Here is a 72,089-nt window from a genome sequence, read left to right on the forward strand (position 1 = left end):
AGTCCATGAGTTAATCAATATCAAAATACGCAATATAGGACAGTTATGTAAATAAGGAGTCATAAAGAGCCAAATATTAAATGCTGAGGATGCGATGCAATATGCAATTCTTGATGAGTTCACGAATAGCGTCAGCAGTATATAGACCATATAAATGCAGAAACACAGTAACCCAAAATGCCATATGCCGCGGATGTAATGCAATATGCAGTACGAATGGAATGACCATGCTGGAGTGTGAAGTCGTGATGATAGTACGTAGTGGCGCAGGCTATGGGGTCCATCATAAGGGACTTCTATCCAAACCAGTCCCATACCTAAATTTGGATAGTCAGCCTCGATGTGGTAAACTCCTGATTTCAGGTTAGTCGCGTGCCCCAACCAAAATCCTGGCCATTGCGAAGGTACACGTAACAAATAGTTGCGCACCACTAGCCCGAGTGGATAGTGAATGAATGAGTGAATGAGTATGCAACTCTTGCTTAATAAGTCCACATATCAGTACAGTTCCTCTTTGGGATCATCACCGAGGTCTAGTACACTGCAAATGGCACTGCCCCTCTCCCAGCAGCACAGTCCAGGTGAGTGTAAGAAACCTCACTATCCGCCTGGCCAATAGTCTGCCAATTCATATCCGGCACGTTGATAGCGGACTCATTTATGAGCTGGTCAAACTCAGCCTAACTATGCCCCCTACCCTCAGGCGGGTAAGGCCACACCCCCTCCCAACCGACCACGACACAATGGGAGATGCGACCTCCTGGTATTCGGCACTCGGGCGCTTATGTATCCACTCGGTCTCGATGTTGGGTCATCTTTTGGTACCAAAAGGGTTTAGGGATTTTCATGAAGGGTTATCTATGGCAGTCCGATGCTCGAACAAATTTCTGATGTCCCGTCTGGCCATCCACGATATGCCTGTGGAGGCTACGGCCCTGATGTCCCTAGGGTGTATAGTAATCATAATGCAAGATGCATGAGTCATACAATCCAGTCATGTATCAATCCTGCACATACCGTGCGCTCGTGTGAGATAACCTCCACCTATCAGGGAGTCTCATAACAACATGCTCAATGACATATGCAATGATCAACTACATCTCTTAACAAACATACAGATGATGTGTATGGGCATGTATCATGATGCTATGATGTCACATACACATAATCGGTATCATTAACCGGCATTGACAATCGACCTCGACAATGTGGACATTTAACCAACATTGCCCCTAAGGAATGACCTACATAGAGTCTAACATATAGTGGACACATGGCCTCACACAAGGGCCAAATATACAACACAATGGGCCTTACTCAAAGGCCACATATACACAACAGGTGGGCCCTGCTCATGGGCCTAATACATATCACAATGGGCCTTGCCCATAGGCCACGAATACATCACAATAAGCCTTGCCTATGGGCCTCAAATACATGACATTGGGCCTTACACATGGGTCCTGAATACATCAAATGAGTCATGCATCATGGGCCTAATACATATCACAATGGGCCTTGCCCATAGGCCATGAATACATCACAATAACCTTAACTACGGGTCGCATGTACATCATATAGGTCTTGACAATCGGCCTTGGCAATTGAAATTGACACCCGGAATCGACCTCGATACTTAGCCTCAATAATCGAAATCGGCTTATACAATTGACCTCGATAAATTGGAATCAGCCTCTACAATCGGCCTTAACAAATCAGAATCGGCTTATACAATTAGCCTAGACAAATCGAAATTGGCTTATATAATCGGCCTCAACAATCGGAATCGGCCTTGACAAATTAGTCGAATAAGGCTTAAGGGAAGGTCACAATATGGACATCTAACCGTCATTGCCCATCAATGTGGACATCTAACCAACATTGCTCCCAACGAGTGGCCCACATAGGGCCAAACATATAGTGGGCCCATGGCCTCACATAATGGTTTTATAAATCAAGTGGGTCGCATCACATGGGCCTAATGCACATCGCTATGGGCCAGAAACACATCTCAATGGGCCTCATCATGTGAGCAGGAACATATCATAATGGGCCTTACTAAATGGGTTGGAAATACATCTCAATGGGCCACGACGTATGAGCTGAGTATACACCTCAATGGGCCATGACCCATGGGCCCTAGTACATCATAATGGGCCGCAACCCATGGGCCTCAAATACAACAAGTGGGCCACATCAATGGGCCTTATATACACCTTAGGTGGGCCCTGCTCTTGGGCCTCAAATACATAACATGTGAGCCCTACACATGGGTCTTATACGCATCAAATGGGCCACGTATCTGAGCCTTAAACACATCAAATGGGCCACACGTCATGGGCCCAATACATATCACAATGGGCCTTGCATCAATGGGCTGCACTAATGGGCCTCGTACACATCAAGTGGGTTGCACCAATTGGCCGCACAAATGCACAATAGGTAGGCCCTGCACATGCCCCACCCGATGGTTAGTGTGGATATAGAATGCATACATCTAGTGGGTCACACGTCCCACGGATGGTGTGGATAAAACATACATCGAGGCTGGCCCTATATGACTTGGACGGTTAGGATGGAACATATGAGGTGTGGGCTCTGCTCACGGCTCCAAATACATTTCAATGGGCCTTATCCCATGGGCTCTGAATACATCTCAATGTGCCTCAACCCATGGGCTCTGAATACATCTCAATGGGCCTCAACCCATGTGCTCCAGACATGTCTCAATGGGCCTCAACCCATGGGCCCTGATATATACCATAATGGGCTGCCTATCCTGGATGACGTGGATAAAAATTACATCATGGTGCATCCCATCCAAATAGTTGGACAGTATGGATATAAAACATATATATCATGTGGGACCCATATGTACAACGGATGTATCAAGGTGGGCCTTATACAGATGGACTGCATGGAATGAAATACATATGTCCATGGGTTCCACATCCCACGGCCAGAGAACGGGCGGTGTGGATAAATAAATGCATCATGCTGGCCCACACTGCATATGAATGGTATGCTTTATAATAACATATAATAAGGAGGGCCCCACCGTCTAGTAGCTGCTGGACGGTGTGAATATAGAATGCATGCATCAAGGTGGGTCCACCTCCACACGTGCAACCTAGGTGGAGTGAGCCCCACGACCTGGACAAAATGGACGGGTAGATTGGATGGCAAATACAACACGGCTGGCCCCCAGTAGCAGGATAAAGCACATATATCAGTGTGGGGTCCGTGGGCTGCACGGAACTTGCTGACGCCAATCAGCTATATAGCTGGTGCGTGGTGGACCAGCCAATCCACTTCTAACCTGGGTGGGTCCCACGTGGGGCCCACCATCATAAGCAATAAAATATATATTATTATAATATTTATCATCATTATCATCATCATCATCATCATTAGCGTCCAGCACCAACACCGACCATGCACGGACATTGTGGATAAGGAACACATACATCAAGGTGGGTCTCATCCACCAAATGTTCCATGCGTGTGGGGTGGCCCCTGGTCCAAACATGCGGACAGGGTGTATAAAACACATACATCATATGGGATTCCCACCGTCCTGGTGTGGACGGTGAGGGTAGGACACATACATCATTGGGTCCGATGTGGGGCCCACCATAACGTCTGTTTTCCATCCAATCTGTTGATAAGTTCACGCAGACCCAGATGAAGGGGAAAAACAAATTTCAAAATGATCCAAAACTTCTGTGACAACCCAAAAGGGGTTTCAATGGCAGACGTTCAATCAACACTGTTTTCCTAAGACGTGGACCACTTGAGCTCCACCTACGACTGAATTTTGGGAAGGGCCCATTGCCCTAAGGGGCCTATCAAATGCACGGTGCTGATGTTCACACACAGCATGGTGGGGCCCACAGCTGGGACCTAAGTCCCAGCCCGTCCGTCCGTCAACGTAGCAGGCGCTGCCTGTGAGCCCTCTGGCAGCAGCAGCACTGCTGCACATATTTTTTTGAAATTGGTTTTTTGATGGTTTTTCGTGGGTGGGGTCCACATCAGTAAAATTTAACCCTACCATTGGTCTCTATGGCCCAAGACAGACCCATCAAGCCCAATATTTGATATGTTTTGGGTATAAAAATATCAGGGTAGATTTCAACGGTAGACAATACTATCTTCTATGCTTTGGCCCGCTAGGATGTCGGATTGGCTCCATTTTTCGGCTCAACGCCTAAAATGATCCGGAGAATAGGATGGACGGCTTGGATTCAATCCATACATCAAAGAAGGGCTGAAGGAGTGGCCCACACAAAAAGTTTAAATTCAAACATAATATTATAATTATTATTATTACTATTTTTTTCTTCTTGAATTCACCTCACTGTCCATTCGCAATTCACAAGTCCAGTGTCCAGGGACGCTGGACGTGAACGTCTTATCAGGGTGGGTCCCACGTGTAGGGACCATGGCTGGTGGGTCCCACGTGGACGTGGCCCACTTGATGGGATCAGTTTAATATTTGTGTTTTTCCCATCCCCATTAAGGTAGGACCCACATGGTTTGGACGGTTGGATAAGACACATCAAGGTGGGGTACGTCCGAGTGGGCCACATGGCCACATCATTACACCAAAATAATGAAAGAGAGAGAGAGAGGGGAAAAGAAGCACCCACCTCTAGATCTTGAACTCCTCCTTCCTCCAATAGGTCTTAGAGCTCCAAGGAAAGAATTTTAATGGTTGAGATTGGTTTCAGATGGTGGAGATGAGAGATAGAAAGGTGGGCCACACTAGCTCCTCTCATGGAGCCATGAACGTTAGGTGCTCTCATGGGGTGTTGTTTGAAAAATGAAGAGAGAGAGAATGAGAGGGAGAGAGAGGTGATGGGAGAGAGGGATGGATGGGTGTACTTGAGTAAGGGATAGAGTTGACTTTTAAGGGTTGCTTTTGTACTTGGGGATGGGATAGATTGATGGGTGTACTTTGACAAGTGATGTGATTGATGTGATGGATTTTTTAGGGATTGCAACGTGCGACATTTTTCCTCGAACTAAACGCGGGCCCACATCTCCTGGCCCGGGTATCACCTTGGCGCGCGAGACGCAACATCGGAACCACGGCGATGGCGCGGTCGTAAAGGTACAAGTCTCGGGTCGAGCCGACTTTGATATATGAGACAAGACTCAGGATTGCATGCATCTACTAATTATAGGTCGCGGGTTGCCGGAATTCGACCGGGAGGACCACGGAAGCCTAAGGAACGGTACGGTATAGAATACAGGCCTCACATATAGGCCACAGCGCCTACGCACTTGGTAATATCAAAACGTCCAATAAATCTCGGGGCGAGCTTGTCCTTCACACCAAAACGAACCACGCCCTTCATAGGTGAGACCTTGAGATATACCATATCCCCGACTATGAACTCGAGGGGTCAACGCCGACGAACAATAAAACTCTTCTGCAGGCTCTGAGCTGTGCGCACCCTCTGCCTGATAGCATCAATAGCCTCTGACGTCTGCTGCGTAAGCTCGGAAACTAAGAGACGACGCTCTCCTACCTCGGTCCAACAACTAGGAGATCTATACGGTCTACCATAAAGTGCCTCAAAAGGAGTCACGCCGATAGTCGCCTGATAGCTATTGTTGTACGCGAACTCGGTGAGGTGCATATGCTCATCTCAACTACCCACAAAGTCGATCACAAAGCCCTGAGCATATCCTTAAGGATCTGGTTGACCCTTTCGGTCTGCCCATCCATATGCGGATGATAAGCAATGCTGAGACACAAGGTGACCCCCAGCGCCTGCTGAAAACTCCTCCAAAACTGAGACATAAATCTGGAGTCTTTCTCTAAAACGATCGAAACTAGAACGCCGTGCAGTCTCACAATCTCCTCCATGAACACCTTTACAAGCCGATCCATCGACCATGAAGCACGTACTGGAATGAAATGAGCCGACTTCGTCAGACGATCAATAATAACCTAGATGGTATCGTGACCGTGCTGAGTCCTCTATAAACTTGAGATGAAGTCCATCAATACGTGCTCCCACTTTCACTATGGAACGCTCAACGGCTGTAAGGGACCAGGGGGTCTTTGATGATTTGCCTTGACACGCTGGCATGTGTCACACTCAGCCACAAAACTCACAATCTGATGCTTCATCCCCTACCAGAAATATTACCTCCTCATATCACGATACATCTTCGTAGAGCCCGGGTGAATAGTAAGTCTTGATCGGTGTGCCTCGGTCATCAGATCACGACGCAACTCTGGCACGTCCGGGACACACAATCGGCCTCTGAAGCGCAACCCACCATCGGAACCAATCTGCCAATCTGACTGCTCCACAGATGCGGCATCTGCTTGGTACTCCTGAAGTGACTCGTCCGTCTGCTGAGCTTCGATCACCCTAGCTACCAAGAGGGTTGAATCGATAAGCTCGAAAGCTGTATAATGGAAGACTACAGACTGAACTCAAAGTCATACTCTGAAACATCCTCGAGCATCTGCCACTCATGCACCATCATTTTTGCCACCAGGCGTCGTGGTTGACGGCTGAGCGCATTAGCCACCACATTCCCCTTACCCGGGTGGTACTGAAGGTCAAAATCAGTCTTTCAGTAGCTCCATCCATCGTCTTTGGCGCAGGTTCAACTCGGACTGCGAAAATAGATACTTCAAGCTCTTATGATCCGAGAATAGCTCGAACCTGACCCCATATAGATAATGCCTCCACACAAGACGACTGCTACGAGTTCCAAATCATGGGTGGGGTAGTTCAGCTCATGGACCTTGAACTAGCGCGAGTCATACACCACTGGCTTCCCGTACTGCATCAGTACAGCACCTAAGCTAACTCTGGAGGCATCGATGAAAACAACAAAACCCTCACTCCCGTCAGGAAGAGTGAGAACAGGAGCGGACATGAGGCGGTCCTTCAACTCCGTAAATGCCTTCTTGCATGCATCACTCTAGACGAACTCGACGCCCTTCCGCATCAACCGAGTCAGCGGTGCTGCAATACGGGAGAAACCATTGATAAACCGTCGATAATATCCCCCTAGACCAAGGAAGTTACGAATCTCGGACGCGTTCGTGGGCTAGCCCCACTAACGCATTACATCAACCTTCGAGGGGTCCACAGCAACACCCTCCCTCATCACCACGTGACCGAGGAACTTCATCTCCTCCTACCAAACTCACACTTCTCCAGCTTTGCATACATTTGGTGGGCACGGAAGGTCTCAAGCACAATTCACAGGTGCTCAGCATGGTCCTCTCGGGTCCTCAAATATACAAGAATATTATCAATGAATACCATCACGAACTGATCGAGGAACGACCAGAAAACCTCGTTCATCAGCTGCATGAATACGGCGGATGCATTGGTCAGTCCAAACGACATGACCAGAAACTCAAAGTGACCATAGCGTGTCTGGAAAGCCATCTTCGGAATGTCCTCCTCTCAGACCCGAATCTGATGGTAACCGGAACGCAAGTCTATCTTGGAAAAATACTTTGCACACTCCAACTGATCGAACAGGTCATCAATACGGGGAAGTGGGTATCAGTTCTTAATGATGACTCTGTTGAGCTCGCGATAGTCCATATAGAGCCATAACGAACCATCCTTCTTCTTCACAAACAATACTGGGGCTCCCCAAGGCGAACTGCTGAGATAAATAAAACCTTACTTTCGGAGCTCATCCAACTGCTCCTACAGTTCCCTCAATTCCAATGGTGCCATCTGATAGGAGGCTTTCGAGATAGGCGCAGTACCGGGCACCAAATCAATCTGGAACTTTACCTACCGACGTGACAGCAAACTCGGGATCTCTTGAAACACATCCGGGTACTCACAAACAACTGGCAGCTGCTCGATACTCTCTGCTATAGAATCTTCAATGACCAAAGCCAAGAGACTAGATAACAGCTCCACTCTAAGCTCGACGACGAACTGGAATACTGGCAAGCCTGGAATATGAAATGTAACTGTCATCGCAGCACAGTTTAAGACGATACCATACTTTGCAAGTCAGTCCATACCCAAAATAACATTGAATCCTGTCATCGGCATCACGAACAGATCGGCGGGAAGGAACATCTCGCCCACTAACACCGGGCAAGAAGGGCAGCGACGGGTCACTACCACACACTTCCCTATGAGAAACAGCCAAGGCCTCAGACACGGATTCTGATGGAATACCGGTTGATCGACAAAACTGCTTGGCCACAAAAGAATGGGAAGCGCCAGAATCAAACAGAACATGAGCAACGCAAGCAGAAACAAGAAGAATACCCTCAACAACTCCACCGGTCGATGACTGTAGGTCTTGGCATGGCGCGTGCTGCGCAGAATAAAAACGACCCTGAGCTGATAAGGGAAGCAAACCGGAAGACTGAGGGTCCTGAGTCTGTGCTTGCCGAGCTGCGATATATACTGGACCCAGGGACTGGACATACAGATATCCCCTCTGCTGGTGCTGCGGCTGCTACTGTCTCTATTGAGGAGGTCTGCCTGGCTGCCTTTGCTGCTTAGGAGGAGCCCTAGGAGCGGCGGGTGGAAGCTGCACTCTCTACTGCTGCTGAGGAGGACTGCGGTGGCCTTGACTGCAGAATGGGGAAAGGGCACTCACGCCTCCGATACCCGGTCTATCCATAGCCTAAGCATACACCAGAAAAGGGGTCGAAAGATGAAGCGGCTGGCAGTGCTGATGATGAGGAAGAAGCTACTGTTTGAACCGCGGGCTGCCAAAACCCTGATCTGCCCCTCCATCTTTGCTGATGGAGCTGCTTGGAATTACCAGCTGGTGCTCTTCTCTTCCGGTCTCCACCGGAGCTCTGCTCTCTCGATCTTTGGGTCATAACCCAGTTCTCCTCATAAACCAGTGCCCGATGAACGACCTGGTTGAACGTCTCCAAGTAATGCCCTACTACACGGCTACGAAGGGCAGGGCGCAAACCAGTCACAAAACGACGGGCCCTCATCTTCTCATCACTGGTGAGATGAGGAGAAAATCTAGACAAAGCTAAGAAACGGGCCTCATACTGAGATACAGTCATATCACCCTACACTAGGGTCTCAAACTCGATAGCCTGCTGGATTTGAACGTGCTCAGGGAAGAACTTCTGGTCGAAATGGGTCACGAACTCCTCCCATGTCCAAACGAACAGAGGTCCGACCATTCCGGATACGGATGACCACCAATGACGGGCCTCACCCTGAAGGAGATAGGTCGCAAGGGATACTCTCTGGCCCGCAGGACACTGTATAGTGTCAAAAATCCTCGCAACCTCAGTAGCCAAGCCTCGGCGACAGAAGGGTCAGGGTCACCACTAAACCTCGGGGGATCATGTTGCCAGAACTCTCGGGTTATCGCACTAGCATACGATAAGTCAGCCTACCTAGAAACCTCAGCGGTAGCAGGCTGACGGGTCTGCAATGCAGTGGTAGGCAGTGTCCCAAGACGAAGGCAGATGTGGAAGAGATGCAAAAGATACCCTACGTGTCAGCTGTAGGAAGTATGATATATGCTATGGTGTGTACACGCCCAGATATAGCATATGCGGTTGGTGTTGTCATCCGGTATCTTGCCAATCTTGGCAAAGAGCATTGGGCAGCAATGAAATGGATACTGCGGTATCTAAGAAGCTCATCTATATTGAGCCTATGCTATGGTGATGGTAAACCTGTGTTAGAGGGCTATATAGATGCAGATATGGCAGGTGATATCTATGTTGACTCTAGGAAGTCTACATCCGGGTTCATATTCACGTTTGCAGGGGGAGCAATTTCTTGGCAGAGCAAGTTACAGAAGGTCGTAGCATTGTCGACGATAGAGGTCGAGTACATTGCAGTCACAGAGGCATATAAAGAGATGTTTTAGATGAAGAGGTTCCTATAGGAACTTAGCCCGAAGCAAGAGCAGCACGTGGTCTATTGCGATAGTCAGAGTGCTATACACTTGATCAAGAATCCAAGTCAGTATTCCAAGTCGAAGCACATAGAGATTTGGTATCACTAGATTAGAAATACTTTGGAACAAAAGGTGTTACAGCTTGGAAGGTCCACACGGACGATAATGGGTCAGACATAATGACCAAAGTTTTGCTCAAGGGCAAGTTTGAGGTTTGTAGAAAGCAGGCTAACTTGAAGAAGGTAAATTCCTCCTGGGTCAAAAAGGGAGAGATTTAATGGGATTTTTTTTCCCGTGCTCGACCAGTCATGAGCCTTACACGACTGGTCGAGGGCTGGTGCACGACCAGTAGTGGGGTCGAGCCCTGACTCGACTCAAAGTCCAACGACTTTGGGCTATTTTTCTCCAGGGTGCTCGACCGGTCGTGGGTGACGCTCAACCGGTCGTGGCCTCGTCTCGACCAGTCGTGGGTGGCGCTCAACCGGTCGTGGCCTCGTCTCGACCAGTCGTGGTTATGCAGTTTCGTTCCGCGATTTTGCGGATTGCGAAAATCCGAGTCCTTTCGCAACAGGGATGTGGATAGGAGTTTCCTAAAACTATATATAGGGGTTCCTAGGATTTTTCTAGAGATATGAAAAACACAAGAGGGCTATCAAAGGTGTGAGAGAAAGAGAGAAAGAGAGAGGGAAGCTTGTAAAAGGAAGGTTATGCTTGTGGAGGTTATCTACTGTGTAATTTATATCTTAGCGCTTCTACGTCCTCGTAATTAGTGAGATCTCTCCGCTTTTCTTTTTATTCTTTCATTGTTTATCTACTCCCGCGTGAGTGAAGAAGGTTGTAATTTTCTACTCTATAATGGATTGTTGATCTGGACGAGGTCCCGTGGTTTTTACCTCTTTGAGGGTTTCCACATAAAAATTTCTTGTGTGGTGTGGTTTATGCTTTGATTTATTTCATTGCATATTATTCCATAATTCTGGTTTGTTTCAGGAGGCTAGATCCTAAGGTTTTGTGCAAGGCACCCAACAGGTTGGATCGACGGTTGTGTCAATTTAATTTGTTGAGTCCTGTCAAACTGATAGTCAGTCATATCGATAGTACATGCAAGTGCTATGTAAGTGTGAGTTTTGTTTCTAATTTCATGCAAAAGTGTATAAATACCTTTGTAATATTGGATTATGGTTAACACACAAGGGCTTAACAAAAGAGAGGGTTTTGAAGGGATCTAGGGTTTTTTAATCTATAAGTTGTTCCATATCTTGTAATTTTCTGATTATTGTGGATTGTTCATCGATTTGTGTCGTGGTTTTTTTTTCGCAAGGATTTTATCACATAAAATTCGTATGTTCTCTATAGTTGCTTGAATTTTCTTTCTCGATTACATTGTTTGATTTTGTCTGAGGTTACTTCCATGCCCAACAAGTCGCGATAAGGCTTGTTGTATTCCCAACAAGTTTTATCAGAGAGTACATTGAGTTATTAAGTTGAATCTTTAGACATGGCATTGAGGGGATCGAATGTAAAGTTCGCGATAGAAAAGTCTATAGGTAAAAATAATTTTGAATTATTGAGATTGAAGATGAAAGCTCTCCTAATTTAGTAAGGGCTGCAGCACACACTCCTTAAGAAAATGAAATATCATGAATTAATGAAAAAAATAATATGGTTTGCAGGTTAAAGAGGTCATTGTATAGTTTGAAACAGTCACCTATGCGGTGTTGTAAGAAGTTTAATTCTTTCTTGTTGAGTCAACAGTTAATTAAAAGTGATTTCGATTATTATGTCTATTTTAAATCACTAAGTGATGGAGATTATGTTATTGTAGTATTGTATGTTGATGATATGCTTATCGCCAACCATAACATGTCTGAAATCAATATATTAAAGACTCAGTTATCTAGGATATTTGAGATAAAAGATTTGAGGACTACAAAAAGAATTTTCGGCATCGATATACACAGAGATAGGAAAATGAGCAGGTTATCGTTGTGTCAGGAAGAGTATCTTGAGAAGGATAAACATATTAGCACTCCCCACACTGTTCAGTTTAAATTTTCTTCGAAACAATGTCTTACGTTAAATGAAGAAAAGCGGTATGTCTCGTGTGCTATACTTGAGTGTGTTTGACAGACTTATGATGCCATGGTCTGTACTAGACCGGATATTTCACATACGTTGGGTATTGTGAGTAGATACGTATCAAACTATGATAAGCTACACTGAGAAACAATGAAATGGTTACTTCATTACATACGAAGCACGACGGACTACGTCTTGATATTAACAAAATATAAGGAAAAACTTTTAGGCTATGTGGATGCAAATTATGTTGGTAACGTGGATAACAGAATGTCGACTTTCAATTACTCAATTGTATTAATGGGTAAAGTGATCAGTTGAATATTGAAGCTTCAATCTGTGGTTGCTCTTTATATAACCAAAATAGAATATATAGCAGTGCCAGAAGCATTCAATGAAGTTGTTTAGTTGAAAGGGATGATGAATGAGTTGGGGTTTCAGTAGGAAGTTGTGTATATCCATTGTAACAACGAAATCGTTTTTAACTTGACGAAGAACTTGGTGTATCATTCCGAACTAAATACATTGATGTTCATCACCATTTTATCCGGCATATGCTAGAGGAAAGCGATGTTACTGTTGAAAATATTCACATTATTAAAACTCTGGTGGACATGATTAATTACGAAGGTGGTTCCTACAGAGAAGTTTAGGTTTTGCTCGACTTCTATGGGTTTAGAAAAGAAGGAATGAAGATAGTGTTCATAATAAACGACGATGATAATACTACTATGAAGGAGAGTAGAGATGGTGATAGCAGTTTGGAGCAATGGAGATGGAAGATTGAAGCCACGATAAACATTGTTGATCGAGTGCCTTCAATCTGTTACTGGAACATTGTTTTTAATTCGATCGATAAGTTTTTGATTCGATCGATAAGGTTTCGATTCGATTGAAATATTCCTAAAAATTTATATTTGCTTGTCAGACATTTTTGGACGTTGTCAATTCAATTGACAGCTGTGTTGATTTGATCAATGGTTTGTCGAGTCCTATTGATTCTATCGACAGTGTGCGCAAGTTTTATGTAAGTGCAAGTTTTGTTTCTAATTTCGTATGGAAGTATATAAATGTCTTTGTAATATGAGATTAGGGTTAACACACAAGAACTTAACGTAGAGAGAGGGTTTTGAAGGGATGTAGGATTTTAGAATCTGTAAGTTGATCCATCTCTTATAACTTTCTGATTATAGTGGTTTGTTTGTCGCTTCATGCAGTGATTTTTTCTCACAAGAGTTTTACGTAAAATTCGTGTGTTCTCTATGGTTGCTTAATTTTTTTTTTCTCTAGTGCATTGTTTGATTATGTTTGAAGTCGCTTTCATACCTAACAAGTTGTGTTAGGGCTTGTTGCGTTCCCAACAAAAATCAAGTATGCATTTAAGTGCAAATGTTGAACATGTAGTCATAGACCCAAGTGGTCAAAAGACCAAGCAATCATCATGCATTAAAGGGCATGTTCGCTCACCCAACATCTCCAAGATATATATATATATATATATATATATATATATATAAGAGAGAGAGAGAGGGGAGAGAGAGAGAGAGAGAGAGAGAGAGAGAGAGAGAGAGAGAGTTTGGAATCCTTGGCATACATGTAAGATTTTGATTCACCTTGCAAAAAGGCTTCTACTGGCTTACCACTTGGGAACATTATGAGGTTCTTCTTTCCTCCCACATACCTCTAAAGCAAGTCACTAGAAGCCACAATTCACAACGAGACAAAGTATTGATTGCTTGCCTCCAAGTGCAGAGGTTCGTAAGTAGTATCCCGTGAATATAAGGTCGATCCCACAGGGAGATGAATTGTGAGAATGAGAAAATAAAATGTAAGACAAACTAAGTAATAAAAACTAAACTGATGATTTGATTTTGAGATTTTTGAATAGATGTAATTCAACTGAATCAAAATAACACCCAAGCTTCAAAGTTCCACACATAGGTTAATGTTCCAAAATCATGATGACTTGATAACACAATTAGGATCTGAGCAATATGGTCAGCCTAATCGGAAAATAAAATAGTTTAAATATTTTAATAAATGATATAAGAAATTAGAAATTCATAGATTTACACAATTGATATATATATTCTTAAGCGTCGGTGATTTTAAGAATTCAATATCAATGAGATAATGAAAATCAAAGAAATATAATAAGTTGAGAACATCTCCTATTTAAGAGATCTGATTGATCTAGGGTAAGCCTATCCATCAATGTGGATCTCATATGATGGAAACATATGGATCTCACATGAGGATAAAAAACAAAACCTAAATAATAGATAACATACATACACCATTCTTCTCATCATTAAAACAATCAATCTTCATAACTTAAAGAATTATTAAACCCATGTGCTTCGCTTTTAACTTGGGATAGAAGGAACTTAGAAAAACATAATTAGAATAGAGAAAAAAACAACAAGAAATAAATAAATGCAAATAGAAAAGATCTAAAATAATAAAAAAATTACTTATAAAGCTTAAATCAAATTGAAAACCCTCTAAAAATCCTAAATCTTGCTCTTAAATGCTTTGAATGATGCTTAGGAATGCCCTTAGAAGCCCTATTTATAAGTGGGCTAACTTTCGTACAAAGTTGAAAAATTCTACAAACCGCCTCAAATATACGCAGTTTTTCAAAATAGACTTCATGCTACGCAGTTTGTTTAAAATAGATTTTACGCTGCGTAGTTTTTTAAAATAGACTTCAGTGTTTCAGAATACTCTTTTTTAGGACGATTTAAGGATTCTTCACTTCAAATCTTCGATTCTCTTCATTCTTTACTTGGTTTTCTTGGATCTTTGCCATGTAAATTCTTCAATCTTAGTCTCTTAAGATCCATCCATTGCCTTGGTGATTCTTGAGCATCAAATCTATGTTTTTTAGTACTCTTTTTCAATCCAAGTTCTTAAATTCACCTTGCAACACATACATGAGTAAAATAGAACATTAAGCTGATTCATATTCATAAAATCAAGATGTAAATGGAAAAAATTATGCATTATTTGAGTCTCAACAAGTATACAAGTACTTATTATTACTTGTTGCATCCCTCCCTTCTGACACCCTTCGGATAGATTGTATATTTACTTTATATATTTGTTTATTTTTACATTCATTTGCATTCTTCTTGTAAATCTTGGTTTAAGAAATTTAAAGGCCACACCTAAACCTGATTCATTACCAAATTTAAAGGTTGATTTTGATCTCAACACATGGGTCACTAGGTGTATTTAAGTCGGTAAAAAATTGGATGCTTGCAATCTGATTGATAGTGTATTGAGCGAAGTCCGACATACCTGACTTGGACTACCCCATGGCTCAGTAGCCTAACCAGCCCATGACAGGAGCTGGAGTAGGGAGGATTGGGTTGGCTCAAGTGAAGACTTCTTCAATCTCTTTACTTGGACATTACATTTCGGAATGTTTAGGGCTACCGCTGACTGATTTCCCATTGGCCAATCTCATGCAACTTTCAAATGAGCATGCGTCCCCTCCAAAGTTCATACATTCAATAGTCTCATACAACTTTGAAATGAGCATAGATCCTCTCCAAAGTTCGTTCATCCAATGCGAATATTCTATGACAAGTGAAATTTGTGGAAACATGTATAAGAAATGCCCTGTCATAAGTCATAACATGATAAGTGGGGAACAGTTGTTGCAATTTGTTTGACACTCGTATAGGGCATAAAATATATCATGGTAGTAACATAAGCCACCATTAACATTTTTCTTTTATAAGAAATGCTTCCTCCAACTCTCATGGCACTGTAAATTGTATGCTCCTAGTTGCACCGGGACACTTGGACGGTTAAATCCATTGATCCAGACTTTCGTTAGTTCAGTGCACCTTTCTTGGGTTGATATGCAAACATCACTCTTATATGACAAACAAAACCATTTGATCAATAGCCTTTAAAATGAACAGTCTAAAATCATTCACAAAAAGAAAAAATAAAAAAAAAATCTATGAATTTGTTGGGACCCATTGTGGATTAATGCTTATGATTCTAAAGAATCACTTTCTGTTAGCAATTTGTAACCATCCCTTCCATGGTTGGAAAATGGATGGTAATTAAAATATGGCCAAATTGAGGATTGATTGGATCATCTTATCAATGTGATTTTGCATCATAGGTCATGGAATGTGTCCTGGACTTAATGTACGGTTCAGATCAATCACTTTCCAGCAGAAAGCAAGGCACAAGCTCATTGCCCTGCAGATGGCATGAGACGATCGACAAGTCGCCCCTTTCTCCCGATTCAATATAATTTTCAATAGGCTTGCGACACGTGTCCAAAACTATTATAAACTATTAGCTATAGCATTAACTAAGTGGCACCTACTGCTTGATGGACGAAATAAATATTGGGATGGATGCGTAAAAAGTTTGTAGTTGCCTCTTGGGACTATCAAGCAACCAATAAGTTTGCAATAATAAAATATGGAACAACTAAACTATTTTTAGCGAGTTGTTTTGCACATGGCCATTCAAGTTACCCTCAATCTACCCACAATAGCAATATGGCAGCTATAAGCATATTATCATGAAATTAAATTCCTAGCTGTCATTCTCACATGTCCATGTTAGGTCAGCCTTCTCATAATTTAGCTTAGTGGGCCTTTTCATCTACCTCCTAAAATGTGCATGTCGCGCATGTGGGATATCCAAAGCCATGCATCAAAGTGTGCACAAGATCTTGACCATTCATTCAGTACATACAACTGTGCATGGACCATAAACCAAAATCACTCTCGTTAACTGGCAAACCAGTGGCATAGCAATGGCCCACAAAAACACATAATAGCAAAAAGGATAGCATTCCATGATGAGAAAAAGGGTTCATTAGTTAGTTAGAATTTTTCAATCAATGCTGGACCCACTAGATTTGGATCAACATGACATCAACATAAACATGATATCGCACACAAATGGGAGGGAGGAACTGTACCTTGTGCTTCCCAGAGTTGCTGAATCGCGCTATCTTCTCCATTAAACTTATCACCTGCTACCGGTTGGATGGTACCACCCACATTTTCTAAGGATTTTTTAAGGCTGGAAATCATTTATAGTCTGATATACTAGTCCCAGTCAAATGAATGGCATTGGGCATGGTAATGCATCAGACTGGCACCGAAACGAGGCTGATTCGTTGCGAACTAGTGCATGGGCCTGCTGGATTTCACACGGGAACAAGGATCACTGGACCTGCTCTGTGGTAATGAAGTCTGTAAACTAAAATCATATGGATAGGTAGGATTAATGAGATGGTTAGTTCAGATGGTCATCGCATAAGAAGTGGCCCGCAATAAAGGGTCACGTGAGGTGTATGAAATGAAAAGGCTACCGACGCATTGGTGATAAAAAAACAAAATAACAAAAGAAGAAGCGCGAGTGAGATCTGGAGACGAGATGCCTTCCTTGCCACTCCCTCAGTCCGCAGCAAGCGCTGGATCCAGCTAGCTAGCCATCCAAAACAATTCCCTTTCCGCCCCCTTGCTACAAATGATATTCATCACCACCATTTTAAAGGTGTTGGTGACTAGTCAACCGTACGCATGACATGCTTGCATGGCAATATGGACGGTCCGAACAAACATCCGACTGTGGATGAATCATAATGCGAAAAGTCACTCTTAGCAGATGATGTTAACCATCTGATTTTGCACTTTGAATTTCTCTCTCTCTCTCTTTCTCTCTCTCTCTCTCTCTCTTTTCATTCCAACCATACATCTGACGGTTAGAATAAGAACCGTGAGATTTTGAGCCTATGCTCCATCAAAAACATGCGCAACAGTTTGGACGGTGCGGATGTACGTACTTGTGGGGAAAATGAGTCACCACCATCTTGAAATTAATTGAATTGGACACTCATGTTAGATGAGAGGAGGAGATTGCTAGGCTAGCCCAAGCAGCAGCTGGGAGTGAGAGAGCTAAAGGCAGGGGGCGTGTCGGCAAGTACTGAGGTCGGTGTGGCCCAACTCTCAAATGGCGAAAACTGGTGACATGGACAGTCCATCAGATCTCCCCCACTTCTCCTCTCGCATCGCATGTGCTTTTGCACACCGAAATGAAAAATCTTGAAATTCCTGCCTAATAGAAGAAATCCGGTTTTTCTTCTTCTTCTCTCTACCTGTCTTCTTGATGGATCCAAACACTCGTCTTGATCATGCTCTCTTTCAACTCACTCCCACCAGAACCAGGTTTACCTCTCTCTCTCTCTCTCTCTCTCTCTCTCTCTCTCGCTGTTTATGGTGTTTTTCTAATTTCTTTTGCTCCATTTGAATTGAATTGAAGGTGTGATCTGGTGGTGTTCACGGAGAGGGGAAACTGCGAGAAGCTGGCGTCGGGTCTAGTAGAACCATTCCTTTCCCATCTACGGTGCGCCAAAGAGCAGATTTCCAAGGGCGGCTATTCCATCACTCTCCAACCCACCACTGATGTCGCCTCCTGGTTCACCATTTCCACCCTCCAAAGGTATCTTCCATTCCCTCTCAATTATCAGCCTCATCAGGCTTCTTTTTAAGCAGTGTTTCTTGAGATAATTTTGTTTTGTTTCTCATTTGTTGTTTGCATTGTATTTGTGATTAATATCCGTCCTTCCATTTTATGCAGATTCGTGCGGTTTATCAGCACTCCAGAAATCCTCGAGAGGTTGGTTACAATAGAAAGGGAAATTTCACAGATCGAGAATTCAATACGCTCCAATGACTTCTCAACCTCAGCGGTAACCTTTTGGACCTTTTTGCTTGTGGAGATAGTGGATAATTTATTGATTAATGCATGTTTCTCACTGCCTTTTTCTCTGACTTGGTTGCGCACAGCAAGCTTCCGCCACCACCGTGACAGGGCAAACTGAAGAAGGTAAATTCCAAAGGATCACATAGGAAGCTGGAAATATTTCAGTTTCTGTTAAAACCACGTCTCTTCGATTGTACCCAGTGTTGTCTTTCATTACTGCATTAGCCTCATCTTAATGAATAGTTGCCTCAGAACCCAAAAATATCAACTCACAGAGGAAGCTGTTTCTGAGCCATGGCAGGAGATTCTTTCATCTCTCTGAAACCTGTCAGCAGCTCTCAACAGTTATTTATTTATTTATTTGAAACGAGCCATAATAACAGAAACAGGCACTGTTAAATGGTTAATTGCTCTTCTTTATATGGATGGATGAATCTCCCACTTAGGATCCTCTCCTGCTTTGGAGTCTCACCATTCTGCCAAACTTTGGATCCTGAAGTTGTTTAGCTTTTACCCTTTGTTCCCACTCCCACTTCTGCTTTTAATAACAAAGGTTTATCACACCAGTTACAGGTTTGTATGACATACTGACTCTAGCATGTGAAAGGTTTTATTGGGTAGGTCACTGAAGAAGCAAACATTAGAACTGGTTCATAATCTATGTAATATCACATAGGGTATATTGTGGTTACTGATAATAAATTCTGGGGATTTTAGAGCGCCAGTGGTTACTGCAAGCTTGTCAATTCTTTCAATAATTCAGTATGTTCATTTACTAACAGAGGAAGACATACATTTTATTGAGTAGGTCTCAAGTCCAACCGGTTGGACCATAATTTATAGTCCACCCAGCAGATAACTTCTATTCTATAATGTGCATGAAACATCCAACCCTTCCAATAGGTTGTATGGACCATGAGGATCAACTTGCATAAAAATCAACCACATCCACTCATCCTGTGGAGTACACTTGTATTTTGTTATTTATCAATGGTTAGAAATTGTTTTCTATGGTATGATCCAACTGATGAATGGATAGGCTGATTTTTGCACAAAATTATCCTCATGGTCGGCTCAACCTATTGAAAAGGTTGGATGTCGCATATATATGATTGAAGGGAAGTTAGTCACTGGGTGGACCATAAATTGTGGTCCAACTGGTTGGACTTGAGACCTTCTCCATTTTATTATAACAATATCTTTGAACATGTATATATAGACTGTATTAAATCTATTCTAGAACATGGACGTTTTTGCTTACTAATAAAGTAAGTTATACTGTCATCCACATTGCATATATTGTAAATAAATGTCAGTTTATTTCCAGTGTATGTGTTTTGAGAATTGCTAAATGTTTCACTTTTGAAGCCTTCCTAAAGATATGTATCAAATTTTGGGTTGCACTGTTATGGGACTGTAAAGCAAGGTCTCAAAACTCCAAAACTCAACTCCGCTTGATCGAATTAAGTTGAGCCGAGTCAAGTAACTCTGTCAAGTTCTGAGCCTTTACCAATAGAACTTGGTAATATTTAATCATCACCATCATCATCATCAACATCATCATCATCTAAGCCTCCCAATTAATTGGGGCATCCAAGATGACTCCTGTTCCGCCATTCCACTCTATCAAGGGCCATACCTTCAGTTAGACCATAGTCATCAAGTCTTTTCTTGCTAACTCCATCCACGTCCTTTGGGCCTTCCCCTTGCCCTTTTAAAGCCTTCAACTTGTACCTACTCACTCCTAACCGGCGCAGTTCTTGGTCTCTGTTACACATGACCAAACCATCTAAGTCTACTTTCCCTCATCTTATCACCTATTGGTGTTAATTCTAAATTCCCTTTCTTGCCACTCATCCATCTCAACATCCTCATTTCAGCTACAATCATCCTATGAACATGTTGTTCCATAACTGCCGAACATTTTGTCCCATAAAGCTGGCTGGTCTTATATCCATCCTGTAAAACATCCCTTTCAGTTAGAGTGGTACACAATGATCACATAGAACTCCAAAGGAACATCTCCATTTCTTCCACCCAGCTTGAATTCTATGGGCAACATCCTTCTCAATCTCTCCACTCACGGATTATTGACCCGGGGTATCGAAAGTGGTCATTTTGGGAAACTTCTTGGTAAGCAATCTTAACTATTTCACTTGGTGATATTTTATATTTAAAATAAATAAGTTTTTAGAGACATTGCGAGTAGATTCAAGTTTTGTCGAGTTTCATCAAGTTTTCTTTTTTCAAGTTTTATGAGTTTCGACTAGTTAAGTGGACTGAATCTTGAACAAGTCTCGACTGAATTGTGACTAAATTGATTTTTCTTTTTCTTCCTTTTTTCGAGTCTTGGTTAAATGTAGCTAGATAAAATTTTCTTAATGAAATCTGAGTGAATTGAGTTCTCTCGAGCTTTTAAATTAGGCTATAAAGGACTATTGTCCTTGAATTTGTCAATATATAGTAATTTCAGAGGTTTTTTAACAGGCAACATAACATCTGTTGATGGAAATAACAAAAAGTCAATCGTTCTCTCCAAGGTATCATGCAAATCTTTTTTTTTTTTTTTTTTCCTTTTTCTTTTTGAGAAGTTGGTATCCTTCTATCCTCTAAGGCTTACAGTATTTGGTGATTTAATTCTTAAATATTTCTAAGTTCTCTGATAATTGAGTTATTTTCTGGTAATGAATGGTCACTAGCAGAAAGGTGAATCTAATGGGGATGATGTTGCACAAGGAGAAAACTCCAAGTAAGTCATCTTTCTTGTAATTAGTTGCGTGACTGCATTTTCTTGCCAAGTGCAGACTGTCAGTCATGTCAAAACGTGTCTTAATCTTTTGTCTGGTTACCCCTTTGATGGTGTTACCCATTACCAGGTTTCAGCTTCAGCGAATTTTGGAAACTCGGAAAGCTGTTCTTTGGAAGGAGCAAGCCATGGCATATGCTCGAGCTTCTGTAGCAGGATTTGAAGAGGATAATTTAGATGATCTCATATCTTTTGCTGATGCTTTTGGCGCATCTCGCTTAAGGTATGAACGACTATGTCCAATATTGAGTTGCAAATTTTACTTTTGAAAATGATGCTGAATGAGATTGCCTTAATGAACTTTCTTGTTGGTCATGTTATATGTGTGGGTAGCCAACGCCCATTCATTTATAACTGAAGGAGCTAGGGGGAAACTAGATTCAGGGCATGTGATTGACTTTCATCTTGTCATTTCTTTATTCATGTCAATTTCATTTGAACAATTCCTAATTAAAATCCAGTAATCTATCTATGGGAACTGGAAAAAAATCAATTTTTTTTTGCTTCTTATTATTTGACATAATGATTAATTTTGATGTGTGTCACATGCATGTCATTTTACCGTTTCATCCATCAATTTGATTATAGGTATCATATCAGCCAATATGTATTGTATCCATATCATCTGGATATGATATGCAATACAGGGCCAAATTGGCCCACCCCAAAATTTTGGGCTGCATCAGCCTATATTGGGCCTTATTGGTCAATATGGAGTGTATTTGCGGCAATTCAGGCCCGCTATATATAGAATGTGAATAAATTCTGAAGGGCAACGTCTTGAAGCCCTATGCATGACTCTACACATGATACTGCTAGATGAACATGGGTAAGAGAATGTAGAAGCCTAGCTGGTTTTGTGATCCAAGATCCAAGTGAAAGATAATTTTCCGCATGTCTAGAATCTCATGTTTGAGCAAATTTCCATCACATAGTGCTCAGTTAAAATAACATGTATAATAGTTATCTTACCTGTTTTGACCTTTAAATTCTCTTTACTAGCAAAGTTTGTCAGTTTTAGAATATGTTTATCATAAGAAGCTCCATGAGTTGTATTCAAATATGCATTCTGGGTATGCAGTTAAATAGTCCTACAGTTCTTACATCTAATTTGAATGAAGACAATTCAAGGCAGTATCTTGGTTTGGTATTTTTTTTTTTTTACTGATAGATTGAGAAGTCCTATAAATCCATTTTCTAAAAATTGAATCAAATCGAGTCAAATGTTAAATAGTAAGATAGCCGAATGAAACTGAATCAGAACATAATTCTTACTTTTATTTATTTATTTATTTTTATTTTTTTTCTTTCAGTATTTTTGAAGTATAAGGAAAACATTCAAGTAAGCATAAAAGATACCATATAATCTGACTCCCCGTTGTGTTTATAATTATGCAAATGGTAATTCATGGTATCGAGCTTTCTTGGGATTTGGAATTTTTAGTTATCCATTCTGATATCATGTAGGGAAGCATGCACAAATTTCAAGGAACTGTGCAAGAAAAAGCACGAAGATGGACTCTGGACGGATGAATTAGCAGCCATGGAGGCATGCCTTCAACCAGAGTTACCTTACACAAGAACATCAGGAATCATTCTTACGAGTGAAAATAGCCTTACTCAGGGTTGCTTGCCAAAATTTCATGTGAATGACATCTCTAATGCACAACTTGAGCCAAATGGCTCTTCAGATGCTTCAGTGACTAATTTGACTGTGAACCATGCAAGTTCGAACATTGATCAAGGTAGTGTCAACAATGCCCTTAGCTTTTTAAGTAATATGGATAAGTCATTGTATGTGATAAAAATTTCATTTTGCAGATAATAGTTTGCCGATGTTGAGTCAGACACCATCAATGACCGGAGAGAGTGATATTTCTCATGGGAAAACTCAAGTGCCAATGTCGTGGCCGAACCAGCCACCTCCATACATGTATAATTTTCAAGGCTCTGTTGTTCAACAAATGCCTCCATATCAAGCATATCCTTTCCCCACTATGCAAGTCGTTCCTCCGTATTATTCCGTGCATTATGGAAATATGCAGTCACCTGCCAAGGACCCCAATCATCGTCCAAATCGTAACAAGTTATCCAGAAAAAGTGATATGTCCATGAATGGAAAAGGAACCGAGACTTCTGATTTAACTTCAGGATCTGAAGATGGATACTCTGACCATGGTGATTCCATTTCAGGGAATGAAGAAGATGCATATCTGGAGCAAGATTTTCCATCTGACAGGAAGCCTTTATCAATAGGACAGCCAGGACAGAAAAAGCTTGTGAAAAAGTCCTCAAAAATGGTGGTTATCCGCAATATTAATTACATTACTTCTGGAGTGAAGGATGGCATATCTGACGAATATTCAGCTGATGGTGATTTATTTGATGCTGATTCCCTTAAACAGAAGGTAGAAGATGCTGTTGACTCATTGGGGAAACATCATAAATCAACTGAACGTAATTCTAAGAAAAGAGGTAGCCGCAAGCATCCGGGCGAGTCAAATAACTCAAATGATGCTTGTGACCCAGCTTCAAAAGCATGTGGAGGGGAGAAAAGAGATGAAAATTGGCATGCTTTCCAGAACCTTCTACTGAGAGATGAGGAGTCAGGTTCCAACAAGATGGACCAGGACAGTGGAGGCACTACTGACAGAAGTAAACAGCACCTGGTAGATGTTCAGGATGAATATTGTGTGATACGGAGCCCGCAGTTAGGAAAGATATCGGACAATAGCTGTGTATTTGTTGCTGAATCAAAGAAGGGGATTGTTGAATTGGATTCATTCATTGTAACTGAGAGGGATGCAAATCTTGACGATGCCAGTCACTTGGAAAATTTTGAATGCAACGAAAATTATTACAGAAATATTAAGAAAAGTAACTGCAATGATGAGGAGTTACTGTTTTCACAGAGAATGGAATCTGGTGGTAATCCCCAAAATACTTTATCTGATTACACACACGAAGCAGCTGTACTAAAGACTCAAGGAGGCGGAGACTGGTTTATTATCACTCCAACAGAAAAAATGGCAGATTCAGAGACAACCACAGAACACTCTTCGTTCAATGGGTATCAAAATTCACGAATATCAGAGGATTGTTTCCACACTGAGAAAAGCAAAAAAGATCTTCTGATCGATGACTCTTTTGTGGTCCCAACTAGAACATTAGTTGGGCAATGTGATTCTCAGTGGAGAACAGATATGAGCATGGTTTCGGGCCTTGAACAAGCTGCTCAACATGAAAATGGCACCTCTGATCATTCAAACAATAAACTTGGAATGTCTGGCACCTACGAGCCTGATGATTTGTACATGGTGCTCGAGCGGGATTCAAGGCTGGAACCTGTTAGGGCATCTTGGACTCCTGAAATTGATTATACAATGGATATTTCATTCAGTGATGCAGATAAGGGGCACTTCAGTGCTGAAACAAATGGTCATGATGAGTCCACTGACAATAACATACTGCCAAACTGTAAGAGCAATGATAATAAGAACAATGGAGATCCTGGAAAAAAGAATTCAAGTAAAGATGCAAAGTCTAAACCCTTGCGTGGATCGCTTGTGAAGAACAGGTCCGAGATTATATCAAGAAACAAGAAACCATCCTCCTTGAGCAGAGATGCAGTTCTGAAAAGCAAAATGGAGAAGGTACCAAAATATTATTGATTATCATATTTAATTATTTATTGCTATTTACTTTTGAAATTTGGAATTCTAGGGAGAGGTTTCAACCTCGTTTGACTGACTCTTAAATCAAAGACAAACCTTACAGAAATATGCAGTGTTATATCATCATTATTGCTTTATCATTCGTAGGAAAAAGTAGGATGAAAATTTCATATATTATTAGGGTAAGATAAAAGAGCAACATGATCTTGGTCGTCGTCATCATCATCATTATCATCAAATCTTTATGCCAACTAAATGGGGTCTTGTAATATCAAGATTTATGAGATGAAAAGATGTGGCCAAAGTTTGATGGCAGTTGCCTAACCTGACACAACTCTCCTTTATCTGGTTTTGGGACTGGCAATGTGAGCCCAAAACTCCCAGCAATATAATGGACTAAAAAGGCCATGTTACTGGGCAAAAATAAAATGAAGTAGCAAAAATTCCTTTAGCAGGTGAGCAATTAAAACCATAGCATAGGAATAATAGTAATAAATGGATGCATTTTATTTGCTATCCTAACCATAAATTACTCAGCCGTATCTTTCAAACAAGAAGTGAAGAAGAAGAAGAAGAAGAAGAAGAAGAAAAAGAAATGGAAAAAGGAAAACTTTTCTACTTGGTATCTGTAATGCATTTAATGTTGTTAACCATACCACAATGTCAAAGAATAAGGACTGTAAAAGGATCACGATAAATGTTGTATGGATTTTGAAGGCCTGCTGTTGCATAAGGCACCATCCTTTTGCAATGTTACTGGGATTAGAAACAAGAGGGTGGCTCTCCTGCAACTGTGTTAACTCCTTGTTTTGGCATCCTTTGCTTAGCTTAGTGCCTATATTTTCCCTACTATCCAAATAATAAGAAATTTGGTTGAACTTATGGTGCCCTCTTTTCCTGAATCCATCGCTCTAGAGAAAACTGAAGTTCTCCATTTACTTGCAGGAAGAAGAGAGTCGAAGAAAAAAGGAGGAACTACTTATTCAACGGCAACAGCGGATTGCTCAAAGAAGTGCGGCTAGTGGTACTCCACCAGTGTCATCCAAGAGCAGCAAAGTAGAAAGTAAACCTGCACCACGTCCTTTGGAAAAAGACAAGCAAACATCTCTGCCCGCAATTCAAGAAACAAAGAATTTTTCTTCCCATAAATCAGATCCTGCAAGGTCAGCCAAGGATCACCTTTCATCTGCACAGAACAAACATAAGGAATCTGGTCCATTAAAATCATCCCAACCAAAAAAAATCAGCAAAACTATGGATGATGCAGCAGCTAATCAACCTGCATCAGAGAAAACTATGTTGCAGATAGAGCTAAGAGAGTCAAATCAGATATCTGGGAAGGAGAGGCTTCCTGATCAGATCAGATTGTTGTCAGAAAAGACTACAGCTCAGGTAGAATTAAGCAAGTCATTTGCAAATCAATCCCCAGATGCAAATCAGACATCTGGCCTTGATACTTCTGTTGATACAAAGGAGATGCTTTCTAGCATGGAAAAAAATGTGATGGGCTGCAATGCTTCAATACAGAATGATAGTTTGCAGCTACAAGGGACATTGTCTTTCATAGCAAGTGGACAAAAAAATAGTTATCATATGTGTACTTTGGGTGATAAAAGCTGCAATCAAGATTGTGACAATTTATCATTTCCAACTGCAGATCATTCAAAAGGATTAGGTTCCTTAAAATTTGAAGATGACAGGGAAAGATCATCTGCCTCAATTGCCGATGCACCTAAAGCATGCCTGCAGGATTCTGAAGAGAAAAAAGTTCTTGACATGTTGGCTTCACAAGCCAATGGATGCATTACCAATGCTTGCTCGGCTCTAAATATTTCTCAGAACTGTCAGATACTCATCAGTTCTGAAACATCACCAACCGCTGGTGAGAAAGCTTCAAATTCTGCTGATGTAGATGTTCAAGATGGGAAAGGTGCAACACATGCAAACCTTCCATCCTCATGTGAAATTTCAGAGATAGAAATCATACCTGACTCTGAGTTGACCCCACCTCCTCTAGATGGTATGAACTCTGAACTGCCCTATTCAAGGAAGAAATGGGCTGGCAATGATGGCCATCCATCTGCAAAGGGGATCAAGAAACTTCTTCTGTTTGGTCGGAAAAGCCGCAACTCTGCTGCCTATTGATCAGATCTCAATTGCTTTCTGTGCTACGAGGGTGACCATGATGAAATACGACCTGGAGAGGAGTGGTGAAGCTTTGTTTCTACTCGTTGATCTGTACTGCCCAGGTTTTCTACTTCATATGCCCCTTGCGCCCACATTCTCACAATTCTTAGACACTGTCAGTTCGTGTGATAGCTTGTTTTCTCCTTTCTGTTGCTGTTTCCACATCTACATCTGTGGCTGCTTGTTACAAGGGTCGAACTACAGTCAGTTGTTCAGCATCTATGTATGATAGGTTAAGATTGAATAATTTAGAAGGATTCAAGTCTATGGGTTGTGATCAGCTAAGGTAAGCACTATCTGTTTTTATCACATTTTAACTTCTACTTTGCATGTTATCATTACACTGCATCCATTACTTTTCAATTAATGATGCACCTTCAGAATTGGATTTAAGTAGTGATTTCTTCAAGCTGGTCGTATTAAAAGCATTTCTTGCTGGGATATGAAAGAAGTTTAATAAAATGATAAGAATCAATACTCTACTAAGGCCTTGTTGGGATCAAGGAAACAAGAATGTGAATTTGTAAATCCATGAAAATTTCAAATTCATTGATTTACATTGGATATGGATTTGGCAAATTCCAAAGTTCACTGTTTGGGATCAAATTTCAAATCCATAGATATTTGGAGCATTTCTTGTATTGGTAGAGAATTTACTGCAAAGGTTGTTTTTTTTTTTTTTTTTTTTTTGGTGAGTCCCTCATTTTGAGGTCTTGCCAATCCCTTAGTTTTTTAGGGGATTTGGATTTTCCCTGCATCCTGCATCCATGGATATATGGAGGTGTGGATTTGGGAAATCCACAGATTTGGCAGTCCTCAAAAACAAACAGGGGACATTCGAAATCAATGGATTTCACAAATTCCTTTACCAAATCCTTCACCCCAAATGGCCTGTAGGAATTATCAGTAGGATATAAAATTTCAGTATTTCTTTAAATGAATTTTCTATGAATGCTTCCTTCATTCTCTGATTGTATGCTTTAGTTTCTAGAAGCTTGTATTGTATTTTCAATGTGATATCTTTAGGGCAGAAGGTGGCAAAATATGCTTGCCATTGCCTATAAATGAAAGGTTCTCTCTAATATATTACAATTGGCAATGAATAACTTAAGTATATAATTTTCATAAATATGTAAAGACAGAATAAAGGCATAATAGCAAGTACTTCTTTGAGGGGAAAACAATTGACAAGTATACATTTAAAATACGTGTGAGATTTATAGACTTTTCATGTAAGTACTCCGGTAAAACGGGTGTGCTAAGGTTTATATCTTGGTAGATGTTACCTTCACAAACACAAACATGCACAAACACCTATTTATAATGTATGCCAATTGGTCCTAATTTTCCATATCTTAACCTTTTCATTAATGATTATCAGGTCTGCAACCAATGGTTTCTGTGATGTTTATTGGATACGAATCGAAAACTTGGACACGGTAAATTATTGACCACTGAGTCACTGAACCTACAGTAATGATAAAATATTCATAAAAGAGTATTTCAATCCTAGTGGTAGATACCTCTGATGGACCTGAAGGTCTCTGTTGACATCTCTATTTTCTAATGACTTTACCTTCTTTCAACTTGGAAAGCTGCTGATGAAAAATCTAGAGAGGGCATGCTTGTATTGGTTGATAGCATTGTTTATTTTATTTTTCTTGTCGTTGGTAAGGCCTGGGCAGATCAGTGGCCTCGAGTTCATGTAAGGATGAAAGTTTGTTGAACCAAATGGCTTGTAATTCCCTGCTTTTTCCTAAAATTGTTCTTTGAGGTGCCCTTTTGGTCAACTGAGATTCTAACCATATGTTGATTTCTGGATTCAAGTTGCTGCATGAAAAGGGAACTGTTTGATGCATCCTGCAAAATCTGCATGGCTCTTATCATTTCACTCATAAAATTAGTAAACTTCATTCCTGATTGTACTTTTATTTTTATTTTATCAAAACAGGCTCTTCATCATTCTTCTATTCCAATGTTGAAAAAATAAGGCATTAGAGACATTGCGGCCATTCGGTTCAAAGTGTTGGAGTACTCTTCCATGGTTTGAAGTTTCCTGGAGGGCTGGAAGGATGCTGCTATTATGGTTGAATCATCCTGCAAAATTCTCTTAGGCGTGGAGCTGTGTTCATGTCTCCTACCTACAAGTAGCCTATTTGTTCTGATAATTCTTTTGTATATTTATATAAAATTTAAATTTTTTTTTTTACGATGTGGTGAATCTATTTATTGTTGGGTGAGTTGATGTCAGTTTGTGTGAGAAGTGATTGGGCCCCCTCTTTCAGCCCTTTGCCAAAGTATCCAAATACAAAAATAAGCTGCCTTTTCATATTTGATTTTATTCATCCTCATATCACAGGAGCACTTCATTCTATACTGAATTTGTGGACATTGGTGGTGAATGTAGCCTAGAGAGATGATCTCTGATGCTTTTATGATTCTCCCTTCCTCTTCCTTGTTCGTTGTGATAAATCTGAGAAAAACACTATCAACATTGGTATATCGTCAATTTTGTTTTCATTCGTCTCTCAAGATAGTAATGAACTTGCCAATATATAATAATTTGTGGTGGGTTAATAACTAGACTTGCAGAGGATCTGAATTGCATGCTGGAAATTATACTTGAGAGATGACTAGATGATGCTATCGAACTTGATCAAGACTGCCATATCTGTGCATTTTTCTTTATGAACATAGTTGTAAGGAAGGCATTCAATTTCTTTGCAGTACCCGGTAGATCAATGGAGGTGCAAAATCTTGAGACAAGAAGAGGTGGGTGGAGGCTTATCCTCATTGGAAGAATCATAATGCTGTGGTTGCTGACTTCTATCCTCTGGAAACTCTGGCAAATGAAAGCTAGTGTATCATGTAGTTGCAAGAAGATGTATTTATTTTCAAACTTGATGATGATAGCGGGGTGAGTTAAGAGTGCTGAATGAATTATGGATCGACTGATTTGAGTTAGAATTCGTAGTTCATAGTTCAGTAAATTTCAAAATTCATCAGTGGGAGAATGCAGGGTCATTTAATTCAATTTTCAGATTGCTATACACACAGCTCAGATTGGTCTGGTACAAGGCTACAACACAAGATAATTCGGTCCAAGGTGGATCATTCACCATTCCAATGTTAGCCATGCATATAATGTAGGCCCATTTGATGGTTAGTATTGGTTGATTAATGTTATTTTAGAGATATGCCTGTCCACGATGTGTTTAGTTTTGGATGGTCGAGATAATTACGCATGAGCGCCTAGTTAGGGTAGAATGTCTGGTCAAAATCAAGATGGTGGTGAACCATCTTCACTAGTGGAGCCGGGAGCCGGTAATTCTCAAGTATTCGGTTCTCAAGGTTTGCTTAGCTAACACTCTTGAGTGCAATATGGCACACGTGTGAGATCCAAGCAGTCCATCAGGTGGATATCACCTTGTAGATGCCATTGTTCTAAAGTCAAGCTGAATGCACTTGAGAATTTAAGAAAGAAGAGTATGGAGTATCTCTTAGAAACACAGGGCTAATGTTTTTTTAGCCATTTGCCTGTAGATTATGGATGTTGAATACAAATAACTAAAATTGAACCGCCCAAATTGTTACACGAGTCATCAACCAAAACGTAAGCCCGTTAAATAACATAATTTTTGTTGTACTCGATTTTAAATCGACCGATCTGAACAAATCCAATAAGAAAATGAAACGTGGCATACAGGAGATATGCCAAGATTTTTTTGAGAAATATACTACAGACGTCATTTGAATATGAAGCATAATTAGCAAGGTATTGCAGTTGAGGTAAGTAAAAACTTGGAATGTGACTGAGGGGCAAAATGTGATCGAGAAGGCAGAATGGAGTTCGGTTGAGAGAAGATGAACGTAAACAGAAAAAGGATTTAGATGGTGACTCTTCACCTACCATAACTGTTGAATTGAATGAGAGAAACGCAGGAGGAATAGTTGCAGCAGGAGATCTATAAATAGCAGAAGAATCAGAAATGAAAAACAACCAAATTTAACATATAATGAAGTCAAAACAAATCTATCTTTTTATCTCAGTTTATCCTAGGAGTAGCGTAATCTAATAGTGATAATTCTTAGTTGAAATCTAGGTCAATGCTTATACTCTAAACTTGATTCTTATCAAATATCAAGCAATTCTTTCAAGAGACGCATTCTTGCTGTAGCTCTTAATGACCGATTGTGACTTTTTCCTTTTGTTTAATTGCATTGGTATATTAAAAAATTCATTTCTTGTGAAAGGCAAAGTGCAACCCACTTTCAGAGGAAGAACCCCACCCTCTGATTATCGCCTGATCATTACAAAATTCTGTAAGTGGATGAGTAGGTGATTGATTTTCTTAGATTTTGGTCATATACGTTCATATTGGGCGTAACTGTTTATTTTGGCGCTTGAGGTCAAAATTGATCGGTTTGAATCAAGTTGCTATATCGATTTTGGCACACCCGCACACACCACATGTGACAGAAAACAAACAGAGTGCTAATTGTTAGGCCCTTGAGATGCAGGAGAATTGATATTTATTGCATTTATATAGAGTACAAAAGGAGCAAGTGCTAATTGTCGGCCGCTGGTCACTGTCTCAGCCAAATGGAGGTACTCTTTGGTGATCTGTATTGCATTTATATAGAGTAAATATTGGCAAATCTACATCAGAAAAAATGTTGCATGCTCTTGGTGGCCGACGGTATCTGTATTTTTGTTAAAGATCAACATAAAACTAGAATACGATCTACCCTACCTCTTTGAGTAAACGTCATGATTAGCGGCAAAGTTTGGGTAGACTGCTTCGCTGAAGGGAAGAAGTAAGGGCATAAACATCCTTAATTGTTGGACTCATATGGTCACAGCCACAACCAAAGTGAAAAGTGTTTGTCGATCGGCTCCAAAAAGCCGATGCAACAACCATTAAAGATGGGTAAGCCGAATAGTCGATGAGGAAAATTTTGATACATTCATTAATACCAATCGATTTTCATATATCGTTGTGCTACTTGGATACACGGTTGTACCATTCTTTTAGAGGTTTTGGTAAGGCCCTTGGGATGTGGGAGAATTGATTTAAGGAGAAGGGTTTCATCAGGATGTGTAGGGAAGAATTGACTCAATGATTCAAGTTGGAAGCAAGTGGTTTCAGGATTGAAGGTTGAACTGAGTGCGTGGAAAGTCTTGTTGTCAAAACTAAAGAATTCAAATAAGATTTCGTCCATAACATAAGGGGCAACTTTTTCTAATTCCTTGAATATTTTCTTCTTGAGATGTAATTGTAGGAACAAAGGATGAGGAGGCAGCCATGAGATACTTAGAGTTTTGAGAAGAAAAGTAAGTGATGCGAGCAATGAGGGATTAAAAAAAGGAAAATATTTAAAACGGTGTACATATTGGCCGAAATTGTATGCATTAATGAGGAGGTATTCATGACCCCTCCAGTGATGTGACTAGGTGCAACATGTCACAAGGGTAGCGAAGAACAAACCATCGTTCATTTGTTAAATCGGTCGCAATTGGTCAATAGGGAACTGACATGTGGAAAAAGACTGATTGCGTTAAACTTAATTGCATAGGGTAACGAAGCAACGTTACCTTCATCTCTTTTTTTAAAGGCGAGGCTATGTGGGGGGCAATATTGTACCCTATTTCTGACCGATCATAATATAGTCAATAAGAGAATGACATGTGACATTATATAAAAGGGTATGAAGTATATGAGAAGATTTTCTAAGAGATATAACATGATTTTTACGGAATCATAGTTGCATTGATTTGGTGCTACACGTCATTTGAGGACAAGCAGTAATTAAAAAGGTATTGCAGTTGAGATAATTAAATCTTGGAGTGCGATCGAAAAGTAAAATGTCGGGAAGGCATCATGGAGTTTGGTCGAAAAAATACGAATAGTTGAAAGAGGAACATACACAAAAATGATCTACATGGTGACTTTTCAGTTGCCATAACCCTTGAATTGAAGAAGAAAAATGTAAGAGGAATATCTGCAGCAGAAGATTAGAAAGAAAAAACAACCAAATCTAACATACAATCAAACCAAAATAAATATATCTTTTATCTTAGTTTATTCTAAGAGTAGCGATAATCCAGCAGTGATAATTCTTAATGATAGTTCAAGTTGTAATACATGTCTACACTCATATGCCGGACTTGATCATTATCCAATATCAAGCGGTTCTTTCAAGAGACGCGTTCTTGTAGCTGCTCTTAGTGGTTAATTACGAGTTTTTTTTTTTTTTTTTGAATTAGTTTACTAAACAAAGTCATTGATTGTGAAAGGCAATGCACAACCCACTTTCATAAGCAAAATTCCACCCTCTTATTATCCCTTAATAATTATAAAAATTTTCAAGTAATTGAGTAGGCGACTGATGTTAGACGTTTCTACTTATTTCAAAGGTTGGGGTCAACAGCTGTATCGATTCTGGCATGCCCACGTATAACACAACCGAGTGCCAACAATTTTAGTAGGCCTACCATTCGATTTATGGCACGCGGGGAATTTGTGACGGTGTGTATCAAGCAGCCATCACAGTCCGCTAAACTAAACTACCAAGTAACTCGTTTTTGCGGACCGTCATGTCCCTTTCCAACAAGACAACAACAGAAAGAGCTCAACTTTCTTTCATTTATTTTTCATTCCACTTCTCCCCATCTCTATCTATCGTAAATCGTAATTGGCATTCCAACTGAAAATAAAATAAAATAAAAATTGGTTATGTATGGATAGTGTTGTTGGGGTCTGGTTTTCTTGAAGCTTCTCCTTCTTCTCTCCATTTTCACATTCCAATCCTCTACTACTCTTGGGTGTCTGCCCCATGGAAATGGAATCTCTGCCCAACGGCGATTTCGTCCCGTTGTCCAAGTTGACCCACATGGCTGAGTCTCTGAAGTTGGAGCACTAGTTCTTGAGGGTCCCCTTGGAGCATCTCAAGAAAACAATGCGTGTCAATCACAGGATCCTCGACAAGGAGATGAGTGCTGTCATCTCCAGCATTGCCGAGGCTGCAGCCACTGATCATGACATGTCTAAAGAAGAGGCCATGCATCACCTTACTTGCCTAGTCTCCAAGCTACAGGGCCTCAAGAGGAAGGTATGTCATGCCCCAGACTCGGTAACCAGGTTCACAAGGAACTTGATAGCTGGTTCTGGCTGCAACAGCCTCCGTAGTGCCCCATTCTCGGCTCCTGAAGCAGGTTCCGATCCTGGGATCCTGTAAGGAGGATTTTCATGTTAGTATAATCATTACCAATATGAGCATACCCAAGATCATAGTAAGTATATCTGAGAATAACAAAGGCACACATCACAAAATCTACTATGAATTTGAACTTTTAGAAGTATCCATAAGGTCCAAAAGGACATACATAAGATGATAAAAAAAGGAAGGGAAGGTCTACAATACTGGGGTCAACCTTAACAGGGCTGTCATGAACGTAAGAAGCTATACCAAGGTAGTACAATAATGTAGGAAGTCATACCAAGGCTATATAATGCAATGAGTACTGTAATGCAATGAGTACTGTAATACAATGAGTACTGGGCACCATGCCAAGGCTTAACATGAATACTATGCAATACGAGACTTACACAGCTGATGCAAATGCAATATGAAGTAATGTCAGTGCTCATATCCAATCCATATATCAAGTACATTTCCATCATAAGGAAATCACCGGGGTCCATTACACTGCTAGATGACTGCCGCTCTACAGACCCCGCACAGTCAAATGAGCATAAGAGACCTCACTATCCACCTGTGGACAGCCAATCACTAGCAAAGCCTGACGGTAGCGGACCTATTTACGAGCTGGTCAGACTCAGCCTAGCAATGCCTCCTTACATCAGGCGAGTAAGGCCACACCCCCTATCCAACCGACTAAACAACTGTGGGAGTTGCGGCCTAATGGTATAAGGCCCTCGTGCGCTCATATATTTCACCCGGTCACGGCGTTGGAGCAGATCCTTGGTATCATAAAAGTTTTGAAAATTTCACCCATGAGCATCCTATGCACCCGGTATGCTCAGGTAACATTTTTGGTGTCCAAACATAGCCATCGACGATGTATCTATGGAGGCTACAGCCTTGATGAAGCAAGGACGATAATGCTCATATGTTATGTAATGCCAGATGCATGCATCACACAATCAACCATACATCAATTCCAAGCATCCAACGTGCTCAAGAAGGAATACTACGTCCCTCGGAGAAGGTAACATGCAATGCTCAATGGCACAATATAACCACACACACACAGTGTCAACCAAGCATACGATGATATACATGGGTCATGTGGGTGAATTTAATCACACTATATGGCGATATACAATGTATATTACATTTCTCCTATCCAAGAAGGAACCAAGACTAGGTACTTAGACAATATCCTTAAGGAATCCAACTTCTAGCGGGGGCCCATTTACCTGGGGTAGCCCACGAGGCTAAGTATACAAGCTACGGGTCTAAGAAATATAAAAATGAGCCTAGCAAGAGTCTAAGATGATTATCCAATCACTCTTAAATACAACCGGGTCTAAAGGGGACCATAATGAGGACATTTAACCGCCATTCCCCAAAAAGGCATATTAACCATGAACTATATGGATAGAAGGCCAAAGGTCGACATTTAAGATAAAAATAAAGGTAACCACATACATATATGCCTCATAATAGGTCATAAAAAGATATAATACCACTTTTAACAACATGGTCTCCAAGAGGGGAATTAAGGCCCAAGGCTCAATTCCCAATGGCCATAAAATCCATGCATTAAGTTGGACTTGGTGGGCAGCCCGCGTACACAATATACGGCCCAAAAAATAAGTTTAAGTTTGGATGAAATGGGCCAAAGTACATCAGCCTTATAACTAGCAATTTAAGTGGGCAACCAAGGGCCCAATACTATCCTTATCTCAGCCCACAAGTCCATCAAAATGATGGAAGTCGGCCCAATATATGATTGGGCCAAGCTGAGACGTCCTAACCCACTCTGGGCCCATGGGATGCCCCAAAAATCTGATCTAAGATGGGGTCCTCATGTGATCACTAAAGGTGACCCAAAAGAATGCACTGGTTAAGCCCAAAGATTATAAGAAAACATAAGCATGTAACACGTACACAAGTTCTCAATATGGTGAGCCCCACAGTCAAATAAAGTTTTAACCATAAAATTGTACATCTAAGGCCCTTTGATAAACTTTTGGCCTGTTTGACTTCCTGGACTTGCTAAGGTTCAGAAATTTGTTAACTATGTGGAAATAATCTCATGAAGGCCAACTATACTCACTAGGGGACCCCACCAGATGGAGAGTGTGTATATATCATGAAAAGATCAAGTGGACCTGTTACTGGATTATGAGTTCAGTAGCAACCCAAGGCAGAAAGTGCTTCCATGATCGGGCGATCCAAAGCTTGAATGGCCTGGACCAACATATGTTGAGGTAGGCTCCACATGCATCCAATTTAGCCACAAATAAATGGCCCAAGGTCTATGGTGAGCCTTTAACCATTCATAGAGAAACCCATGGGCCTATCTTAGGATCACCCAGGAGGACATCTAACCTCAACTGGGTCCCAAAAGGTATCCCGCTATGCAAATAAAGTAAGGTCTAAGGCCCAAGTAATGCGCAGCCTAATGGGCTATACATAAAGCCCAACTCATAGGCAATATGGTGGGCCCTCAAGTAAGGTTTGAGCCCAACCATAAAGGTCATAAATCCATTTATTGTGGTGGGCTTCATGGGTAACCTAGTAGTTTATCCTCATGGGCAAATTTCATATTTTACACAGGTGAGTTGGGCCCCACTTTTTGGCCCAAGTACAGGGTCAACTTAGTGGGAAGCCAAGGGCCCAACTACTTGCATATTATAGCCCTTAAATCCATCACAATAGATAGGAGAGTATAGGCCCAAGATTAATGGGCCTATTTAAAAGGATTTAGTCCACAAGGCCTAAGGAACTAGTCTTTCAATCACATGCAACATTCCATTAAAACTCAACTTGGGTGGGCCTCATGTGGGCCCTAATTATACTCAATAATACTATAAAAAAATGATAAGATAACTGATTTAAATTTTCCTCAAATCTAGTGGGCCATACTGCCCCAAAACAAACATTTATAGGCAACGATTATTGGGCTCATTGCCAAATTCCAGCCCACCCATTTTCTAGGTTGGTTGGAATCCAATAACAAAAATTATTTGATAGTATATGAAATTTCTGATGGCCCACATACATAACAGTGGGTCCCACCAGATGAGAGGGGGATATACAACTCATATATCAAGTGGGTTGTGCCGTTGGGCCCAGCAGCAGCCCAAGATAGGTATGCCTCATGTGTACGCAGCCCTATGGGCCTGGGTATTTAGCCTAAATCTCATCCAAATGGGCCCCAATTGGAAACCACCGAAGGGAAAAATGATCAAGTCTCCTAAGGACCCCACATGGATGGATGATGGGATATACAACACATCTAGGTGGGCCCACAAAGCAGGCTGGACGGCTAGCCAAGGCTGGATGCCCCGGCTTGGACGTCCCTGCCTGGTGGGCCACTCCAGGCTGTACCGTGGGAAGTAAAAGGCCCCAATGATACTTCTATGGGTGGGCCATACCTCCACAAAATTTCATAATTTTTGAATACTCAGAAGTATTTTAATTTATTTACGGAAAATAATCTGCCCAAAAATTCTGATCATCTTGGACGTCCCAACGTGGTGGGCCAGTCCGGCCCTTGCCACAGTGTACACAGGGGTCCATTGGCCCCAAAAATTTGTAGGTGAGTCTCACCATGGGTGGCCCACTTCTCTGTAAATTTTCATAATTTTTGGATACTTAAAAGTATTTTAATAAATTTTAGAATTACAATCTGTCCAGGGTAAAATGTTGCTAGAAATATGTTGTCCTGAATTTGGGCCATCCAAATGGGTGGGTTCTAGGCCTCCAAAATTCCTAAAATTTGGACCCAAAGTCCCTCATCAAGCCTGAAACAAGGTAGGACCCAGAAATATGGCCCACCGTCTTAGAAAATATTTTTAAAAATTTATTTTTATGGGACTATGCTACTGGACTGCATAGCAAAAATTTTGGCAGTCCACTATATTAGCCCACCCTTTTGGATGCCCAAATGGGATCCATTGGCCTTGAAAATTTACAGGTAGGTCTTACCATGGGTGAGACACCTCTCTGAAAAATTTTATAATTTTTGGGATAGTAAAAGTATTTTATTTAACTCATACAATTTATGCACAACAAGGTATATTGCTGCCTAGGGCAGCCCATAAATAGAAGTCCAGCAAGAAAAATCCTCATATACATCAAGGTGGGGCCACCTAGATGGGCCACACACATCCGGAACATGCTCCCAACTGATCCGGACCTTGCATGTACAAGTGGATAGCAAGATGGGTCTCCACATGTCCAACAAATGGGACATAGGGGCGTCCCATCAAGTGCGGACAGTTGGATGTGCCTTGCACATCAGGTGGGCCACCATGATCAGCAACAGTAGAGAGAAAAAAAAGAGGGAGAAGGAGAATAAGAGAAAGAGATCGGCCATTCAAGAGGAATTTCGCCACTATAAATCCCCTATGCACAAATAGAGAATCAACCATACAATACTCATATTATAGATCATGCATGCATGGACCTTCATGATAAAAATCTGAGGTGGGGATGCCATCCCCACCATAAAACAAAGGTCTAGATGACCATAGAAGGGTTGATATTATGAAATGCATCATGATGGGGTCCATGGAGAATGGCCCCATCATGGAGTGACACATGCATGAAGGATGGCCAATGGCCTCATCCGAAGGGTTAGATGGGGCCCCCCACCATGGATTGGTGGGTCCCACATATCCCAAGCATGAAGAAACAAAAGAAATAAGAGAGAGGAAGGAGATCAGCAATTGTAGAAGCACCCACCTTAAGATCACTCCTTCATTCTTCATTGACTCACTCCAAAGCTTCAAGGGAAGACCTCTAATGGTGGTTATGAGGATTAGAAGGTGGGATTAAGAGAGAGAAGAGGGAGAAATTGCTGGAAAATGGGGAAGATGGTGGACGTCCCACCTTGCAAGAGAGAGAAATGAGAGAAATGAAGGAGGAGAGAGATGGAGGAAGAGTTGTAGAGGGGTAATCATAAGCTCTCTTGCCTTGGGTAGGAAAACTCATCATGGCAGGTAGGGTGATATAAACAAAGTTGTAGACTTATAGGTTTGGGTAGTGTCTAGAATGAGTGGTGTTTGTTCCATAAAATTTGTAGTATGTGTGGGTGGTGTGCATGGGAACTTGTGCCATGGGAGTGGTCCATATGCTTTTGTACAAAAAGTGGGTCACATGATGAAATGCTCATAACTTTTAATCTATAAGTCGGATGAACGTACAAGATTCGTCGTTGGAACCGCAATGACGATACGAACGAGATGGCATAGGTCTAGGGTCGATCCGAGTCAGGTTTACATGACCGGACTCAAGGATGACCGCAAACACAATCCGAGGGTTGCGGGTCACCGGAATTTGACCGGTAGGACCGCGGGACCAAAAATGAACGAGATGCATACTCACACACACACATGCACACATGTGAACTAAGGTCGGGTCTCACAAGGTATCTCTCTAATTCCACTTTCTTTCACCCACTCACCACCTTTCATTTTCAATTGAGAATAGGTTGCTATTTATTATGATTTTTTTATTTTTATTTTTATTTTTTTAAAAATCTCATTGTTTTCTTTGATTGATCAATAGGAAGGTATCTCTCCAATTCCCCTTTCTTTCACCCACTCACCATCTTTCCTTATCAATTGCGAATAGGTCGCTATTTATTATGATTATATATATATATCATTGTTTTCTTTGATTGATCAGCTGGAAGAGGGCACTAGGGCCGAACACTTGCAAGGCCAGAGATGCTGTGCTCGCCTCGATCACCTTGATGCGATGGAGGCTGGAAATCAGTTCAATTGGAACAATACACGTGTTAAGCGATTTCTTGTGGACTATATGTTGTGTTTGTCATACTATGACACTGCTATGAAGCTTGCAGAAAGCAGCAATATACAAGTAATTTTCTTTCCAGTTCCTTTTCTAGGTTTGTGTCTATATATGTTTTATTCAAAATCTGATTAAAGTTACAAGAAAGGAGGTCCAATGCATTGAGAGTGTGTCCTAATAAGTTCATCTAGTGAGATGATACGAGCATCCTTATGCCATATGTCTATCTATCAAAAAGTACCGTTTGTATTGGGTCGTACTGTCGATAGATTCTAATACAAGCACATCATATGAGAATGTATTATTGGTTATAACTTTAAAGGAATTCAATAATCTTCCAGGGTCAATATTATTCAAAGTTATTTTATTGTATCAAGAACATATTGCAATAAATTCAGACAGCAACATGATACGTTAGGACAATGTTTACAAATTAGGGGAGAAACTTTTCCTGCACTATTCACGCGCTTGAGTGTGCATTGGAGGATTCTACATTTTCATGGTTGCCTTCAAAGTATTATTTATTTAACCCATGCTTGAGATATCAAATTGAAGCTCATATTTGAACCATACATGTTCTGTGGGCTTCTATTCAACTTTTACTGAAGGATTAAAACAATATGGACTTGGGTGTTTGGAGGTTGTGTTTAGGCTGTTGGCGTGCAAGTATGAGGTCCATTGAAGTGGATGGTATAGTAAGGAATCATCTCAATATTGAGCATTGGGTATTTAGAGGGAGGTGATTAGAGAGGAAAAACTATTTAATGAGGAGATTGTGATTGGAATGAGGGAGTTTTGTCTTAAAAGGATACCTACGGAGGCTTGCCATGTTTTCTTGCACTTGAAAGAAAGGGCATGACAATAGGACATTCTGTAGCAAAGTAAATCAGGTAGAGGATGTGTTCCAAGCAGCAGGGTGAAGAGGAGAAGTGGTTAAGTGGCTTATCGCCCGGGTTTGTAGTGATCTTGTTGTGGGCAGTCGGAGAGCTGAATCTTGTTATTTATAGATAGATGATCCTTTCTCATCTATTCCTTTTACCTCTGGTTTGATGTTGGTTTCCTTTCTCTTAACTTCCTAAGTTGCACTCATGTTGTGTTCTTTAAAAAAATAAAAAAAATCATTATCTTTCCTTTTTCAAAGTTCACGCAAGCTTTTTTTAGCACCCATTAGAATTTTGTCATCTTTTAAGGAACAAAAGGATAATTCAGGACTTGGCAGTTTCCCAGTTGTCACTTTTCTATACGGATGGCTTAATTTAGATTGTGTCTAAAGTAGGCACAATCAAAATTTTAGAGCATATTTTTAGCTCCGCTTTTTCTTGGGGCGTGGTCATTGAAGGGGCATATCACAATGTTATTCAGTTGGATCATTGGATGCAACTTCTGCCAAGTGATTGTGGAAGCCCAGTATTTTAGGGGTAGAATGATGTTGCTAATTTGGAAAATGTACTCCAATGTGGTGAGGGACGCAATGAGGTGACCAATAATCTTTCGAAAGAGGGAGTGGCTAGAGGATCATTTGTTATTGGCTCTGCCTTACTTCCTTTTTGATGTACTTTTCTTAAATACCGTTTCTGTCTCGTAGGTGAAAAATTTGTTATAGCTGCAGCTTAGTTGATGCATATTCTACAATTGTTGACTCTAGTAGGTTTCCTATGTATATTTCCACAATTGTTGACTCTAGTAGGTTTCCTATGTATATTTCTACAATTGTTGACTCTAGTGGGCTTCCTATATATATATCTTCATGATTCAGCGAATGCGGATTTAGAAACTATGACTCCTAATTTCTATTCTCCATTTTCTTATGCTGACATCTAGTTGCCGTTTGAACTTCATTTATTCATCATCATCTTCATCGTCATTGTCGTCGTTGTCATCAAAGCCATATACTGATTGGGGTCACTACATGAATCCTTTCCGCCACTCCACTCTGTCAAGGGCCCTGCCTTTTGTTAGACCATAGGTCACCAAGTCTTTTCTTACTGCCTCTACCCACATCCTTTTAGGTCTCCCCTCTACCCTTTCAGAGCCTTCAACTTGGACCAACTCACCCCTAATTGGTGCGGTACTTGGTCTTTGTTGCACATGACTAAACCATCCAAGTCTACTTTCCCTTATCTTATTACCTGTTGGCAGTATGTCAAAATCCTACGATTTATGATTTGCAATTTTAGTCGAATTTTAAGCGAATCGATTTGAATCCCACCTTTGAATCCCTTTTTATATGAGTCCTACGATTTTATGATTTGAATGTTACGATTTATGATTCAAATCATACTTGTTCTCTTTTATTTTGAGCTTCATTTGGATTTCATTTTATGTTTTTAAATTGGTGGGGGCTTTAAGAATCATTTACAAGAAACATTTTGAAAAAAAAAAAAAGAAAATCATTTAGAAAAGGTAAATTATTTTATTTTGTTCTTTATAAGAGATTAAATGATATATATTCTCTTTAATGTTAAATTGTAGAGCTTCTTCTTCTTCTTTTTCTTCTTTTAATGATTTCTTGCTTCTTAACTAGTCGAATCACCAAATCAATGTATGACTTATCTGGAATGTTTTTATGGATGGTTATGATCATGTTGACTTGTATGTATTGTGAGATGATGGTTAGAAATCAAAATATCTTTTTTTTAAAAATAAAAATAAATCAGTCTACAAAATCAAATGTCGCTTTTCTAATGTGATTCTACATTCAAGAAAGTTAACAAGAACATAAATTATTAATGGATTCTTCCTAGTGTCTGTCTTTACACTCATGAATTATCGACCCAAGATATCAAAAATGGTCATTTTGGGAACTTCCTTGCCAATAGTCTTAACTATTCCAAGTTTTCACTCGTATTGTTATTAAAATTCCTCAAAATAACAAACTTTGCTAGGAAATAGTGCAACGCTCCTCGAAATGCTAGGAGAAGACGTAGAGGGAAAGAAATTGATAATGACTAGGAAAAGGGGGTCCTTGACTGTGGGAAAAATGGCATAGAGGCGGGTACATCTTTGGGAGAAGAAGGCGGTGTTGAGTTTAAGGATGGCGTATGGATTCTTGTAGACCAAAAAGGGAAAGGTAAGGTAGGGTGAACCTCAGGTGAAGTATTTCAAGGTTTACAGGAGCTACCGATGATGTTCATGGCTAACTTTTATGAAGAGTGGTCCGAACTTCATTTCAGGAGAGTTTTCGGGAAGTTTGGAGAGATGAAATAGATTGTTTATTCCTAGATGGGGATTGGTGGTAATCATAGGATTTGCCTTCGTTCGGATGGGGAAATAGAAGAGATGAAAGGAGCAATTGTAGCCATGAATGGAACTTGTTTTGGGGGAGAAAAATTATAGGTGAAGCGATTGTTGTCGAATCGCATATGTGATCATGTGTGATTGCATATGCGTATGCGCATATGCGATTGCACAATCGCATATGCGTCCACATATTTTTTGTTTTGAAAATTTTTAAAAAATTGAAAAATATTAAAAAAATTGTTAAAAAAAGAAGAAATTAAGGGTAACTTTCCTAAGTTAATAAATAACTAATTTTACATATTTAAAATATATTTGAGAGAAATAAAATCAATTAAACAATGGATTAAATAACAAGTGCTTGAATCTTGATCTTCCAACTTCCAAGAGAGGGAATGTAGGGGAGAGAGAGAGAGAGAGAGAGAGAGAGAGAGAGAGAGAGAGAGAGAGAGCACTTGGAATTAAGAAATGTAAGAGAAGAATAGAGTAAAGGAGTTTTGGAGTGAGAATATTGCAAATGGGGGAGGTTTGGAAGCCTTCTTATAGACAAAAAGTTATTATTTTTTTAAATTTTTATTACAAAAAAATGAAATAAAATAAAATAATGTGTCAACCGTTGGCCAATATGCGATCGCATATGTTGTATGCAATCGCATACATCGCGTATGCGATCACATATTTTTGCATATGCCACATATGTGATCACATATGTGCCAGATCGCATATGCCATGATCGCATATGCAGTCGCACATGACAACAATGGGTGAAGCAAGTGAAATATGGGCCAGAAGTAGTGAATTTGTTGAGCCAAGAGAAGCATGCGAAAGGAAGAGAAAGAAAATCCAAGAAAGAAGACACTCGACCTACCTTAAAAAAGACAGATAATGAGAGATAAGGAAGGGGAAAATCATTTTGAGATGCAGTGATTGGGAGCTCGTATGGTGGAGAAGTGGCTACTAGGGTCAATGAGAACGACGATGCCCCTAACTTCCCACAGGTTAGATGGGTGTGGAGGAACTCATGCAATGGGAGTCTAGAGGTGTGTATAAACCCCAAGGTGCTTAAGAACACTTGGAGCTCCATCCAGTGGTGTCTGGTGGCTTCTATCAAACTCAGAGATTTGAAGAAGGACATGGGTGAATGATTGCAATGGATTGCAATGTTGAAGAGGAAGACAAAGTTCTATGGCACATGAGTGATTTCTTGATGCAGATCTCCTTGGTCCCCCTGGAATAGGCTGAGGGCATCATTCATGCTATAATTTGTTCAAAGACATGATTTTTCGATGGTATAACCTGCAATTCTTACATACATATTGATTTTTTTATTTTTTATTTGGTCTTACATAGCAGAAAAAAATCTATTTGGCTCGTATATGATCTATTTATGAAAGTTATTAAGTGATCATCACTCTTTTTAAAGTATGTGTTTGCTAGATCTAGATTGTATGCCATAACGAAATCAACGATAGCATTTGCCATCTCGTTTCTTCTCCCAAGACCATATTCTCCATGTACAATATCATATCCTCTACTTGCTTTTCCTACACGGTCATTTAAGTCCCCTCCTACAAATATCCTATCTATCTATATCCTCCTATAATTGTCTGTTGATTATATCCTCTAACCCTACTTGTGGTGCCTGTGCACTAATAACATTGATGATCTTCTCTTCTAACACATTTTGTCAATAAAATCCTATCACTTACTCTCCTAACATTTATAACTTTATCTACCACTATTCCTGACCCCATCTCATTTCTATTATTGTCCTTTCCCATATACCAAAGTTTTTATCCATCAACTTCTCTAGTTTTGGCCCCTTTCGACTTGGCCTTTGAACACAAGCTATGTTAACTCTCCTTCATTTCATCGTATGTAATAGCCCCATACTCGTACCTGTCAATGTTCCTATATTACATGTGGTGTGATGAATCCCATTCTCATATACTAGCTTCTTTATCTCTGTGTGACCAGAATGGCATGGGAGCCATTGCCTATTTCTCTCAGCGTGCATTGTTGCGGTGCATTGCTTGTGGGGAGTGCCCTACCCCTCTTGCCCATTTCTCACTGCACATGGATTTTGATGCAGTGCATAACTTACAGGGAATGTCCTAGCATGAGTTTGGAATGTCATATTGTGTGTATTCATGATGATAGTTATGTCATAAGTTTGACACTGGCTGCCAATCCGTTGCAACCCTCCTTTATCTGGTCTGGGGACCGGCAATGAGAGAACTCCCACAGGCGCAATATAATAGACTATTACTGTTTTTGTTATTGTGTGTGAATAAATTGCAAAGTAATAAGCTTGATATTTTCTCTCGTTTAATAATTTTCCTTGCTCTTGTTGTGCATCATCTATTATACATATTGACAGCTTAGATCTTTCGGAGACAGGATCTTGTGGATGTTGAGGTCTTCCTTGATGCAAAAAAGGTCATTGATGCTCTTCAAAACAAGGAAGTGGCTCCTGCTCTAGCTTGGTGTGCAGAGAACAAGACAAGTTGAAGAAATCCAAGGTATAACATTTTGTTCTTCCCTTAAACGTTCATAAGCTATCTTGCAATTTTTTTTATATATATTAGAAGTCAAGTGAGTGTAGCAATAGTTCAAGAGTTTTTTTTTTTCTTTTTCTTTTTCTATAGTTAAGGTGGGCTGGAACCTAACCTCAGTAGTTCAAGAGTTTCGGGCTCTAACTGCGAGGGATACTAAACAAGTGTTTGCTTTGAGATTATTCTCGTATTATTTGCCACTTTTTTGGTCTTCTATAGATTTCAGCAGCATGTACAAGCAATCGTTCCAGTCCTTGTTTGACATGAAAATGGTTATTTATTGAAAGATGGTTGTGATTAACTTGAAAAGCTCATTGGTTGACTGGAAACTTCACTGTATTGGTTTAGTTTTTCCAGTCTCTGCGTAGCAGTTCAAGCTCCAAAATTTGATTTTATAAATAGTTGGCCCAGTTGATCTAAGCTCACTGAAATAGAAAGTTGATGCAAACAAGACTCGAACAATATGGTGTACAAAAGATGGCCCATGTTGGGCTCCACCTGACCCCATCCGTGACTAGATTTTTGCAGCAGATGATACATATGGTTGTACCATATCTCCTGAAAATACAACTATATGCATATGGTCCTAGTGGCATGCATATGTGGGAGTCTATATGGCATGTATACATGCACAACATTATTACTTAATTGGGACTTTAATTAGAACAAAAGTCTTTTTAAAAAAGTGCATCTTTATTTATTGGGACTTTTTAAGTCCAAGTTCTACTCAAATTAGAAATAGAAGTAGCTCTCAACAGGAAAGTGTATGTGATATTATAAAGAAGGCTTGATAGACATACACACTTGAATACAACTTTTTATTGAAAGTGCCAAGACTTCTCTTTTGGTAGAAGATTCTTATTTATAGGATAGCTATAAGACCAGCCATGCTTTTTAGAACAGAATGTTGGGCAGTTAAGGAACAAAATGTTCATAGGATAAGGGTTGCTGAAATGAGGATGTTGAGATGGATTAGTGGCAAGAAAAGGAAGGATACAATTAGAAATGAATGCATTTTAAGGGAACTTAAGATTAGTACCAATAGGCAATAAGATGAGGAAAAGTAGATTAAGATGGTCTGGTCCTTTGCTACGGAAATCAAGAACCATGCTGGTTGAGTTGGTACATGTTGAAGGTTCCAGAAGGGCAAGGGGAGGGCTCAAAAGGATGTGGATGGGGGTACTATAGTACTTAGACCTGGGCTAACAAGGTTCAGGTCTTGTCGGGTACAGGTTGTGTCGGGTTTGGGTATTCGTCAAGTATTTATCAGGTCTTTGGATCTAGGTTTCAAGCTGGGTTCAAGACAAATAAGAGCATTTACATGGTTGGGCCCACCCAATTGATGGATTAGATTGCACACACATGTTTCACTTTGACATGTGCATAATATCATTAGTATGTAAATGAGCTCTCTTACATGGGTGCCTTAGAAACCTAATTTCTTTTGCTAGAATAGTCAAGATATATTAAATATATAATTTTAGTATTGAAACTAACTAGACCTGACTAGAACTGATCCGACACAACTTTGACTAGGTCCATCACATGGACTCGTCCTAAACCCTACTAGAAACGTTTTTTAACTGGATCCATTTTCCATGTTATTGTGCAATGCATATCTGGTTTCTTCAATCCAATGGTAATGTTATTTGGAAGGTGATTCCTTATGCAATAATATGAGGGCTTCGGAAGGAAAGAACTCTAGGTTTATGACAAGACGGTGATGGTTGGATTCTTATCCTTTAACGAATGGGGGTCTACTACTGTTTGGGATAAAATGTAGCTGGTTGTATTTTGTTTTCTATTCATGGGGGTGGTTGTTATGGTTGCATGCTCTCATCTTTTATTTAGCTATTGTAATATTTGTTTTTCTGTTTTTCTTGCTTGCCTTGATTTTGGTGTTCCTAAGGTGGAGTAATGAGAGGGTCTCTCCTATGGGTCCTTTTAGTTGCACTCTTTTGGCCTCCTTGCTTTATAGTTATCTTTTCAATACATGCGCCATTTTCCATGTTATCATGCAATGCATGTCTGGTTAATCTTCAAATCCAATGGTAACATTATTTGGAAGATGGTTCCTTATGCAATAATGTGGGGGCTTTGAAAGGAAAGAACTCTAGGATTTTTATGATGAGACGGTGATGGTTGGATTCTTAACCTTTAACGATTGGGGGTCTATTACTGTTTTGGATAAATTGAAGCCGGTTGTATTTTGTTTTCTATTCATGGGGGTGGTTATTATGGTTGCATGCTCTCATCTTTGATTTAGTTATTGTAATCTTTGTTTTTCTGTTTTTCTTGCTTGCGTTGATTTTGATGTTCCTTAGGTGGAGTAACGAGAGGGTCTCTCTTATGGGTCCTTTTGGTTGCAATCTTTTGGGCTCCTTGCCTTATAGTTATCTTTTCAATACACATGCATGCATGTATGTAATTTGCGTTTTTTCAGCCTCTTGGCCATTATAATAAATAGTCATCTATCCTTCAAAAATAATAAATAAATAGACATCTTTTCAGTACATGCAAGTTGCGCTTCTTTGGCCTATTGGCCTTCATAATAAAGTCATCTTTTAAATATATGCACCGATGCACGCGCTCGTTGGGGGGATTTTTTTCTTCGTCAAAATCATCAACATCTAAACCTTATTCCAACTAAGTTTAATTTCAAAAGGGGAAAGCTAATACTACTTAGGGTTTGCTCAGTTAGTGTTTAAGCCAACCTAGGGTTAATGGGATTTCCAGAGAAGTGAAATTAAGGCTTAGGCAACCTAGGGTCATGGGATTTGAGGAAAAGTGAAATTAAGGCTTAGGTCGCTTAATTGGTAAATGGATTTGAGGCATCGGGTCTTAATAAAAGGAAATTGGAGATTTGGATGGTTGGAAGTTTGGAATTTAGGGCCAATTATGGAAATTGGGAATATAGGGTTTAGGTGATTTGGGGAAACTTGGATATTTGGGGATCTAGGGTTTATGTTAGGATTAAGGTATGAGATTCAAAGGGGTTTTGATGTGGAAGCAAGAAGGAATCAAATGGATGATGGGTGGGCCGTACAACCAGCTATAGGGGTTCACATGTGTGGCCAAGTTATTTTAGCCAAGGTTTGGGGTTTCAAGGGTTGGGTTTATACAAGAGGATGTAAAGAGGAAGAAATAAAGGAATTTTGGTAAAAGGAGGAAGAAGAAAAGATGAGGACTTGAAAGAAATACCTCTTTGATGAAAAAAAAATGAAGAATACGGAAGATAGGTGGAAGCCTCGCAACTCCGTCGAATAGGAATGACCTCTCACCAATCCCAATCTCTAAATCACATGGAGAATCCTTCAAATCACATGAAGAAAGAAGAGAAACTTTGAAGTTTTTGAGAAGCAATAGCATGGACAGAGCTCCCCCTCCCCCCCTCCTTCTTTATAGTATCATAAATTCATTATTAGAAAAGGACGCTCTGAGGAAAGATTTCTTTTAAAAAAAACCCATAATATCTAAAATATGTCCCTTAATGCATAAAACAAAAAAAAAAAAAAAACTGCAAAATATACTAAATCCTAATAAAGTAAGAAATAAAAACTAAGACACCTAAGTCCTAAAGTGTCCACGATTAAGGCTGACCACGATCAAAAGTGGGTAAATAGCCTGATACGTGCGATCCAACCGTCCGATTGACGTGCACACTCAATCCAACAGTCCAAAACTTCATAATACACAGCCCGCATGCATCTTCCCAGTGTGGGGTCTTCAAAGATGCACAAACTATGCACGTGAGGTCTTCTACGATGGCTAGGGATGCGCTATGGACCCCACATGCCTCACGTAACACTGATCTAGCCACAAAGAAGGCTGTGTCGCTATCCTCCTCCGCCGGTACACTCTGAATGGTCGGATGTCCTCATCAACATGCTTCAAATCGGGTTTAAAAATTCTGCAAAAATCACCATAATTCCTCTAAAATCAAGCTCTACTAAATCATGTTCTTCCCAATGCAAAACTGTTTGTACAGTATGTACACTTGCTGATGTCAGCAGTACGGTTGTCGACATCAGCAAGCCCCTGTAGCTCCAATCAACGTGAGGTCTCTACACTCTGATACCAAGTAAATAAGAAGAGATTTGAGGAAGATGGAAGAAATGAGAGAGAGGGAGAGGGAGAGAGAGAGAGAGAGAGAGAGAGAGAGAGAGAGGTTTGGAGAAAACATTAGTGTTAGGGCTCCCAACCCCCACACCTATTTATTATAATACTTGAGTTACAATAAAGTGCTCTGCAGGAGCACCAAACATTGTGTGAACAAGCACATACAAAGAGACACATAAAAAAACATATAAAGGTACATCTATAACTCTCTATAGGAGAAACATAGCGAAGCCTCTCCAAAAGAGTCAGAAACTCTTCCGCTTCTGAATCTGTTAGGCCACTTCTATAAGGAATCCAACATACTTCCAAACCCCTAGCCAAAAAGCACTTTGCCACTTTAATATCTGTTGAAGGTGCTAATCGAGCTAAATTTTGCGATAGATTTTTGATTGGGGTAGTTTGTTGCACCACTCGTCTTCCCAAAATCTGACTCTAGATCCATTGCACATGTTGAAGGAAATGCCTTTCTTGAACTTTGACTTGAGCAACATAATCGACTTCTAAGTATTCAAAGTCTAGTAGAGAGATGACTCGTTAGCCTCCCAACCCCCGGATGAAGCCTATATTCGGAAGCAATGATTTCCTTCAGAAGTTCCCTTCCTCTATGCCAAAACGCCATAATCATTTTCCAAGAAGAGCACGATTCATGTTGAGAAGGTCTCTTAGACCAGCCCCTCCTTCGTTAATAGGCTTGCAAACATCTTCCCACTTTAAAAGATGGAATTTGTATCCTTCATTTGAGCCCTTTCATGAGAAGTCCCTCAGCTTCCCCAATTTTATTCTGACCGAGGATGGGCACTTGAATAGAGACATGGAATAGAGCGGCGTATTAGAGAAAGCAGCTTTAATGGGGGTTAACCTCCCTCCCAAGGAGAGGAACCAGCAGTTCCACTTAGACAATTTTCTTTCAATCCTCTCCATCACCTTATCCTAGAGATGCGTAGGAGTTTCCCGATGCATAAAGGGAGCCCGAAATAAGAAGAGGGGAGGGATCCCACCCTGCATCTAATAATCTAATCGAAAAAGGAGTTCTCATCTTGAGAAAATGAATTCCCTATCCCACTCCTATTGCTGCTAAAAAATTGCACTCCATATACATTGTTTTAGTTTGACTAATTTTAAATCCTTTAGATTCTAAAGCACTCCTCTGTAAATCTAGCTTTGTGTTTATGCCCTCCATCAATATAGATCTAAATATTTATATCTATTTTCTTCTATGGAATTAAATATGTATATCTATTAGAAATGCTCTTTTCTTTTTACTGTTACAAACTTTCATAATGCTGTATACCTTTCTGATCTCAGAGCAAGTTTCAATTTCAACTAAGGCTCCAGGCGTTTATAGAGCTGGTTGGAGCTGATAACAATTTGCGGGCTATTACATATGCTAGGAAATACCTTGAACCATGGGGAGCTACTCATATGAAAGAATTGCAACGTGTGATTGCAACTCTAGCCTTCAAGAGTAATACCGAATGTGCAACATATAAGGTACACCTGAATTTTCAGTTATCCAATTTCCATGCTTGTGTCAATACTGGAAATGTATCTTATGTTAATAAATTCACTAATGGCTTAGTTCCTGGGGAAGCCAATTCTACTGGATTTTGAATATTGAGTCCATTCGCTGCTTTATCTAAATAAGAAAAGAAACACATAACCATTGTCCCAGTCAACTGACTTGGGGGATTCTTAATAGAATCAGCAAGGTCTTCATGGATTTTGTTGGGTCAAACTCGGAAAAAAAAAAAGATTTTAAATTGTTTTTTATTGCATCGAATGTGGATCCATGTGGTTTTTTAAGCTTTCGGTTTCATCTTAAGGACGACACTGTTATTCCTTGGTCTTAGGTTTTTTTTTCCTGGGTGAGTCAACTTGATTGGATTTTGAATAGAGTCCAGTCTCAGCTTTATATGAAAAGAAGAAGAAAGGATGGACATTGTTCCAAACTTCCAATCGATTGACTTCAACAGGAAGGCCTTGATTTTGTTGAGGCAACTTGGAAAAAGGAAGGATATTGAGTTGCCTTTTACAGAACCGGGTGGATTTGTGTATTTTTGAAATTATTTTAATCACTTTCGGTGTATTTTAAGGATGACATTATTCCTAAATCTCAGGTTTTTGGTTGAGTAACGATTGGATGGACGAGTTCAATGTATTTGGTTTTTGTGCTTTATAGGTTCTATTTGAGCCAAAGCAATGGGATTATCTTGTTGGGCAATTCAAGCAGGAGTTTTGCAGGCTGTATGGCATGACCCTTGAGCCCTTGTTGAATATTTATCTGCAAGCAGGGCTGTTGGCTCTCAAGACTCTGTATCCACATTAGTCATTGACTGCTACTTCCACAGAATGCTTAGCTGCCTGTTATCCTTGTTTCTTGATTATATGCCTAATAAAGTTAGTGTCGTCAACTGATACTTTCTTCTATTTTTTCTTGACCACACTAAGATTCTGTTACAAAGATGATTGCACCAAAGAAGACCCTCTCTCACAGGAGAGCTTCTGCAACCTGGCCTTGCCATTGCCATTCTCAAAGCAGCAGTATTCAAAGCTTGTGTGGTACATCACTAAAGAACTGATGGATTTCGATAATCCAACCCTAGTATTACCCAATGGCTATGTTTACAGCACCAAGGTCTGGACTGTTTAAGCACATTGGAGGGTTTTCAACTTTAGACTGGAATGGTTGCACATGTGAATATGACATGATTGTCTGGTCTGACATGTCTCTTGTGATCATGTGGCAGGCTCTTGAAGAAATGGCCAAGAAAAATGATGGCAAGATTACCTGTCCAAGAACAGGTCTGATTTGCAACTATACAGAGCTAGTCAAGGCATATATCTCATAATTCAAATCAGACAAATCTTTCTAAACAGTTAATGGCTGCACCAGAAATTGTGCAACACATCCTGTTTTCAATTCAATGTATCTTAAGTCAGGTTGTATGTTATAAAGTTGGTGGGTCTGTTGGCATGTTGTTCTCTCTCTACAGATAATGGTGGTTGATTTAAAGATAATGTTATGTATCCTTACCATGTTTATAGCCGATGGTCTTTGCATATGATGAAGCATGCTCTCTCCTTTTCATTTTGCTAAACTGGAATATTGAGCTGGCATAACAGATGGAGATGGACGGTGTGGACATAAAACACATACATCATGGTGAGGCCCACAATGCCCCGCACATCACCGGACACCACTTGGGTGGATGGAGATCGGCTTGACTCGACTGGGACATAGAACCAGTGAGGCAGTTGATGTTGTATTCATTGCCAACTAATTTTATGGTACGAGCCCAAAAATAAAGTAGACACAATATCAAGACCATGCCGAATGGGAAACAATGCTCAGTTATTTTTTTCCCTTCAATGCAGAAGATGTACTTTTTATGGAAAATACCTCATGAGATCTTTATCAATCTCAAATGCCTCTTGTTCTAAACTTGAACAGGTTTGATATTGTACCGGTTGTGCTAGTCCTACCTTCCACACATATTATGGGAACTCCATGCATATCTACAATTTGGCCATTAAATCTGGGATCAGGCACCAATAAGAAATAAGTGCTATTTTCACTTCCATAATTGAGTAAAGCAACACCATTCGTGCAGATATTTGATGTCACTACTGTTCATGTTTTCTTGCAAATCCATGGGATTTAATTGGCTTCTGCAAAGTCTACAAAGTCAATGTTACACCTGGTTTTAGTTAGTGCTGGCAAAGGATTCACCAAATGCCGGCAATACTCTATTTTGTTGTAGTGGTCTTCTATTAGGCTAAGACCTAGCCTAGCCCAACTTAAACCCAGCCTATTGCCACCCGTGGAGTTCCCTAGAATTTTTTTTTTTACTAAGCCTCCACAAGGGCAGATGACTTCATCTCATATATAAGTACCATTAGGGCACAATGCGCTAGATCAAGCTTTCCATTTGGTGTTTAAAAAATCTAAGGCATGTTTCACTTCTTAGGTGGGACATATTTATAAGTATAATTTAAACATTAATGGGGCCACCATGATGTTCTTATGCCATCCGACCTGTTCTTCAAGGTGATTCCTAGTTTCCCTCCATGCCAGGAAGACACATATATCAACTTGATCCAAAACTTCCATGGTCCCTGAGAGCCCAATCCCCATGATTTTTTATGGTTTGACCCACCTGCTGTTTGGATCTGATTCATTTTTGGGATCACATCCTGACATGAGCTAGAAAAACTGGGATGAGTTTGGGTGAGGCCCATCTTTTGGACACAAAAAAATCAGGTAGGGTTCAGGTCTCACGTTTTGAACCCAATACGGGCCCAAGCCCAACCTGTTCAAGTTGAAACTCAAAACCCACAAGTCAATTTGGCCCTTTCATTGCCTAATGCAAGATAACTAGTAAGCAAAGTTTAAAAGAGATAGATTATTATAGTCAATGCATCTTGTTTCACCATTCATTATTAAGGCCATCCTTTGACCGTCACTTTCTAATTATATTGCCACAACTCAGTCTTTATTTGTATTGCATGCTTGTTATTTCTGGTGTGGCGTGTCAAATATTTTTTCTAATTTGGCTCAGTTGATACTTTTCATCCTGGTTAGTCCATAGATTATTGTTAGAATAGTCAGAAGTCAGTGCTTTCTTAGTCAGTCGTGGTGGATGGCTTTGCAAGAATACTTTGGATTTTGTCAAAGTAAAATGAGGTGATATCAAAAAGAAAAAAAGACAAAGATTATTATAATCTAGATACTGCTTAACTTCTAAAGTTACTTACATCATTACCTCCCTATGCACGTGTTATCATTCAATGCTTTTAAGACGTTTTTATACATGTAGGGTTTACCGGTAAAGGCTGCGTCGGTAAAGGATTTACTGGTAGCCAGCAGCCTTTATCGGCATTTGTGTTAGATGCCACTATAATGTAGGGTTTACCGGCGGTCATAAAAGCGCCGCTAAATGCATTTCGAAGTGCTAGTAAAGGTATTTCGAAGTGCCGGTATATGTGATGGCCACTGTTTAAATTTGATTAAAACCTGCATTTTTTTTACACATAAAAAAGTTTGTACATATTATCCAAAACATAGGCATAAATTGCTGCTCACACTATCCAAAAGCGCCTCCTGTGTCCATATTAAATTGGGATTCAAAATTAGGAAAACTTAACCAAGACCTTACCTGTGTCCAGATCCAAATCCAGATCCTCTTTGGTCCAGATTTCACCTAAAACAATCCTTACCCAACCAGATCCAACTTATATTGAGTTGGATCCAACCAACTAATTCATAGTTTGGTTTGGGGCTAATATCTAAACCCAATAAAATTAGACATGTTGGGTCTAGAACCATACATTGGCTTTCCATTTGAAGCCCAAGGTGATTTTTTTTATTTTTTTTTTCCTTTTGTACTTCATTTTATTTGTTTGTTTATTTTTTGAACTGTTTAAATGACATCCTAAGATTATTCTATGCAATGGTTTAAAACATGGATTGGACTTGGGTGGCGGTTCGATCCAACCGCCAGTCCATCTGATTAGACCCAACTCTGTTTCATTTTAGCCTGAAAATCTGATCAATCCAAAATCATAAAAATAGAAAAAAATAACAAGTATTCCATTATTAGCATAGTGGAACTGTCTGATTTTCAAGTCCTGTGCATAAGCTTTGATTGATATAGTTCTTTTTTTTTTTTTTTTTTTTTTCCTTTCACAAATTGTTTCTGCTTTGATTGATATAGTCCAAAACCAATCCGATCATACACCCAGGAGTTGGGTCTGGGTTTTAGAACTGGTTCTAAGATCACCAAAAGAAGTTAAATGAAACAACAGATAACATAACATAGGCTATTTAATTATATCTCTAACGAAACCAATCAAACTATCACCTACGAGAGTTTCATATAATCAGTCAATGAAAATCATTACTTTTAATAGAGCGCAACTAAAACATGGATGTGGAAAACTAACATGAATCCTCTGGAAAAAATAACTGCAGATTCTAACAGAAATTCTATTATTTGGCATGGAGTTCTGTTTTTCATGAAAATATTAAAAGTAAGAAACCATAGTTTTCACCAAAAGCTTGAAAATGAAAAACACCTTGAAAGTCTAGCGTTTTGAAAGAAACCAATATCTGTAATTTCCTTGAAAAGCTTGAAAATGGAAAACAGTTTGCATCAATATTTTTTCCACAAATAGGGGAAAATAGATATATATGTAGGTCTTCTTTTCTTTTACATCTGAATAAACGCTCATCTGAATAAACATCTCCCTGACCTGTAAATCTCTTTCTTTTACATTTTCTGAGAATTGGGTTTTCTTTCTTTCCCATTTTTTAGTCTTCTTGTTTACTGTCTTTGGGTGATAGATTAATTTGATTTGATTTTATTTTTGTTTCAGATCAAGGCAAAAAAAACCTCACTGTTATCTATAGTTTTTCGAAGCATGAACAGAAGCGATAGAAGATTTGGAAAGGCAAAGCAACTATTTCAAAATGTCGAAAGGTATAAAAAGCTTGGAGTGAGATAGAGCACAAGTTCAAAGTGGGAGGAGCAAGAAGGAAGAAGAATCCTGCAACTTTCTTCACTAATGTTGCAGGGAAAATGAGGTTTAAAAAAAAAAAAAAAAACCCCTTGAAGGTTGCTGCCTATGTACAATACTTCGATCTAGAGATGCAGCTAAATGGCATTTTTGTATCAAATACAGAAATATCAAATGAGGTTTAAGTACTCCTGGTTCAATCCGCATCCTCAACCCATGGATCTATAATAAGAGTCTTACCATCACGTTGAACAGTAACACGAATGGGATCATCCTGTAGCAGCCAGAAAGTACTACAAAGAAATATTGGATAGAAAAAGGGGATTATTACCCAAATCGCATAGACAAAGCATAACCCTACAAATCTCGACTCAGTCCAAAACGTGAATTACTAGGATGCCCTAGTTCCAAAATCACGAAACAAAGCCAACCCATTTTCCTGTTTCAATCGAAAGGAAGAGAATAGGAGAGCTTTAAAACCATAAATCGAGATTCCATACTCACTCAATGAAAGGGTGAAATCTGAAAAAGAGCTAAAAGGAAACGAAAACCTTAGATTTTTCATACCTGGTGAGTCACAAGATTTTGGCAGCCAAATCAAATCAGACGATCGCCATCTATTGTCATTGCTTTGTGCAGAGAGAGAGAGAGAGAGAGAGAGAGAGAGAGAGAGAGAGAGAGAGGAGACTAGCTAGGGTTTTTTTTTTTTTTTAAATTTTTTTTTAAAAAAATTTTATTTTAAAAAAAAAACTTCTGGGACCTTTGCCTGCCCTCAGTTTTAGTTAGTTCACAAATGCTACCCCAAATGGCGCATATGTTTTTTTTACGGAGCTTGTTTACTTCCATTGCCAGTAGCCACATGACGCGCCGGCACTACATGTTGGCCACAGGCAAAAATGCGTCAAAAATCCGCCGGCAATGCTCTGTTCTCTTGTAGTGACATGTAGCTGCTAAAAATGATAGAGATTGGACTTATCGTAAGTGTGGAAATGTGAACTTTGGGTTTGGAATTGTTTATAACTGTGGAAAATGTGGTGTTGCCCGACCATCAACCACCACAGTATGCCACTTTTAGTTCTTTTCATTGATAATGCATTTTCTATTATGCACTTCAGTTTACAAATATATGCAAATGCTAGTTTTATGAGATCTTGCAAGTTCTACATTGCTAAATTAACTGCCGTGAGTGTTATTCATTTGATTTGTGAATATGATCAGTTAGTTTTGTCCTTTTTTTTTTTTTTTTTTTTTCTTTTTGTTACTATAATCATTAAATAAGTACTTTAGTGTTGGGAAACTCATTTCAAATTAAGTTTAGTTGCTCTAGCTCAGCTGCAAATAGGAACTTCAATAGAGTTTCTTGGTAGAGATTCTTGTTTGGAGCTCAAGGATCATTATCATCGTCTAGTCCTTCTCCCATGAATTTGGGGTTGACTAATGAAAGGCAGATTGACATAAATTTTAAGATCAGCTATGAACCATGTATGAACCCACCTCTCTTACCGGTTTCTAGAGGCTCACATTGACAACACTTGAATGCCATAGTCCCAGCCAGCATTCATCCCTAGCCAACTAACACATGCACACCCAAAGGGCAAGCAAGCAAAGGAGTGTTGGGAATGAAGCCCACATGCAAATGGAATTTGCTTGAATAATGTAATAAATACAGGCACCCAAGTTGGTGCTGAATATGTTAGACACACGCTCACTCTTTAATCTTCAGCTATCTAATATCTTCACTCATTAAACTATTTTGGAATGACAAACTCTCAAAATTCTAGAGTTGCAAGAAGCGATAAAAATTATTGAATGGAAGAGAAAACAAAAAGATAATGAACTTAGGCTGGGAGTAAAGTTTTCTCTAAAAAACTGGAAGACATTACCCTATAATCGATGGCCTAGAAACTATATAAGGGACATCTACCAAATTCAATGAAAAATGGGCCAACAATCGAACAGTTATGATATTCCAAAATGGGAGGCTTTTGGGGTGCCCTGTCAATGATGGGCCCCATCAAATCAATGGTCTTGATAACCAAATCATGGCTCCACATGTTAGGAATCTTGATTGCATCAAGAAACTATATCCTGTGTGTCGTGTTCTATGTGAGAAATGTGTTTTAGGATAACGAGAATCATGCAGAATCAATGGATCATCTTCAAAAGGACATATACTATATTCTCAACTTAAAGTTTGTGCGAGTGGAGCCCACTGATCACAAACACTAGAAGGGCCCAACATGTATACGAGATTCCCAAAAAATCTCCTTGATTGGGAGATCATGGCCATCGAATCTTTGGTACTTTTTGTTGAATACAGGTCACCACGAACAATGTATTTTCTAGACGCTGATCAAGGGTGAAGAATGTTCTCATCAAAGGGTGTTTTTAGAGGATTCCTCATCCATGGTGGGACCTGTCAGATGAACCACCTCAATAACTGATCCATGTGCCTCATTTTTATGAACTCAAGGCTCAAAGCATATGGTGCATATATCCTTGCCCGAGGATCCTATAATTCCTCAATTTTTCATACAAAATAAAGAAATCAATGGATCATTTACCTCTTTTCCATGCCCTAATCTTACCCCATAGCATATTACGTATTGGACAATGTAGTTGAAACTATATTACCCATTCTTGTAAGGACCACATGCTACAAGAAATTTCAAAACTGCCTTCACAATTCAAATTTTAAATGATTAAGAAAAGACGGATTTAAAATATGACCATCAGATGAATAGAATGGCAAGAAAGCGTAACGGTGGTCCTAGATGAGCATATTCCTGATACCTTAGTGTCGGAGTTAACAACATTATCCAGGTCATGAGCAATTCCAATAGTGTGCGGTCTATCTGCCAATGAGCACGCTATATGCTGTATAATAGAATTACCCATGTTAAATCTTCATAAAGATTTATGTACTGGGAACATGTTGATAATAAATGCAAAGTAATTGTATTTTCAATAAAAAGAAAAGGAGAAGAAATTAAAACAGGAATTGCTATCGCTACTTACATGAGTAGAATTATTTACGTACTGGGAACATGTTGATAATAAATGCAAAGTAATTGTATTTTCAATAAAAAGAAAAGGAGAAGAAATTAAAACAGGAATTGCTATCGCTACTTACATGAGTAGAATTTCAAATCATATTGAGGAAGATGATTTCAGTACAAAATTCTACTTACATGAGTAGAATTTCAAATCATATTGAGGAAGATGATTTCAGTACAAAATTCTACTTGAGTAGAATTTCAAATCATATTGAGGAAGATGATTTCAGTACAAAACCCTCTAGCCATATAACCTTGCATATTTCAGACAACGAAACTGGAATTTTGGTGATAAAACATCAAATATAGGTACAATAGTCATCATCAAATGTGATAATGCCACGTCGTATTAAATCACAGTCTTGTTCCAGCTATCTGGAGTCGGCTTCTTCATGTTGTCCCAGCTAATTGGGGTTGGATTTAAGAATCCTGTTTTGCATATTTCAAAATAGGATTCTTGTTATTGCTTGGCAAAAGTTTTGTTGCTCAAATAACTAACAATGGCAATGTCATTATGCCTCACCAAAATTTGACAATCATCATCATCATCTAAGCCTCATCACAATTAGTTGGGGTCCGCTACCTGAATCATGTTCCGCCATTCCACTCTATTGAGGGCCATTTGACAAAAAAAAGTAAATAAGTAAATTTAAAAAAAAAAAAAAAAAAAAAAAAACCACAAATACAAAAAACTTGTACAATGGATGTCAATGAGTTATAATGGGGTGGATAATATACAGCCACACCAATCTATATGCTAGATTTTGATGCAAACTTAAGAGGTTTGAATAGCTACGATCACAAATAGAATGAGAAAAATGAAACAAACACTGCGTAACTATGAAACTTCAAATAGGTCCGACTTCCAAGTTTAGTGAAGGAAGAAGCAGTTAGACATATATCACGAGGATAGCTGATCTAGGATGATCAGTCTCATGAAATCATGTAGCTCACAAAATGTCAAAGAAAATTCAATAATGAAGTTAATGGGAAAGTATGTCCAGTGATATAGAAGTCTTTAATGTTTCAATGATGTGAAGCTTCAACTTGAGTGGGAGAATTACCTGGTTATAATGATTATGCAGCTGAGTTTAACTCCTTTTGCCTTTTGGATTTGATCTTTGATTCTATTCACACTGTGATTCATTGGTACCATTAAGCTTAATAGTAAAACATATTAAGCTTTTCTCTTATTTGCAGCTGGAAAACATGCTTTTCTAACTTGCATCTGATCCACAGTATAACAACTTGAGTGAATGAAATAAAAAATCAGGATCAGACTTCAAAGTATACAAGAAAGAGAGAAAAAAAGAACATGGACCTCAACCCATTGAGTGCAGCATTGTGTGATGGACCAAAAACTAAGGTCATTTGACTATCTAATTATCATATTGGTCGAAATTTATTGGACCGTTCAAAATGAAAAATATCCAACAGTCTCACTTCCACAATCAAGTATCTGGGAAAAAGAGGTTAATATTGTTTAACCAACTGATCCTAGGATTGTGACTTGGCAATAGTGGGCTGCACAATCTAGTTGGTTTTATTTAAACTAATATATGGCACAAATACAATTTCTGAGTGCCTGTGTATCAAGTGTAATAAAAAAGCCTTAGTAATGTGGGGGCATTTTCACACCGGGATGGAGTGGGGTGGCCTGTGGGATGCGGGGGAACACTCGGGGTGGGTGGCCTGTGTGAGGCAGGTGGCTCGTGGAAGGTGAGACCCATGTGATGTGGGGCCCACAAGGGGAATTTGCCCGAGGGCTCGGGCTATGAGATAAAGGGATTGATTCACCATGCTCTATCAGTTCCAGCTTTTAGAGCAAGTGGTTAATTGTCCTGCATCACTTAGTATCATATAACTCATACAAGAAACCCAAGTGGAAATAAATACTCTAATCCTATTGGTCGACACACATACTCCCTTCACTCATTTAACCTATTTAAATATGCAAAAATAAAAAAATAAAAAAAGGAAAGGGAAGAAGCTTAAACAACGAAACCAAATAAAAGAGTCCAAATACTACTCAAAGACCAATTATACAAGTGCATGGCCCTAGGGATGTATTGTTTGTACAAAAGCCCTCTTTCACTCATATAGTTTGTATATAGCCATAAAAAGTCCAATCAATCGCTGCTTTTGGTGATCCAATTGGATTTGTAGGCCTCATTGCAGTCAGGTGACTGATTTCGATCTGACCTTCCACGGGCCGGTTGTGACCTGTACAGCCCATCTTAGGACCCCCTTTTGATGGAGGTGTGGCTTGTATGCATCGTGGGGCCTGTGTTTCAATTACCCAAGCTATTGATTTGATGGGTCCCTATGTGGATGGTCTATACAACCAATATCCCCCAGATTAGAAGATCATATCCATTTGATCTCTAGATTTTGTATTGGTTGAATGTGGATTGTTGTTATACTTCTTTTCTCAACAGCATATGCTAGACTCACATCGAAGGGTTAGGATTTTCCCACATGGGGGTTTTTGGTTGTGGGCCAGTGCAAAGTGGATCCAGGCATAACAACTGTTTGGACCACTAAACCAAGGGATCCCACTTTTACAAAGTGAAAACCTAACTGTACTTCAATACCTGAGCTTACTGTAAACCTCTATCCTAGATGTATAGTGCTACATGAAAATAAAACAACGCGGAAGTGGAAGCAATGTGCATAAATGAATCCACGTGCAATACTGTTTCAAGTTATATGGCACCAAACAACAACATAAACAAGTTATGCCGCACAATGAATATTGTCGGACACGCAGTAGCTTAATCATATAATCAATGAGAAGGGTGGCATGTAATGCCATTTCATTTTTCTAAAAGAGGGATTAGGGTTGGTGAATGTGTGTGCTGTTTTCCAGCTCTGTGAGTTCACTGCACTGGTTGCCGTATTTTCTTCCTTAATATGTTTGATATTTCCTGATTGCTGAAAATCTGTTTATAGATGGAAATCTACCTTTTACTGCTGCAACCCAATGTAGAAGTGCTGAAATCTAAACCTAGTGGAAGAAAACTTCTTTATAGTTGCAAAATTCATTTCCTAGTTGTTGGGAAACTATTTCTGGTTGCTGGATATTAGCTCCTAGCTGTTGGAAAGCATATCAAGTTACTGCAATTCATGATTGAAAGCTAGAAATTGGGCATTCAGACTGTTTTCATAAAAATAAAAAATAAAAATCCTATGGTTATATTTATGTTTGGTTTTAGAACAGCCTATCCTCTAAAATTGGAATTAAGTCATGATTGATCAGGGCCTCCAAAACCTAGATTGATCTGCGTCACTCCAATTGAATGCCCTGTAAGATCCTTATTCTTAAGACTGACTAATTGCCTAAGGCTGCTTTTGTTCATGGCCATTTTAGAAGTGGAGAAAACTACTTTGATTTTGATATTTCTAGTCTAAGTAAAATTTCTAGAAGTTGAGAATTGGCCCTTTTTTTTTTTTTGGTAAAGGATCTCTTTGTTATCCATATAAGTATCATTTCCCAAATTTTTGGAAATTTTATTGGGAGTTGAAATCTGAAAAGTTGTAAATTATTTATTTTTCCTGCTGCCTGAGCTAAACAAAGCCTAAATAACCAAAGTGTATACTTAGTTTTAAATGTGTGGAATGCTTAGCCTAAATAACCAAAGTGTGTACTAAAGGAAGAGGGGCCTGGATAGTAGCAGTCACTCAACTTTAAGAACATGTGTATTTTAGGTTCAGCCAAGTCCAAAATTCTTTTTCCAATGACCAATAAATCAAATAATAAGAAAGGCTTTGTAACTGGTTTTAACTGCTCTAGAAAGAAAGTTAGCTATAATAAGAGATTTGAGAGACAAAGATGAGCAAGCCTAACCTTTAAGATGTTGCCTCTCTTCTTGTTAAGAACCAGACCCCTGACCATGCATTTCCAATCGAATGACCATTCCAATAATTGAATAACAGTAAAATGATGTGTCAAAGTCAAAAAATTTCTTCAAGATATAATACCATATTAGCTAATCTGATTTTGAACACGGAAATGAAAAAAGAAAAAAAAAGAAAAAGAAAGAAGAGCTGACAGTTAATCTAATTTTTTTTTTCGAGTTAACGTCAAGATAATTATCATGATAAAAACACATACATCATGGTGGGGCCCACAGAGCGCCGAGCAGCCACCGGGCTAGTGGCAGGGGAGCATCCAATCCGTTTCCATGGGTAAATGATGGAAAAGTTCTTGTATGAATGATAGAAGAGCTGACAGTCCTCGAGCACCCCAGAAGATAGATTTCACACACCAGCTATATAGCTGCTGGTACGTGTCGTGCATAGACGAGCGCCGACGCTCCTCTAGCTCCGAGCTGTATGAACGCTTCAAAGGAGATCAAAGTTAGATGGCCCCACAGTGATGTATTTATTATATCCACACCGTTCATCCATTCTTGGATATCATTTTAGAGCATTATACAAAGAAATAATCATATCCAAAGATCAAATGGACCACGCCACAAATAGCAGCGGGGATAATGATTTTCACCCGTAAAAAATTCGTAGGGCCCACCATAACGTTTATTTTCCATCCAATCTATTCATCACGTCACAAAGACCTAGATTTCAGGAAAAAACAAATTTCATATTGATCCAAAACTTCCGTGACCCCTAAAAGGGTTTCAATGGTAGAAGTTCAATCCTCACTGCTTCTTGCACTGTGGTCCATTCAGTGTTCGAGTTGTCGGTATCGCTACAAGTTTCGCTAGCCGGAGATAAAGATATAATATCGTTATTGCCGATAACTGGAAATGCAGGGAAAAGGGGGAAAACATGGAGAAAATGGTGGAATTTTTCAGTGAAACTTCAGGACATGCCTAAATACACATATTTACATATTCAGGAATAAAAAAATTGTAAAAAGAATGCATTAAATTAGAAGTTTCCATTTAATGGGGGCTAAAAGGCATGCGTTGTTGTAAGAAATCACTCAAATAGTAACCAAAATGAGTTTATATAATACAAATGCAAGCTTACAACAATTAAGACATGCAATAATAAATGAATTAAAAAAAAAAAATACAATCTTGATCCAAAATCTCCAATGGACCACACCACATGAAAACAATAGTAATTGGATATCCACCATTAAAATCCAATCTGTACGAGCGTAGATGGGCCCACTGTATTGTTTATTGGACATCCAATCTATTGATTAGGTCATATTGACCTAGATGAGGGGAAAAATCAAAGATTATCTTGATCCAAAACTTTTATGGGCCCAAAAAACTTTTTAATGGTCTAAGTTAAGGTGATCCACTTGAGATTGGGATATACCTCATTTTTGGTCTCATACTCTAAAATGGTCTATAAAAATATATGGATGGTGAGGATACAACACATACATCATAGTGGGGCCTACAGAACTTGGTGACATCACCTCAGTAGCGAGTCTCGCTACTCAACCTGTCGGTAGCTAATCCGCGTCAAGACGCGGATTTCTTTCCTCCACTAGGATGCAACGTGGGGCCCACCATGATGTTTATTAAAAAAATCCACCCCATCCATCCATTTTTTAAAGATAATTTTAGGACATCAGAAAAAAAAAAATAATAGAGATTTTGTGACCACCGTTTAAACATTTGTCTGGCCACAAAAGTATATTATAAAGCTATAGTTTTGTGTTTTCACTTCATCCCAATCAAAATGAACTTATAAACAGTTTGGATGGCATATAAACATCAAGATGGTGCCCAGGGAGGTTTCAATGGTGGAAAAATCTCTCCAGTTTTCATTCTCATATGTCCACATTGGGTTTTGGATCCACCTGATTTTTGGTCTCATCCCCTAAAATGATCTGAACAAATGGATGAACGAGGTGGATAAAAATCAACATCATGCTGGGCCCTATGTAGCAATAACGTCATGCGAAAGGCTTAATTAGAAATTCCAGATTGCGTACTGAGTTACCCAGTAAGCCTCAATAAGCTCTTATCGTATTGAGTAAACTCATTTGGGCCCACCTTGAATGTATGTGGTCTATCCATGCCGTCCATTCGTTTTTCAATCTAATTTAATGGGTTGAGCCCAAAATTGATGCATATCCAAATATTAAGTACATCATACCAATGTAAACAGTGGGGATAATGATTTCCACCGTTGAAACCATTCTAGGCCCCGCAGTGATGTTTATTTTTCATCCAACCTGTTCATAAGATCATACAAACATTGATGAATGGAAAACACAAATATAAGCTTGATCCAAAAGGACCAAAACTTCTGTGGCCCTCCAAGTATTTTTCAATGGTAGAAATTCAATTTAACTGTTTCTGGTGGTGTGGTCCATTTGAACATTGGACATGCCTCATTTTTTGGCTCAAGGCATAAAATTATCTGTTAAAATGTAAGGACGGATTGGATAACATAAATAAATTACGGTGGACCTCATCGAGTTTACTCAGTTTCCATAACGTATGAGGTACTCACTGCTGATTGGATACTCCCTACGATAATGGTCAGTGCTACGTGGACCTCAAACATGATGTATGTGTATCATCCATGCCATCTAATTCATTTTACAGATAATTTTATGGTAAGAACCTAAAACTGAAGTGGATCAAAATCTCAAGTGGACCACACAACGTTGATTGAACTCTCACCATTAAAAACTAGGTCTGTATTTGTTTTTTTTGGATCAAGTTAATATTTGTTTTTTGCCTTCATCCAGGTCCGTATGACCTAATCTACAGGCCGTGTGACCTGATCGACAGGTTAGATGTCAAATAAACGTTACAGTGAGCCTAAGAGGTTTTTAATGATAGACGTTCAATCATTACTGTTTTCCAATGGTTTGGTCCACCTGAGATTCTAATCAATCTCATTTATGAGAACAAGTATTAAAATGATGTGTAAAAATGAATGGACAGTGTTGATAAAACACATAGACCATGGTGGGGCCCACATAAAACTTACGACCACCACCTAGCAGCGTCACTAGCGAAACTACGTTGCGCGCTTGACGCTAGTCACGCTACATAACAGCAGATCTTCCCTTCTTAAAAAAAAAAAAAAAAAACCTAAAATCTTGTCGAAGAGAAATCGCCGTCAAAGAAAGGGGGTTTTTGAAGGAGGATTGTTGCCGAAGAAAGGGGGATTTTCTTACCTGTAAATCCGAACGGAGAAAGACTGGAGCTGTTGATCGAGGGCGTTCTTCCGTTGTTGATCGAGGTGTTCTTCCGAGCTCCGACTTTCAATCAACAAGTAGGAGATCTTCCCAGTTCCGATATTTTTTTTTGATTTTTTGAAAGAGGGGTTTTCTTACCTATTTATTGGATTTTTGGGTTGTTGGCAACAGTTTTCCCGTGATAGGTATCGTGATTGGTAGCTACAGTACGATAATCTCGATATTGTCGGCGATAATCCAAGATTTTCGCCGATATCTCCGATATTTTGCTGATAATTCGAAGAGAAACGACATAACGGGGTTTCGGTATCGCTAGTCCAGCGATACCGATATTACCGCTGATATGTTGATAATATCGCCGACAATTTTAACACTGGGTCCATTTGATAGTTATATCTGTCTTATTTTCCGTCTCAAGCCTTAAGACGAGCTCGCCAAATGGATGGATGGCTTGGATATAACGCATACCTCATGAGACCCACAAAACTTGCTGACATCAATACATCAGCTATATATCGAGTGTCCACACCCACAGAACTTGCTGACATCAATACACCACCTATATATCTGGTGTCCGCCTTCTGTGCGAATGATAGAAAAGTTAGGCAGTCCTCGGGCCCCACAACGGCACGACTGATAGAAGAGCCTCGCAACTTCGAGCACTCCAAAAGTACGAATGATAGATTTCACATTCTTACGTTCTTCCAACGGTTTACCTGCCTTTCTCCCTTGTTTATTCCTTCCATGAAAAATAGCAGCGACCGTCTTTTCTCTTACCACCCTATCTCCCTCTCTCAACTCTCCAGAAACTTCATGGAAACAAGCCCGATTTTAAGGAGCTCGATCAAGTGACCCCTCTCCCGTCTCTGTACCCACCTCCGCGTCAATGTCCCATGGAAACGGATTGGCTTGTGTACCACACACCAGCTATAGCTGATGTATTGACGTCAGAAATTTCTGTGGGTCCCATCATGAGGTATATGTCATATCCATTTGGGGAGATGGAAGTTTTGGATCATTATGAAATTTGTTTTTCCTCTTCATCCATGTATTTGTGACCTCATTAATAGATTGGATGGAAAATAAACTTTATGGTGGGCCCTACGAATATTTTAATGGTGAAAATCATTATGCTCTCTACTATTTTTGGTGTGGTCCATTTGAGCTTTGGATATTATTCATTTTTTGTTTAATGATCTAAAATTATCTCGAAAAATGGATGAACGGCGTGGATATAATAAATACATCACTGTGGAGCCCATGTAACTTTGATTTCCTTTGAACTGTTCCTACAACTCGGAGCTCAAGGAGCGTCGGTGCTCGTCTTCGCATGACACATATCTACAACCAACTATATAGCCGGTGTGTGGTACACCAGCCGCCAATCCGCTTCTGTGTCCCATCATGAATGTTGATTTCGACCACTACCAGCAGTTCCACCTCATCCGGCTGCATCTCAGCAAAGGCAGCCTGACTGCCGAAGGATTGCTCACAATTTGAGATTGAATTCCACATAGATCAATTGCCTCCTCAATAAGGTTTGTAAATCACCCGTGAACTTCTGCTCAACCTAAACCTATTTGATTGTATTACAAAAGTAGCCTTAATGACCAAGCAAAGTTTGTGGTTAACCATTAACCGGATCCCTTGACCACAGTCAAACACACATATTGGTCCAGAGAAATCTCAATGGCTTCTCTCTACGAGATGACCTTTACCAAATCTCCAATCTTCAACCTTAGAACATGGATGTTCTCTAAAAGAATAGAAACTTAGCCAGTGCTCGAATCTCTTCATCTCTTAAATTATGCAAAACCAAATCTGTTGTCCTCTTAATTTGCACATGCTTGTGTTTTTCCATCTCTTTATTTTGCGGGAGATTTTTCAAAATTTGAGGGTTTTCTTGTGATATTATTGAGAAAATCTCTCCAAAAAGATCTTATCTAAAAATATTTATTTTAAACTATTATATAAATTTGATATAAATGTTTATTACATATCAAATTCCTTTTTTTTTTTTTTTTTTGAGTTAACGTTAAGATAATTATCACAATAAAAACTCAAGATTAGATGGATTTCACACACCAATAGTGAGGAGTTCAGAAAAGTACCCTCACAATATAGAAGCAATTATTAAGTGATATGAGTTGTAGGATGATTTTAGCACACCATTAGCGAGGAGCAGTGACGAAACGTCAAGATTTCAAGTCTTCAGCTGACGGGATAAACAACTTTCTGCGACACACTTAGGTCACTACCAATAAGCCCAAAAGACTTCTCAAAGAGAACTTTCAAAGGAGTTCAAAAAAGCACCCTTACTATTAGAACTAGACGTCCTTCAAGTTAATTGGCAAAAAAATAAAATAAAATCATTATGATGTGAAATAACCAACAAACCATTGGATTCCTTGGTTTCAAAAGTAATATATTTTCTAAGCTCTCTTCAAAGTTAAGCTCTATGTAAAGTTCAACATCTAAAAACTTCCCGTTACGCTCTCTTCATTTTCTAAGCTCATTCAAGTATTTTCTTTTCTCTTTTTTGTACTCTTTCTTACCGTTCTAATTTTGCTATAGCAACGATGACAAACACCACACTTGTAATTTTGGAATTTTCTTTTGTTTTATAACAACATGGTGTCCTTGCCCCCTTTAAGGCAATGAGCCCTAAAGACTTCTCAAAGAGAATAACTTTCATAGGAGTTCAAAAAAGCACCCTTGCTATTAGAACTAGACGTCCTTCAAGTTAATTGGCAAAAAAAAAAAAAAAAAAAAAAAAAAAAAATTATTATGATGTGAAATAACCAACAAACCATTGGATTCCTTAGTTTTAAAAGTAATATATTTTCTAAGCTCTCTTCAAAGTTAAGCTCTATGTAAAGTTCAACATTTAAAAACTTCCTGTTATGCTCTCTTCATTTTCTAAGCTCCTTCAAGTTTGTTCTTTTCTCTCTCTTTTTTTTGTACTCTTTCTTACTGTTCTAATTTTGTTATAGCAACGATGACAAACACCACACTTGTAAATTTGAAATTTTCTTTTGTTTTATAACGACATGGTGTCCCCGCCCCCTTTAAGGTGAGACTATTCCCTACGAATGCACATAATCACCTGCCGACCACGTGCATCCGGTAATCTACGGGAAGGGGAACCGAACCGAACTCGTGTTTTAGGGGAGCAAACCCACAACTAAAGTCGTACGCCCAAACTCGCGATGGGTAATCCACAGGGAGGGGAATCAAACTTGGAGTAAGCAATTTTTATACAAGGTCATATCATCTACCCATATGAGGACTCTTACTCAAATTCTAAATTTTTTCCCCTAGACACTTTGACAATAGAAAGTATATATTGGAATATAAGGATCAAAGGCTTTGATGTATTGATTTTATTTTAGCGTAGATCGTCCTTTTGTATTCTTCTTATCAATTTATTTCTTAATCATTAAAATTTTCCTAGTGTTTGATTTTGGCGCGGAATCCTTTTGAAGATGATGCATAAAATTTGTCTATTTTAAATGATGCCCCAATATTTTCAACTAAAAAAATATTTTGTTACGAGCGACTTCCTAATCCAAGTAGTGTCCTTATCCAACCCTAACTTCATCTTCGGGTAAGAGTCTGACTACTCTTATTTGTCTTGATCTTAATTAAAGATCGACGGTTATTACTTTGATTCCACGGCTAATCAACCCTTGTGTAAAGTGGTGTGAGATTTTGCCTATTAAAGATAGTCCAATAAAAAGTAAGTCATGTGCACATTCACGGGACCTTACCCCATCGTCTAGGACAAACCAAAACCTGAAAATGATCATGGGGAAGGAGTGAAGTGATAAGAGGCAAGGCTGGATTTCTAATTTGAATAGGGGATGTAGATGGACTTTTTGGTCGAGCGAACAACTTATAAGCAATTAGAGTTGGTCAGCCAACACCCAATGATAAGCCCCTTCGGGTGTTCGGGCTAGCTTGGCCCCTGATAGATTCACTTTGGAGAAAAAAGAGATCTATATATTGAAGTTTGGGTCGAAGGCTTTGACTGGAAACGCCATGCCATTCATGTAATTCTGCTGGTCTAAGAGTAGCTCCCATGATTCGGGAGTCGCCACCGCAAAATATGACGACCTAATCAAGAGAGCTAGAAGCCAGGGCTACCTAGAGTGCGCTATAGTGCGCCCTCCTAGATTGGGGCTCTGTTTTTCAGCAGATATGACATCCCCCTATTAGTGACAGCGTGCATCGGAACTCACTAATAGGAAAGGAGAGAAAAACAAAGTAATGCCAACGACGGAGTCAATCCGTTATTCGTCGACAAACGAAGCTTTCATTCAGTTGTTAAGCATCACTAGCTTACCCCTATAAGGGCAGTATGAAGTTTGAAAATAATGGACGGGCATAGGCTTAATAGTGAACGCAGAATTAAGGTTTTAGCAGTCTCCAGATGTGAGGATTTAAAAATAAAAAAATAATAATAATTTTAAAAAACTTCCCTTATTACACCACATGCATCGAGTAATCCGCAGGGAGGGGAATTGAACTCCTGTTTGTGGAGAGCAAACCCACGACCAAAGTCGTTCGCCCAAACTCATGACGAGTAATCCACAGGAAAGGGAATCGAACTCGTGTTTGTGGGGAGCAAACTCACGACCAAAGCCATTCTCCCGAACTCGTGTCTGTGAGGAGCAAACCCACGACCAAAATCGTTTTCCCAAACTCGTGATCGGTAACCCACGGAGAGGGGGAAACAAACTCGTGTTTATGGGGAGCAAACCCAATACCAAAGCCATTCACACAAACTTGTGACGGGTTTTGGGAAGGTTTTTTTTTTTTTTTTTAATAATTTTTTTAATTTTTAAAAAGGGTGTCCCCGTCCCTTTAAGGTGAGACCATTCCCTACAGATGCACGCAATCACCCGCCAACCACGTGCATTGAAAAATTCACGGGAAGGAAATCGAACTCAGTCGTTAAGTGTCATGAGCATACGCCTATAGGGGCAGGATCAAGCTTGAAAGGAATGGACAGGCGTAGGCTTAATACTGAACACTGAAATTAAAGGTTAAAATTTC

General features: G+C 39.6%; 1 protein-coding gene and 1 pseudogene across 3 annotated transcripts; both read left to right on the top strand.

Moving 5' to 3' along the window:
- The first annotated feature begins 17,904 nt into the window (after positions 1 to 17,904).
- LOC131244015 (COP1-interacting protein 7-like) lies at positions 17,905 to 29,669 on the top strand. 3 transcript variants are annotated; one of them, XM_058243687.1, is made up of 12 exons: positions 17,905 to 18,188; positions 18,283 to 18,462; positions 18,601 to 18,712; positions 18,810 to 18,849; positions 21,214 to 21,266; positions 21,426 to 21,475; positions 21,603 to 21,755; positions 23,000 to 23,277; positions 23,354 to 25,185; positions 26,152 to 27,679; positions 28,775 to 28,832; positions 29,345 to 29,669. In XM_058243687.1, the coding sequence occupies exons 1-10, from the start codon at positions 18,130 to 18,132 to the stop codon at positions 27,349 to 27,351; spliced, it is 3,957 nt and encodes a 1,318-aa protein (XP_058099670.1). In that variant the 5' UTR covers positions 17,905 to 18,129; the 3' UTR covers positions 27,352 to 27,679; positions 28,775 to 28,832; positions 29,345 to 29,669. The 3 variants fall into 3 exon arrangements, with proteins under 3 accessions (XP_058099670.1, XP_058099669.1, XP_058099671.1); XM_058243686.1 differs by lacking the exon at positions 28,775 to 28,832; XM_058243688.1 differs by lacking the exon at positions 28,775 to 28,832 and having other exon boundaries at positions 21,429 to 21,475.
- A 4,288-nt stretch (positions 29,670 to 33,957) lies between these two features.
- On the top strand, positions 33,958 to 53,386 carry LOC131244017 (protein MAEA homolog; annotated as a pseudogene).
- Positions 53,387 to 72,089: the final 18,703 nt, after the last annotated feature.

This window comes from Magnolia sinica, chromosome 4 (assembly GCF_029962835.1).
Source record: "Magnolia sinica isolate HGM2019 chromosome 4, MsV1, whole genome shotgun sequence".
Classification (NCBI taxonomy): domain Eukaryota; kingdom Viridiplantae; phylum Streptophyta; class Magnoliopsida; order Magnoliales; family Magnoliaceae; genus Magnolia; species Magnolia sinica.

Coding starts and splice junctions, on each gene's coding strand:
- LOC131244015 (XM_058243687.1), top strand. CDS start 18,130: ATGGATCCAAACACTCGTCTTGATCATGCTCTCTTTCAACTCACTCCC. Junction 18,713..18,809: donor ATGACTTCTCAACCTCAGCG/GTAACCTTTTGG, acceptor GGTTGCGCACAG/CAAGCTTCCGCCACCACCGT. Junction 21,756..22,999: donor TTTGGCGCATCTCGCTTAAG/GTATGAACGACT, acceptor GATATCATGTAG/GGAAGCATGCACAAATTTCA.